The following is a 70887-nucleotide window of genomic DNA, read 5'->3' on the forward strand; positions in this document are numbered from 1 at the left end:
TTCTAGCAGTTAGAAAGCTGCGGACACAGTCCGGGTGTTGTGCGGCTTTACTCTTCGCATCCTAGAAGGTACCGCGCTCTCCGTCTCTCGGATGCGATCAAGCGGCTATTCGCGCAGAGAGCACTGTGCCGGTCACTCTGCGCTCCGGAGCTCTCTTTCTGCCGAAAGACACCTGGCAGCGGCACTTAACTTCGGACAGCTCCGTATCTCCGTACTCTGCATTTCTTGTCTTCTGCATCTCAGCAAAATGCTTTTCCACTCTGTGTAGCAAGGAGAAACTGTGCCAGCACAGTATACGTCCCCGGAATTGTGTTCTAAATTCCCGAGTTCTCGGCATCTCAGAAACTAAAGGGAAGAGAAAGGTAATCGATGGTGGGCTGGGGCAGAACTAGCAGCAAGCACAGCAAAGTTGTCCAAGAATACCTTGCATTCGAATGCTAATGCCAATTGAAGAGGCAGGCGAGTGGTAAGCCATGAACTTCTAGCAGTTAGAAAGCTGCGGACACAGTCTGGGTGTTGTGCGGCTTCACTCTTCGCATCCTAGAAGATACCGCGCTCTCCGTCTCTCGGATGCAATCAAGCGGCTATTCGCGCAGAGAGCACTGTGCCGGTCACTGTGCGCTCCGGAGCTCTCTTTCTGCCGAAAGACACCTGGCAGCGGCACTTAACTTCGGACAGCTCCGTATCTCCGTATTCTGCATTTCTTGTCTTCTGCACCTCAGCAAAATGTTTTTCCACTCAGTCTAGCTAGGAGAAACTGTGCCAGCACAGTATACGTCCCCGGACTTGTGTTCTAAATTCCCGAGTTCTCGGCATCTCAGAAACTAAAGGGAAGAGAAAGGTAATCGATGGTGGGCTGGGGCAGAACTAGCAGCAAGCACAGCAAAGTTGTCCAAGAATACCTTGCATTCGAATGCTAATGCCAATTGAAGAGGCAGGCGAGTGGTAAGCCATGAACTTCTAGCAGTTTGAAAGCCGCGGACACAGTCTGGGTGTTGTGCGGCTTCACTCTTCGCATCCTAGAAGATACTGCGCTCTCCGTCTCTCGGATGCGATCAAGCGGCTATTCGCGCAGAGAGCACTGTGCCGGTCACTGTGCGCTCCGGAGCTCTCTTTCTGCCGAAAGACACCTGGCAGCGGCACTTAACTTCGGACAGCTCTGTATCTCCGTATTCTTCATTTCTTGCCTTCTACATCTCAGCAAAATGCTTTTCCACTCTGTCTAGCTAGGAGAAACTGTGCCAGCACAGTATACGTCCCCGGACTTGTGTTCTAAATTCCCGACTTCTCGGCATCTCAGAAACTAACGGGAAGAGAAAGGTTATCGATGGTGGGCTGGGGCAGAACTAGCTGCAAGCACAGCAAAGTTGTCCAAGAATACCTTGCATTTGAATGCTAATGCCAATTGAAGAGGCAGGCGAGTGGTAAGCCATGAACTTCTAGCAGTTAGAAAGCTGCGGACACAGTCCGGGTGTTGTGCGGCTTCACTCTTCGCATCCTAGAAGGTACCGCGCTCTCCGTCTCTCGGATGCGATCAAGCGGCTATTCGCGCAGAGAGCACTGTGCCGGTCACTGTGCGCTCCGGAGCTCTCTTTCTGCCGAAAGACGCCTGGCAGCTGCACTTAACTTCGGACAGCTCCGTATCTCCGTATTCTTCATTTCTTGCCTTCTACATCTCAGCAAAATGCTTTTCCACTCTGTGTAGCAAGGAGAAACTGTGCCAGCACAGTATACGTCCCCGGACTTGTGTTCTAAATTCCCGACTTCTCGGCATCTCAGAAACTAACGGGAAGACAAAGGTTATCGATGGTGGGCTGGGGCAGAACTAGCAGCAAGCACAGCAAAGTTGTCCAAGAATACCTTGCATTCGAATGCTAATGCCAATTGAAGAGGCAGGCGAGTGGTAAGCCATGAACTTCTAGCAGTTAGAAAGCTGCGGACACAGTCTGGGTGTTGCGCGGCTTCACTCTTCGCATCCTAGAAGATACCGCGCTCTCCGTCTCTCGGATGCGATCAAGCGGCTATTCGCGCAGAGAGCACTGTGCCGGTCACTGTGCGCTCCGGAGCTCTCTTTCTGCCGAAAGACACCTGGCAGCGGCACTTAACTTCGGACAGCTCCGTATCTCCGTATTCTTCATTTCTTGCCTTCTACATCTCAGCAAAATGCTTTTCCACTCTGTCTAGCTAGGAGAAACTGTGCCAGCACAGTATACGTCCCCGGACTTGTGTTCTAAATTCCCGACTTCTCGGCATCTCAGAAACTAACGGGAAGAGAAAGGTTATCGATGGTGGGCTGGGGCAGAACTAGCAGCAAGCACAGCAAAGTTGTCCAAGAATACCTTGCATTCGAATGCTAATGTCAATTGAAGAGGCAGGCGAGTGGTAAGCCATGAACTTCTAGCAGTTAGAAAGCTGCGGACACAGTCTGGGTGTTGTGCGGCTTCACTCTTCGCATCCTAGAAGATACCGCGCTCTCCGTCTCTCGGATGCGATCAAGCGGCTATTCGCGCAGAGAGCACTGTGCTGGTCACTGTGCGCTCCGGAGCTCTCTTTCTGCTGAAAGACACCTGGCAGCGGCACTTAACTTCGGACAGCTCCGTATCTCCGTATTCTGCATTTCTTGTCTTCTGCACCTCAGCAAAATGTTTTTCCACTCAGTCTAGCTAGGAGAAACTGTGCCAGCACAGTATACGTCCCCGGACTTGTGTTCTAAATTCCCGAGTTCTCGACATCTCAGAAACTAACGGGAAGAGAAAGGTTATCTATGGTGGGCTGGGGCAGAACTAGCTGCAAGCACAGCAAAGTTGTCCAAGAATACCTTGCATTCGAATGCTAATGCCAATTGAAGAGGCAGGCGAGTGGTAAGCCATGAACTTCTAGCAGTTAGAAAGCTGCGGACACAGTCCGGGTGTTGTGCGGCTTTACTCTTCGCATCCTAGAAGGTACCGCGCTCTCCGTCTCTCGGATGCGATCAAGCGGCTATTCGCGCAGAGAGCACTGTGCCGGTCACTCTGCGCTCCGGAGCTCTCTTTCTGCCGAAAGACACCTGGCAGCGGCACTTAACTTCGGACAGCTCCGTATCTCCGTACTCTGCATTTCTTGTCTTCTGCATCTCAGCAAAATGCTTTTCCACTCTGTGTAGCAAGGAGAAACTGTGCCAGCACAGTATACGTCCCCGGAATTGTGTTCTAAATTCCCGAGTTCTCGGCATCTCAGAAACTAAAGGGAAGAGAAAGGTAATCGATGGTGGGCTGGGGCAGAACTAGCAGCAAGCACAGCAAAGTTGTCCAAGAATACCTTGCATTCGAATGCTAATGCCAATTGAAGAGGCAGGCGAGTGGTAAGCCATGAACTTCTAGCAGTTAGAAAGCTGCGGACACAGTCTGGGTGTTGTGCGGCTTCACTCTTCGCATCCTAGAAGATACCGCGCTCTCCGTCTCTCGGATGCAATCAAGCGGCTATTCGCGCAGAGAGCACTGTGCCGGTCACTGTGCGCTCCGGAGCTCTCTTTCTGCCGAAAGACACCTGGCAGCGGCACTTAACTTCGGACAGCTCCGTATCTCCGTATTCTGCATTTCTTGTCTTCTGCACCTCAGCAAAATGTTTTTCCACTCAGTCTAGCTAGGAGAAACTGTGCCAGCACAGTATACGTCCCCGGACTTGTGTTCTAAATTCCCGAGTTCTCGGCATCTCAGAAACTAAAGGGAAGAGAAAGGTAATCGATGGTGGGCTGGGGCAGAACTAGCAGCAAGCACAGCAAAGTTGTCCAAGAATACCTTGCATTCGAATGCTAATGCCAATTGAAGAGGCAGGCGAGTGGTAAGCCATGAACTTCTAGCAGTTTGAAAGCCGCGGACACAGTCTGGGTGTTGTGCGGCTTCACTCTTCGCATCCTAGAAGATACTGCGCTCTCCGTCTCTCGGATGCGATCAAGCGGCTATTCGCGCAGAGAGCACTGTGCCGGTCACTGTGCGCTCCGGAGCTCTCTTTCTGCCGAAAGACACCTGGCAGCGGCACTTAACTTCGGACAGCTCTGTATCTCCGTATTCTTCATTTCTTGCCTTCTACATCTCAGCAAAATGCTTTTCCACTCTGTCTAGCTAGGAGAAACTGTGCCAGCACAGTATACGTCCCCGGACTTGTGTTCTAAATTCCCGACTTCTCGGCATCTCAGAAACTAACGGGAAGAGAAAGGTTATCGATGGTGGGCTGGGGCAGAACTAGCTGCAAGCACAGCAAAGTTGTCCAAGAATACCTTGCATTTGAATGCTAATGCCAATTGAAGAGGCAGGCGAGTGGTAAGCCATGAACTTCTAGCAGTTAGAAAGCTGCGGACACAGTCCGGGTGTTGTGCGGCTTCACTCTTCGCATCCTAGAAGGTACCGCGCTCTCCGTCTCTCGGATGCGATCAAGCGGCTATTCGCGCAGAGAGCACTGTGCCGGTCACTGTGCGCTCCGGAGCTCTCTTTCTGCCGAAAGACGCCTGGCAGCTGCACTTAACTTCGGACAGCTCCGTATCTCCGTATTCTTCATTTCTTGCCTTCTACATCTCAGCAAAATGCTTTTCCACTCTGTGTAGCAAGGAGAAACTGTGCCAGCACAGTATACGTCCCCGGACTTGTGTTCTAAATTCCCGACTTCTCGGCATCTCAGAAACTAACGGGAAGACAAAGGTTATCGATGGTGGGCTGGGGCAGAACTAGCAGCAAGCACAGCAAAGTTGTCCAAGAATACCTTGCATTCGAATGCTAATGCCAATTGAAGAGGCAGGCGAGTGGTAAGCCATGAACTTCTAGCAGTTAGAAAGCTGCGGACACAGTCTGGGTGTTGTGCGGCTAAACTCTTCGCATCCTAGAAGATACTGCGCTCTCCGTCTCTCGGATGCAATCAAGCGGCTATTCGCGCAGAGAGCACTGTGCCGGTCACTGTGCGCTCCGGAGCTCTCTTTCTGCCGAAAGACACCTGGCAGCGGCACTTAACTTCGGACAGCTCCGTATCTCCGTATTCTTCATTTCTTGCCTTCTACATCTCAGCAAAATGCTTTTCCACTCTGTCTAGCTAGGAGAAACTGTGCCAGCACAGTATACGTCCCCGGACTTGTGTTCTAAATTCCCGACTTCTCGGCATCTCAGAAACTAACGGGAAGAGAAAGGTTATCGATGGTGGGCTGGGGCAGAACTAGCAGCAAGCACAGCAAAGTTGTCCAAGTATACCTTGCATTCGAATGCTAATGTCAATTGAAGAGGCAGGCGAGTGGTAAGCCATGAACTTCTAGCAGTTAGAAAGCTGCGGACACAGTCTGGGTGTTGTGCGGCTTCACACTTCGCATCCTAGAAGATACCGCGCTCTCCGTCTCTCGGATGCGATCAAGCGGCTATTCGCGCAGAGAGCACTGTGCCGGTCACTGTGCGCTCCGGAGCTCTCTTTCTGCTGAAAGACGCTTGGCAGCGGCACTTAACTTCGGACAGCTCCGTATCTCCGTATTCTGCATTTCTTGTCTTCTGCACCTCAGCAAAATGTTTTTCCACTCAGTCTAGCTAGGAGAAACTGTGCCAGCACAGTATACGTCCCCGGACTTGTGTTCTAAATTCCCGAGTTCTCGACATCTCAGAAACTAACGGGAAGAGAAAGGTTATCGATGGTGGGCTGGGGCAGAACTAGCTGCAAGCACAGCAAAGTTGTCCAAGAATACCTTGCATTTGAATGCTAATGCCAATTGAAGAGGCAGGCGAGTGGTAAGCCATGAACTTCTAGCAGTTAGAAAGCTGCGGACACAGTCCGGGTGTTGTGCGGCTTCACTCTTCGCATCCTAGAAGGTACCGCGCTCTCCGTCTCTCGGATGCGATCAAGCGGCTATTCGCGCAGAGAGCACTGTGCCGGTCACTGTGCGCTCCGGAGCTCTCTTTCTGCCGAAAGACGCCTGGCAGCTGCACTTAATTTCGGACAGCTCCGTATCTCCGTATTCTTCATTTCTTGCCTTCTACATCTCAGCAAAATGCTTTTCCACTCTGTGTAGCAAGGAGAAACTGTGCCAGCACAGTATACGTCCCCGGACTTGTGTTCTAAATTCCCGACTTCTCGGCATCTCAGAAACTAACGGGAAGAGAAAGGTTATCGATGGTGGGCTGGGGCAGAACTAGCAGCAAGCACAGCAAAGTTGTCCAAGAATACCTTGCATTCGAATGCTAATGCCAATTGAAGAGGCAGGCGAGTGGTAAGCCATGAACTTCTAGCAGTTAGAAAGCTGCGGACACATACCGGGTGTTGTGCGGCTTCACTCTTCGCATCCTAGAAGGTACCGCGCTCTCCGTCTCTCGGATGCGATCAAGCGGCTATTCGCGCAGAGAGCACTGTGCCGGTCACTGTGCGCTCCGGAGCTCTCTTTCTGCCGAAAGACACCTGGCAGCGGCACTTAACTTCGGACAGCTCCGTATCTCCGTACTCTGCATTTCTTGTCTTCTGCATCTCAGCAAAATGCTTTTCCACTCTGTGTAGCAAGGAGAAACTGTGCCAGCACAGTATACGTCCCCGGACTTGTGTTCTAAATTCCCGACTTCTCGGCAACTCAGAAACTAAAGGGAAGAGAAAGGTAATCGATGGTGGGCTGGGGCAGAACTAGCAGCAAGCACAGCAAAGTTGTCCAAGAATACCTTGCATTCGAATGCTAATGCCAATTGAAGAGGCAGGCGAGTGGTAAGCCATGAACTTCTAGCAGTTAGAAAGCCGCGGACACAGTCTGGGTGTTGTGCGGCTTCACTCTTCGCATCCTAGAAGATACCGCGCTCTCCGTCTCTCGGATGCGATCAAGCGGCTATTCGCGCAGAGAGCACTGTGCCGGTCACTGTGCGCTCCGGAGCTCTCTTTCTGCCGAAAGACACCTGGCAGCGGCACTTAACTTCGGACAGCTCCGTATCTCCGTACTCTGCATTTCTTGTCTTCTGCATCTCAGCAAAATGCTTTTCCACTCTGTGTAGCAAGGAGAAACTGTGACAGCACAGTATACGTCCCCGGAATTGTGTTCTAAATTCCCGACTTCTCGGCAACTCAGAAACTAAAGGGAAGAGAAAGGTAATCGATGGTGGGCTGGGGCAGAACTAGCAGCAAGCACAGCAAAGTTGTCCAAGAATACCTTGCATTCGAATGCTAATGCCAATTGAAGAGGCAGGCGAGTGGTAAGCCATGAACTTCTAGCAGTTAGAAAGCCGCGGACACAGTCTGGGTGTTGCGCGGCTTCACTCTTCGCATCCTAGAAGATACCGCGCTCTCCGTCTCTCGGATGCGATCAAGCGGCTATTCGCGCAGAGAGCACTGTGCCGGTCACTGTGCGCTCCGGAGCTCTCTTTCTGCCGAAAGACACCTGGCAGCGGCACTTAACTTCGGACAGCTCCGTATCTCCGTATTCTTCATTTCTTGCCTTCTACATCTCAGCAAAATGCTTTTCCACTCTGTCTAGCTAGGAGAAACTGTGCCAGCACAGTATACGTCCCCGGACTTGTGTTCTAAATTCCCGACTTCTCGGCATCTCAGAAACTAACGGGAAGAGAAAGGTTATCGATGGTGGGCTGGGGCAGAACTAGCAGCAAGCACAGCAAAGTTGTCCAAGAATACCTTGCATTCGAATGCTAATGCCAATTGAAGAGGCAGGCGAGTGGTAAGCCATGAACTTCTAGCAGTTAGAAAGCCGCGGACACAGTCTGGGTGTTGCGCGGCTTCACTCTTCGCATCCTAGAAGATACCGGGCTCTCCATCTCTCGGATGCGATCAAGCGGCTATTCGCGCAGAGAGCACTGTGCCGGTCACTGTGCGCTCCGGAGCTCTCTTTCTGCCGAAAGACACCTGGCAGCGGCACTTAACTTCGGACAGCTCCGTATCTCCGTATTCTTCATTTCTTGCCTTCTACATCTCAGCAAAATGCTTTTCCACTCTGTCTAGCTAGGAGAAACTGTGCCAGCACAGTATACGTCCCCGGACTTGTGTTCTAAATTCCCGACTTCTCGGCATCTCAGAAACTAACGGGAAGAGAAAGGTTATCGATGGTGGGCTGGGGCAGAACTAGCAGCAAGCACAGCAAAGTTGTCCAAGAATACCTTGCATTCGAATGCTAATGTCAATTGAAGAGGCAGGCGAGTGGTAAGCCATGAACTTCTAGCAGTTAGAAAGCTGCGGACACATACCGGGTGTTGTGCGGCTTCACTCTTCGCATCCTAGAAGGTACCGCGCTCTCCGTCTCTCGGATGCGATCAAGCGGCTATTCGCGCAGAGAGCACTGTGCCGGTCACTGTGCGCTCCGGAGCTCTCTTTCTGCCGAAAGACACCTGGCAGCGGCACTTAACTTCGGACAGCTCCGTATCTCCGTACTCTGCATTTCTTGTCTTCTACATCTCAGCAAAATGCTTTTCCACTCTGTCTAGCTAGGAGAAACTGTGCCAGCACAGTATACGTCCCCGGACTTGTGTTCTAAATTCCCGACTTCTCGGCATCTCAGAAACTAACGGGAAGAGAAAGGTTATCGATGGTGGGCTGGGGCAGAACTAGCAGCAAGCACAGCAAAGTTGTCCAAGAATACCTTGCATTCGAATGCTAATGTCAATTGAAGAGGCAGGCGAGTGGTAAGCCATGAACTTCTAGCAGTTAGAAAGCTGCGGACACATACCGGGTGTTGTGCGGCTTCACTCTTCGCATCCTAGAAGGTACCGCGCTCTCCGTCTCTCGGATGCGATCAAGCGGCTATTCGCGCAGAGAGCACTGTGCCGGTCACTGTGCGCTCCGGAGCTCTCTTTCTGCCGAAAGACACCTGGCAGCGGCACTTAACTTCGGACAGCTCCGTATCTCCGTACTCTGCATTTCTTGTCTTCTGCATCTCAGCAAAATGCTTTTCCACTCTGTGTAGCAAGGAGAAACTGTGCCAGCACAGTATACGTCCCCGGACTTGTGTTCTAAATTCCCGACTTCTCGGCAACTCAGAAACTAAAGGGAAGAGAAAGGTAATCGATGGTGGGCTGGGGCAGAACTAGCAGCAAGCACAGCAAAGTTGTCCAAGAATACCTTGCATTCGAATGCTAATGCCAATTGAAGAGGCAGGCGAGTGGTAAGCCATGAACTTCTAGCAGTTAGAAAGCCGCGGACACAGTCTGGGTGTTGTGCGGCTTCACTCTTCGCATCCTAGAAGATACCGCGCTCTCCGTCTCTCGGATGCGATCAAGCGGCTATTCGCGCAGAGAGCACTGTGCCGGTCACTGTGCGCTCCGGATCTCTCTTTCTGCCGAAAGACACCTGGCAGCGGCACTTAACTTCGGACAGCTCCGTATCTCCGTACTCTGCATTTCTTGTCTTCTGCATCTCAGCAAAATGCTTTTCCACTCTGTGTAGCAAGGAGAAACTGTGACAGCACAGTATACGTCCCCGGAATTGTGTTCTAAATTCCCGACTTCTCGGCAACTCAGAAACTAAAGGGAAGAGAAAGGTAATCGATGGTGGGCTGGGGCAGAACTAGCAGCAAGCACAGCAAAGTTGTCCAAGAATACCTTGCATTCGAATGCTAATGCCAATTGAAGAGGCAGGCGAGTGGTAAGCCATGAACTTCTAGCAGTTAGAAAGCCGCGGACACAGTCTGGGTGTTGCGCGGCTTCACTCTTCGCATCCTAGAAGATACCGCGCTCTCCGTCTCTCGGATGCGATCAAGCGGCTATTCGCGCAGAGAGCACTGTGCCGGTCACTGTGCGCTCCGGAGCTCTCTTTCTGCCGAAAGACACCTGGCAGCGGCACTTAACTTCGGACAGCTCCGTATCTCCGTATTCTTCATTTCTTGCCTTCTACATCTCAGCAAAATGCTTTTCCACTCTGTCTAGCTAGGAGAAACTGTGCCAGCACAGTATACGTCCCCGGACTTGTGTTCTAAATTCCCGACTTCTCGGCATCTCAGAAACTAACGGGAAGAGAAAGGTTATCGATGGTGGGCTGGGGCAGAACTAGCAGCAAGCACAGCAAAGTTGTCCAAGAATACCTTGCATTCGAATGCTAATGCCAATTGAAGAGGCAGGCGAGTGGTAAGCCATGAACTTCTAGCAGTTAGAAAGCCGCGGACACAGTCTGGGTGTTGCGCGGCTTCACTCTTCGCATCCTAGAAGATACCGGGCTCTCCATCTCTCGGATGCGATCAAGCGGCTATTCGCGCAGAGAGCACTGTGCCGGTCACTGTGCGCTCCGGAGCTCTCTTTCTGCCGAAAGACACCTGGCAGCGGCACTTAACTTCGGACAGCTCCGTATCTCCGTATTCTTCATTTCTTGCCTTCTACATCTCAGCAAAATGCTTTTCCACTCTGTCTAGCTAGGAGAAACTGTGCCAGCACAGTATACGTCCCCGGACTTGTGTTCTAAATTCCCGACTTCTCGGCATCTCAGAAACTAACGGGAAGAGAAAGGTTATCGATGGTGGGCTGGGGCAGAACTAGCAGCAAGCACAGCAAAGTTGTCCAAGAATACCTTGCATTCGAATGCTAATGTCAATTGAAGAGGCAGGCGAGTGGTAAGCCATGAACTTCTAGCAGTTAGAAAGCTGCGGACACAGTCTGGGTGTTGTGCGGCTTCACTCTTCGCATCCTAGAAGATACCGCGCTCTCCGTCTCTCGGATGCGATCAAGCGGCTATTCGCGCAGAGAGCACTGTGCTGGTCACTGTGCGCTCCGGAGCTCTCTTTCTGCTGAAAGACACCTGGCAGCGGCACTTAACTTCGGACAGCTCCGTATCTCCGTATTCTGCATTTCTTGTCTTCTGCACCTCAGCAAAATGTTTTTCCACTCAGTCTAGCTAGGAGAAACTGTGCCAGCACAGTATACGTCCCCGGACTTGTGTTCTAAATTCCCGAGTTCTCGACATCTCAGAAACTAACGGGAAGAGAAAGGTTATCTATGGTGGGCTGGGGCAGAACTAGCTGCAAGCACAGCAAAGTTGTCCAAGAATACCTTGCATTCGAATGCTAATGCCAATTGAAGAGGCAGGCGAGTGGTAAGCCATGAACTTCTAGCAGTTAGAAAGCTGCGGACACAGTCCGGGTGTTGTGCGGCTTTACTCTTCGCATCCTAGAAGGTACCGCGCTCTCCGTCTCTCGGATGCGATCAAGCGGCTATTCGCGCAGAGAGCACTGTGCCGGTCACTCTGCGCTCCGGAGCTCTCTTTCTGCCGAAAGACACCTGGCAGCGGCACTTAACTTCGGACAGCTCCGTATCTCCGTACTCTGCATTTCTTGTCTTCTGCATCTCAGCAAAATGCTTTTCCACTCTGTGTAGCAAGGAGAAACTGTGCCAGCACAGTATACGTCCCCGGACTTGTGTTCTAAATTCCCGAGTTCTCGGCATCTCAGAAACTAAAGGGAAGAGAAAGGTAATCGATGGTGGGCTGGGGCAGAACTAGCAGCAAGCACAGAAAGTTGTCCAAGAATACCTTGCATTCGAATGCTAATGCCAATTGAAGAGGCAGGCGAGTGGTAAGCCATGAACTTCTAGCAGTTAGAAAGCTGCGGACACAGTCTGGGTGTTGTGCGGCTTCACTCTTCGCATCCTAGAAGATACCGCGCTCTCCGTCTCTCGGATGCAATCAAGCGGCTATTCGCGCAGAGAGCACTGTGCCGGTCACTGTGCGCTCCGGAGCTCTCTTTCTGCCGAAAGACACCTGGCAGCGGCACTTAACTTCGGACAGCTCCGTATCTCCGTATTCTGCATTTCTTGTCTTCTGCACCTCAGCAAAATGTTTTTCCACTCAGTCTAGCTAGGAGAAACTGTGCCAGCACAGTATACGTCCCCGGACTTGTGTTCTAAATTCCCGAGTTCTCGGCATCTCAGAAACTAAAGGGAAGAGAAAGGTAATCGATGGTGGGCTGGGGCAGAACTAGCAGCAAGCACAGCAAAGTTGTCCAAGAATACCTTGCATTCGAATGCTAATGCCAATTGAAGAGGCAGGCGAGTGGTAAGCCATGAACTTCTAGCAGTTTGAAAGCCGCGGACACAGTCTGGGTGTTGTGCGGCTTCACTCTTCGCATCCTAGAAGATACTGCGCTCTCCGTCTCTCGGATGCGATCAAGCGGCTATTCGCGCAGAGAGCACTGTGCCGGTCACTGTGCGCTCCGGAGCTCTCTTTCTGCCGAAAGACACCTGGCAGCGGCACTTAACTTCGGACAGCTCTGTATCTCCGTATTCTTCATTTCTTGCCTTCTACATCTCAGCAAAATGCTTTTCCACTCTGTCTAGCTAGGAGAAACTGTGCCAGCACAGTATACGTCCCCGGACTTGTGTTCTAAATTCCCGACTTCTCGGCATCTCAGAAACTAACGGGAAGAGAAAGGTTATCGATGGTGGGCTGGGGCAGAACTAGCTGCAAGCACAGCAAAGTTGTCCAAGAATACCTTGCATTTGAATGCTAATGCCAATTGAAGAGGCAGGCGAGTGGTAAGCCATGAACTTCTAGCAGTTAGAAAGCTGCGGACACAGTCCGGGTGTTGTGCGGCTTCACTCTTCGCATCCTAGAAGGTACCGCGCTCTCCGTCTCTCGGATGCGATCAAGCGGCTATTCGCGCAGAGAGCACTGTGCCGGTCACTGTGCGCTCCGGAGCTCTCTTTCTGCCGAAAGACGCCTGGCAGCTGCACTTAACTTCGGACAGCTCCGTATCTCCGTATTCTTCATTTCTTGCCTTCTACATCTCAGCAAAATGCTTTTCCACTCTGTGTAGCAAGGAGAAACTGTGCCAGCACAGTATACGTCCCCGGACTTGTGTTCTAAATTCCCGACTTCTCGGCATCTCAGAAACTAAAGGGAAGAGAAAGGTAATCGATGGTGGGCTGGGGCAGAACTAGCAGCAAGCACAGCAAAGTTGTCCAAGAATACCTTGCAATCGAATGCTAATGCCAATTGAAGAGGCAGGCGAGTGGTAAGCCATGAACTTCTAGCAGTTTGAAAGCCGCGGACACAGTCTGGGTGTTGTGCGGCTTCACTCTTCGCATCCTAGAAGATACCGCGCTCTCCGTCTCTCGGATGCGATCAAGCGGCTATTCGCGCAGAGAGCACTGTGCCGGTCACTGTGCGCTCCGGAGCTCTCTTTCTGCCGAAAGACGCCTGGCAGCTGCACTTAATTTCGGACAGCTCCGTATCTCCGTATTCTTCATTTCTTGCCTTCTACATCTCAGCAAAATGCTTTTCCACTCTGTGTAGCAAGGAGAAACTGTGCCAGCACAGTATACGTCCCCGGACTTGTGTTCTAAATTCCCGAGTTCTCGGCATCTCAGAAACTAACGGGAAGAGAAAGGTTATCGATGGTGGGCTGGGGCAGAACTAGCAGCAAGCACAGCAAAGTTGTCCAAGAATACCTTGCATTCGAATGCTAATGTCAATTGAAGAGGCAGGCGAGTGCTAAGCCATGAACTTCTAGAAGTTAGAAAGCTGCGGACACAGTCTGGGTGTTGTGCGGCTTCACTCTTCGCATCCTAGAAGATACCGCGCTCTCCGTCTCTCGGATGCGATCAAGCGGCTATTCGCGCAGAGAGCACTGTGCCGGTCACTGTGCGCTCCGGAGCTCTCTTTCTGCCGAAAGACGCCTGGCAGCTGCACTTAATTTCGGACAGCTCCGTATCTCCGTATTCTTCATTTCTTGCCTTCTACATCTCAGCAAAATGCTTTTCCACTCTGTCTAGCAAGGAGAAACTGTGCCAGCACAGTATACGTCCCCGGACTTGTGTTCTAAATTCCCGACTTCTCGGCAACTCAGAAACTAAAGGGAAGAGAAAGGTAATCGATGGTGGGCTGGGGCAGAACTAGCAGCAAGCACAGCAAAGTTGTCCAAGAATACCTTGCATTCGAATGCTAATGCCAATTGAAGAGGCAGGCGAGTGGTAAGCCATGAACTTCTAGCAGTTAGAAAGCCGCGGACACAGTCTGGGTGTTGTGCGGCTTCACTCTTCGCATCCTAGAAGATACCGCGCTCTCCGTCTCTCGGATGCGATCAAGCGGCTATTCGCGCAGAGAGCACTGTGCCGGTCACTCTGCGCTCCGGAGCTCTCTTTCTGCCGAAAGACACCTGGCAGCGGCACTTAACTTCGGACAGCTCCGTATCTCCGTATTCTTCATTTCTTGCCTTCTACATCTCAGCAAAATGCTTTTCCACTCTGTCTAGCTAGGAGAAACTGTGCCAGCACAGTATACGTCCCCGGACTTGTGTTCTAAATTCCCGAGTTCTCGACATCTCAGAAACTAACGGGAAGAGAAAGGTTATCTATGGTGGGCTGGGGCAGAACTAGCTGCAAGCACAGCAAAGTTATCCAAGAATACCTTGCATTTGAATGCTAATGCCAATTGAAGAGGCAGGCGAGTGGTAAGCCATGAACTTCTAGCAGTTAGAAAGCTGCGGACACAGTCCGGGTGTTGTGCGGCTTCACTCTTCGCATCCTAGAAGGTACCGCGCTCTCCGTCTCTCGGATGCGATCAAGCGGCTATTCGCGCAGAGAGCACTGTGCCGGTCACTCTGCGCTCCGGAGCTCTCTTTCTGCCGAAAGACACCTGGCAGCGGCACTTAACTTCGGACAGCTCCGTATCTCCGTACTCTGCATTTCTTGTCTTCTGCACCTCAGCAAAATGTTTTTCCACTCAGTCTAGCTAGGAGAAACTGTGCCAGCACAGTATACGTCCCCGGACTTGTGTTCTAAATTCCCGAGTTCTCGACATCTCAGAAACTAACGGGAAGAGAAAGGTTATCTATGGTGGGCTGGGGCAGAACTAGCTGCAAGCACAGCAAAGTTGTCCAAGAATACCTTGCATTTGAATGCTAATGCCAATTGAAGAGGCAGGCGAGTGGTAAGCCATGAACTTCTAGCAGTTAGAAAGCTGCGGACACAGTCTGGGTGTTGTGCGGCTTCACTCTTCGCATCCTAGAAGGTACCGCGCTCTCCGTCTCTCGGATGCGATCAAGCGGCTATTCGCGCAGAGAGCACTGTGCCGGTCACTCTGCGCTCCGGAGCTCTCTTTCTGCCGAAAGACACCTGGCAGCGGCACTTAACTTCGGACAGCTCCGTATCTCCGTATTCTGCATTTCTTGTCTTCTGCACCTCAGCAAAATGTTTTTCCACTCAGTCTAGCTAGGAGAAACTGTGCCAGCACAGTATACGTCCCCGGACTTGTGTTCTAAATTCCCGAGTTCTCGACATCTCAGAAACTAACGGGAAGAGAAAGGTTATCTATGGTGGGCTGGGGCAGAACTAGCTGCAAGCACAGCAAAGTTGTCCAAGAATACCTTGCATTTGAATGCTAATGCCAATTGAAGAGGCAGGCGAGTGGTAAGCCATGAACTTCTAGCAGTTAGAAAGCTGCGGACACAGTCCGGGTGTTGTGCGGCTAAACTCTTCGCATCCTAGAAGGTACGGCGCTCTCCGTCTCTCGGATGCGATCAAGCGGCTATTCGCGCAGAGAGCACTGTGCCGGTCACTCTGCGCTCCGGAGCCCTCTTTCTGCCGAAAGACACCTGGCAGCGGCACTTAACTTCGGACAGCTCCGTATCTCCGTACTCTGCATTTCTTGTCTTCTGCATCTCAGCAAAATGCTTTTCCACTCTGTGTAGCAAGGAGAAACTGTGCCAGCACAGTATACGTCCCCGGACTTGTGTTCTAAATTCCCGAGTTCTCGGCATCTCAGAAACTAAAGGGAAGAGAAAGGTAATCGATGGTGGGCTGGGGCAGAACTAGCAGCAAGCACAGCAAAGTTGTCCAAGAATACCTTGCATTCGAATGCTAATGCCAATTGAAGAGGCAGGCGAGTGGTAAGCCATGAACTTCTAGCAGTTAGAAAGCTGCGGACACAGTCTGGGTGTTGTGCGGCTTCACTCTTCGCATCCTAGAAGGTACCGCGCTCTCCGTCTCTCGGATGCGATCAAGCGGCTATTCGCGCAGAGAGCACTGTGCCGGTCACTGTGCGCTCCGGACCTCTCTTTCTGCCGAAAGACACCTGGCAGTGGCACTTAACTTCGGACAGCTCCGTATCTCCATATTCTTCATTTCTTGCCTTCTACATCTCAGCAAAATGCTTTTCCACTCTGTGTAGCAAGGAGAAACTGTGCCAGCACAGTATACGTCCCCGGACTTGTGTTCTAAATTCCCGACTTCTCGGCAACTCAGAAACTAAAGGGAAGAGAAAGGTAATCGATGGTGGGCTGGGGCAGAACTAGCAGCAAGCACAGCAAAGTTGTCCAAGAATACCTTGCATTCGAATGCTAATGCCAATTGAAGAGGCAGGCGAGTGGTAAGCCATGAACTTCTAGCAGTTAGAAAGCCGCGGACACAGTCTGGGTGTTGTGCGGCTTCACTCTTCGCATCCTAGAAGATACCGCGCTCTCCGTCTCTCGGATGCGATCAAGCGGCTATTCGCGCAGAGAGCACTGTGCCGGTCACTGTGCGCTCTGGAGCTCTCTTTCTGCCGAAAGACACCTGGCAGCGGCACTTAACTTCGGACAGCTCCGTATCTCCGTATTCTTCATTTCTTGCCTTCTACATCTCAGCAAAATGCTTTTCCACTCTGTCTAGCTAGGAGAAACTGTGCCAGCACAGTATACGTCCCCGGACTTGTGTTCTAAATTCCCGAGTTCTCGACATCTCAGAAACTAACGGGAAGAGAAAGGTTATCTATGGTGGGCTGGGGCAGAACTAGCTGCAAGCACAGCAAAGTTATCCAAGAATACCTTGCATTTGAATGCTAATGCCAATTGAAGAGGCAGGCGAGTGGTAAGCCATGAACTTCTAGCAGTTAGAAAGCTGCGGACACAGTCCGGGTGTTGTGCGGCTTCACTCTTCGCATCCTAGAAGGTACCGCGCTCTCCGTCTCTCGGATGCGATCAAGTGGCTATTCGCGCAGAGAGCACTGTGCCGGTCACTGTGCGCTCCGGAGCTCTCTTTCTGCCGAAAGACACCTGGCAGCGGCACTTAACTTCGGACAGCTCCGTATCTCCGTACTCTGCATTTCTTGTCTTCTGCATCTCAGCAAAATGCTTTTCCACTCTGTGTAGCAAGGAGAAACTGTGCCAGCACAGTATACGTCCCAGGACTTGTGTTCTAAATTCCCGAGTTCTCGGCATCTCAGAAACTAAAGGGAAGAGAAAGGTAATCGATGGTGGGCTGGGGCAGAACTAGCAGCAAGCACAGCAAAGTTGTCCAAGAATACCTTGCATTCGAATGCTAATGCCAATTGAAGAGGCAGGCGAGTGGTAAGCCATGAACTTCTAGCAGTTAGAAAGCCGCGGACACAGTCTGGGTGTTGTGCGGCTTCACTCTTCGCATCCTAGAAGATACAGCGCTCTCCGTCTCTCGGATGCGATCAAGCGGCTATTCGCGCAGAGAGCACTGTGCCGGTCACTCTGCGCTCCGGAGCTCTCTTTCTGCCGAAAGACACCTGGCAGCGGCACTTAACTTCGGACAGCTCCGTATCTCCGTACTCTGCATTTCTTGTCTTCTGCACCTCAGCAAAATGTTTTTCCACTCAGTCTAGCTAGGAGAAACTGTGCCAGCACAGTATACGTCCCCGGACTTGTGTTCTAAATTCCCGAGTTCTCGACATCTCAGAAACTAACGGGAAGAGAAAGGTTATCTATGGTGGGCTGGGGCAGAACTAGCAGCAAGCACAGCAAAGTTGTCCAAGAATACCTTGCATTCGAATGCTAATGCCAATTGAAGAGGCAGGCGAGTGGTAAGCCATGAACTTCTAGCAGTTAGAAAGCTGCGGACACAGTCCGGGTGTTGTGCGGCTTCACTCTTCGCATCCTAGAAGGTACCGCGCTCTCCGTCTCTCGGATGCGATCAAGCGGCTATTCGCGCAGAGAGCACTGTGCCGGTCACTGTGCGCTCCGGACCTCTCTTTCTGCCGAAAGACACCTGGCAGTGGCACTTAACTTCGGACAGCTCCGTATCTCCATATTCTTCATTTCTTGCCTTCTACATCTCAGCAAAATGCTTTTCCACTCTGTGTAGCAAGGAGAAACTGTGCCAGCACAGTATACGTCCCCGGACTTGTGTTCTAAATTCCCGACTTCTCGGCAACTCAGAAACTAAAGGGAAGAGAAAGGTAATCGATGGTGGGCTGGGGCAGAACTAGCAGCAAGCACAGCAAAGTTGTCCAAGAATACCTTGCATTCGAATGCTAATGCCAATTGAAGAGGCAGGCGAGTGGTAAGCCATGAACTTCTAGCAGTTAGAAAGCCGCGGACACAGTCTGGGTGTTGTGCGGCTTCACTCTTCGCATCCTAGAAGGTACCGCGCTCTCCGTCTCTCGGATGCGATCAAGCGGCTATTCGCGCAGAGAGCACTGTGCCGGTCACTCTGCGCTCCGGAGCTCTCTTTCTGCCGAAAGACACCTGGCAGCGGCACTTAACTTCGGACAGCTCCGTATCTCCGTACTCTGCATTTCTTGTCTTCTGCACCTCAGCAAAATGTTTTTCCACTCAGTCTAGCTAGGAGAAACTGTGCCAGCACAGTATACGTCCCCGGACTTGTGTTCTAAATTCCCGAGTTCTCGACATCTCAGAAACTAACGGGAAGAGAAAGGTTATCTATGGTGGGCTGGGGCAGAACTAGCTGCAAGCACAGCAAAGTTGTCCAAGAATACCTTGCATTTGAATGCTAATGCCAATTGAAGAGGCAGGCGAGTGGTAAGCCATGAACTTCTAGCAGTTAGAAAGCTGCGGACACAGTCCGGGTGTTGTGCGGCTTCACTCTTCGCATCCTAGAAGGTACCGCGCTCTCCGTCTCTCGGATGCGATCAAGCGGCTATTCGCGCAGAGAGCACTGTGCCGGTCACTCTGCGCTCCGGAGCTCTCTTTCTGCCGAAAGACACCTGGCAGCGGCACTTAACTTCGGACAGCTCCGTATCTCCGTACTCTGCATTTCTTGTCTTCTGCATCTCAGCAAAATGCTTTTCCACTCTGTGTAGCAAGGAGAAACTGTGCCAGCACAGTATACGTCCCCGGACTTGTGTTCTAAATTCCCGAGTTCTCGGCATCTCAGAAACTAAAGGGAAGAGAAAGGTAATCGATGGTGGGCTGGGGCAGAACTAGCAGCAAGCACAGCAAAGTTGTCCAAGAATACCTTGCAATCGAATGCTAATGCCAATTGAAGAGGCAGGCGAGTGGTAAGCCATGAACTTCTAGCAGTTTGAAAGCCGCGGACACAGTCTGGGTGTTGTGCGGCTTCACTCTTCGCATCCTAGAAGATACCGCGCTCTCCGTCTCTCGGATGCGATCAAGCGGCTATTCGCGCAGAGAGCACTGTGCCGGTCACTGTGCGCTCCGGAGCTCTCTTTCTGCCGAAAGACGCCTGGCAGCTGCACTTAATTTCGGACAGCTCCGTATCTCCGTATTCTTCATTTCTTGCCTTCTACATCTCAGCAAAATGCTTTTCCACTCTGTGTAGCAAGGAGAAACTGTGCCAGCACAGTATACGTCCCCGGACTTGTGTTCTAAATTCCCGAGTTCTCGGCATCTCAGAAACTAACGGGAAGAGAAAGGTTATCGATGGTGGGCTGGGGCAGAACTAGCAGCAAGCACAGCAAAGTTGTCCAAGAATACCTTGCATTCGAATGCTAATGTCAATTGAAGAGGCAGGCGAGTGCTAAGCCATGAACTTCTAGAAGTTAGAAAGCTGCGGACACAGTCTGGGTGTTGTGCGGCTTCACTCTTCGCATCCTAGAAGATACCGCGCTCTCCGTCTCTCGGATGCGATCAAGCGGCTATTCGCGCAGAGAGCACTGTGCCGGTCACTGTGCGCTCCGGAGCTCTCTTTCTGCCGAAAGACGCCTGGCAGCTGCACTTAATTTCGGACAGCTCCGTATCTCCGTATTCTTCATTTCTTGCCTTCTACATCTCAGCAAAATGCTTTTCCACTCTGTGTAGCAAGGAGAAACTGTGCCAGCACAGTATACGTCCCCGGACTTGTGTTCTAAATTCCCGACTTCTCGGCAACTCAGAAACTAAAGGGAAGAGAAAGGTAATCGATGGTGGGCTGGGGCAGAACTAGCAGCAAGCACAGCAAAGTTGTCCAAGAATACCTTGCATTCGAATGCTAATGCCAATTGAAGAGGCAGGCGAGTGGTAAGCCATGAACTTCTAGCAGTTAGAAAGCCGCGGACACAGTCTGGGTGTTGTGCGGCTTCACTCTTCGCATCCTAGAAGATACCGCGCTCTCCGTCTCTCGGATGCGATCAAGCGGCTATTCGCGCAGAGAGCACTGTGCCGGTCACTGTGCGCTCCGGAGCTCTCTTTCTGCCGAAAGACACCTGGCAGCGGCACTTAACTTCGGACAGCTCCGTATCTCCGTATTCTTCATTTCTTGCCTTCTACATCTCAGCAAAATGCTTTTCCACTCTGTCTAGCTAGGAGAAACTGTGCCAGCACAGTATACGTCCCCGGACTTGTGTTCTAAATTCCCGAGTTCTCGACATCTCAGAAACTAACGGGAAGAGAAAGGTTATCTATGGTGGGCTAGGGCAGAACTAGCTGCAAGCACAGCAAAGTTATCCAAGAATACCTTGCATTTGAATGCTAATGCCAATTGAAGAGGCAGGCGAGTGGTAAGCCATGAACTTCTAGCAGTTAGAAAGCTGCGGACACAGTCCGGGTGTTGTGCGGCTTCACTCTTCGCATCCTAGAAGGTACCGCGCTCTCCGTCTCTCGGATGCGATCAAGTGGCTATTCGCGCAGAGAGCACTGTGCCGGTCACTCTGCGCTCCGGAGCTCTCTTTCTGCCGAAAGACACCTGGCAGCGGCACTTAACTTCGGACAGCTCCGTATCTCCGTACTCTGCATTTCTTGTCTTCTGCATCTCAGCAAAATGCTTTTCCACTCTGTGTAGCAAGGAGAAACTGTGCCAGCACAGTATACGTCCCCGGACTTGTGTTCTAAATTCCCGAGTTCTCGGCATCTCAGAAACTAAAGGGAAGAGAAAGGTAATCGATGGTGGGCTGGGGCAGAACTAGCAGCAAGCACAGCAAAGTTGTCCAAGAATACCTTGCATTCGAATGCTAATGCCAATTGAAGAGGCAGGCGAGTGGTAAGCCATGAACTTCTAGCAGTTAGAAAGCCGCGGACACAGTCTGGGTGTTGTGCGGCTTCACTCTTCGCATCCTAGAAGATACAGCGCTCTCCGTCTCTCGGATGCGATCAAGCGGCTATTCGCGCAGAGAGCACTGTGCCGGTCACTCTGCGCTCCGGAGCTCTCTTTCTGCCGAAAGACACCTGGCAGCGGCACTTAACTTCGGACAGCTCCGTATCTCCGTACTCTGCATTTCTTGTCTTCTGCACCTCAGCAAAATGTTTTTCCACTCAGTCTAGCTAGGAGAAACTGTGCCAGCACAGTATACGTCCCCGGACTTGTGTTCTAAATTCCCGAGTTCTCGACATCTCAGAAACTAACGGGAAGAGAAAGGTTATCTATGGTGGGCTGGGGCAGAACTAGCAGCAAGCACAGCAAAGTTGTCCAAGAATACCTTGCATTTGAATGCTAATGCCAATTGAAGAGGCAGGCGAGTGGTAAGCCATGAACTTCTAGCAGTTAGAAAGCTGCGGACACAGTCTGGGTGTTGTGCGGCTTCACTCTTCGCATCCTAGAAGGTACCGCGCTCTCCGTCTCTCGGATGCGATCAAGCGGCTATTCGCGCAGAGAGCACTGTGCCGGTCACTCTGCGCTCCGGAGCTCTCTTTCTGCCGAAAGACACCTGGCAGCGGCACTTAACTTCGGACAGCTCCGTATCTCCGTATTCTGCATTTCTTGTCTTCTGCACCTCAGCAAAATGTTTTTCCACTCAGTCTAGCTAGGAGAAACTGTGCCAGCACAGTATACGTCCCCGGACTTGTGTTCTAAATTCCCGAGTTCTCGACATCTCAGAAACTAACGGGAAGAGAAAGGTTATCTATGGTGGGCTGGGGCAGAACTAGCTGCAAGCACAGCAAAGTTGTCCAAGAATACCTTGCATTTGAATGCTAATGCCAATTGAAGAGGCAGGCGAGTGGTAAGCCATGAACTTCTAGCAGTTAGAAAGCTGCGGACACAGTCCGGGTGTTGTGCGGCTAAACTCTTCGCATCCTAGAAGGTACGGCGCTCTCCGTCTCTCGGATGCGATCAAGCGGCTATTCGCGCAGAGAGCACTGTGCCGGTCACTCTGCGCTCCGGAGCCCTCTTTCTGCCGAAAGACACCTGGCAGCGGCACTTAACTTCGGACAGCTCCGTATCTCCGTACTCTGCATTTCTTGTCTTCTGCATCTCAGCAAAATGCTTTTCCACTCTGTGTAGCAAGGAGAAACTGTGCCAGCACAGTATACGTCCCCGGACTTGTGTTCTAAATTCCCGAGTTCTCGGCATCTCAGAAACTAAAGGGAAGAGAAAGGTAATCGATGGTGGGCTGGGGCAGAACTAGCAGCAAGCACAGCACAGTTGTCCAAGAATACCTTGCATTCGAATGCTAATGCCAATTGAAGAGGCAGGCGAGTGGTAAGCCATGAACTTCTAGCAGTTAGAAAGCTGCGGACACAGTCTGGGTGTTGTGCGGCTTCACTCTTCGCATCCTAGAAGGTACCGCGCTCTCCGTCTCTCGGATGCGATCAAGCGGCTATTCGCGCAGAGAGCACTGTGCCGGTCACTGTGCGCTCCGGAGCTCTCTTTCTGCCGAAAGACACCTGGCAGTGGCACTTAACTTCGGACAGCTCCGTATCTCCATATTCTTCATTTCTTGCCTTCTACATCTCAGCAAAATGCTTTTCCACTCTGTGTAGCAAGGAGAAACTGTGCCAGCACAGTATACGTCCCCGGACTTGTGTTCTAAATTCCCGACTTCTCGGCAACTCAGAAACTAAAGGGAAGAGAAAGGTAATCGATGGTGGGCTGGGGCAGAACTAGCAGCAAGCACAGCAAAGTTGTCCAAGAATACCTTGCATTCGAATGCTAATGCCAATTGAAGAGGCAGGCGAGTGGTAAGCCATGAACTTCTAGCAGTTAGAAAGCCGCGGACACAGTCTGGGTGTTGTGCGGCTTCACTCTTCGCATCCTAGAAGGTACCGCGCTCTCCGTCTCTCGGATGCGATCAAGCGGCTATTCGCGCAGAGAGCACTGTGCCGGTCACTCTGAGCTCCGGAGCTCTCTTTCTGCCGAAAGACACCTGGCAGCGGCACTTAACTTCGGACAGCTCCGTATCTCCGTACTCTGCATTTCTTGTCTTCTGCATCTCAGCAAAATGCTTTTCCACTCTGTGTAGCAAGGAGAAACTGTGCCAGCACAGTATACGTCCCCGGACTTGTGTTCTAAATTCCCGAGTTCTCGGCATCTCAGAAACTAAAGGGAAGAGAAAGGTAATCGATGGGGGGCTGGGGCAGAACTAGCAGCAAGCACAGCAAAGTTGTCCAAGAATACCTTGCATTCGAATGCTAATGCCAATTGAAGAGGCAGGCGAGTGGTAAGCCATGAACTTCTAGCAGTTAGAAAGCTGCGGACACAGTCTGGGTGTTGGGCGGCTTCACTCTTCGCATCCTAGAAGGTACCGCGCTCTCCGTCTCTCGGATGCGATCAAGCGGCTATTCGCGCAGAGAGCACTGTGCCGGTCACTGTGCGCTCCGGAGCCCTCTTTCTGCCGAAAGACACCTGGCAGCGGCACTTAACTTCGGACAGCTCCGTATCTCCGTACTCTGCATTTCTTGTCTTCTGCATCTCAGCAAAATGCTTTTCCACTCTGTGTAGCAAGGAGAAACTGTGCCAGCACAGTATACGTCCCCGGACTTGTGTTCTAAATTCCCGAGTTCTCGGCATCTCAGAAACTAAAGGGAAGAGAAAGGTAATCGATGGTGGGCTGGGGCAGAACTAGCAGCAAGCACAGCAAAGTTGTCCAAGAATACCTTGCATTCGAATGCTAATGCCAATTGAAGAGGCAGGCGAGTGGTAAGCCATGAACTTCTAGCAGTTAGAAAGCTGCGGACACAGTCTGGGTGTTGTGCGGCTTCACTCTTCGCATCCTAGAAGGTACCGCGCTCTCCGTCTCTCGGATGCGATCAAGCGGCTATTCGCGCAGAGAGCACTGTGCCGGTCACTGTGCGCTCCGGACCTCTCTTTCTGCCGAAAGACACCTGGCAGTGGCACTTAACTTCGGACAGCTCCGTATCTCCATATTCTTCATTTCTTGCCTTCTACATCTCAGCAAAATGCTTTTCCACTCTGTGTAGCAAGGAGCAACTGTGCCAGCACAGTATACGTCCCCGGACTTGTGTTCTAAATTCCCGACTTCTCGGCAACTCAGAAACTAAAGGGAAGAGAAAGGTAATCGATGGTGGGCTGGGGCAGAACTAGCAGCAAGCACAGCAAAGTTGTCCAAGAATACCTTGCATTCGAATGCTAATGCCAATTGAAGAGGCAGGCGAGTGGTAAGCCATGAACTTCTAGCAGTTAGAAAGCCGCGGACACAGTCTGGGTGTTGTGCGGCTTCACTCTTCGCATCCTAGAAGGTACCGCGCTCTCCGTCTCTCGGATGCGATCAAGCGGCTATTCGCGCAGAGAGCACTGTGCCGGTCACTCTGAGCTCCGGAGCTCTCTTTCTGCCGAAAGACACCTGGCAGCGGCACTTAACTTCGGACAGCTCCGTATCTCCGTACTCTGCATTTCTTGTCTTCTGCATCTCAGCAAAATGCTTTTCCACTCTGTGTAGCAAGGAGAAACTGTGCCAGCACAGTATACGTCCCCGGACTTGTGTTCTAAATTCCCGAGTTCTCGGCATCTCAGAAACTAAAGGGAAGAGAAAGGTAATCGATGGTGGGCTGGGGCAGAACTAGCAGCAAGCACAGCAAAGTTGTCCAAGAATACCTTGCATTCGAATGCTAATGCCAATTGAAGAGGCAGGCGAGTGGTAAGCCATGAACTTCTAGCAGTTAGAAAGCTGCGGACACAGTCTGGGTGTTGGGCGGCTTCACTCTTCGCATCCTAGAAGGTACCGCGCTCTCCGTCTCTCGGATGCGATCAAGCGGCTATTCGCGCAGAGAGCACTGTGCCGGTCACTGTGCGCTCCGGAGCTCTCTTTCTGCCGAAAGACACCTGGCAGCGGCACTTAACTTCGGACAGCTCCGTATCTCCGTATTCTTCATTTCTTGCCTTCTACATCTCAGCAAAATGCTTTTCCACTCTGTCTAGCTAGGAGAAACTGTGCCAGCACAGTATACGTCCCCGGACTTGTGTTCTAAATTCCCGACTTCTCGGCATCTCAGAAACTAACGGGAAGAGAAAGGTTATCGATGGTGGGCTGGGGCAGAACTAGCAGCAAGCACAGCAAAGTTGTCCAAGAATACCTTGCATTCGAATGCTAATGTCAATTGAAGAGGCAGGCGAGTGGTAAGCCATGAACTTCTAGCAGTTAGAAAGCTGCGGACACAGTCTGGGTGTTGTGCGGCTTCACTCTTCGCATCCTAGAAGATACCGCGCTCTCCGTCTCTCGGATGCGATCAAGCGGCTATTCGCGCAGAGAGCACTGTGCCGGTCACTGTGCGCTCCGGAGCTCTCTTTCTGCTGAAAGACGCCTGGCAGCGGCACTTAACTTCGGACAGCTCCGTATCTCCGTATTCTGCATTTCTTGTCTTCTGCACCTCAGCAAAATGTTTTTCCACTCAGTCTAGCTAGGAGAAACTGTGCCAGCACAGTATACGTCCCCGGACTTGTGTTCTAAATTCCCGACTTCTCGGCATCTCAGAAACTAACGGGAAGAGAAAGGTTATCGATGGTGGGCTGGGGCAGAACTAGCAGCAAGCACAGCAAAGTTGTCCAAGAATACCTTGCATTCGAATGCTAATGTCAATTGAAGAGGCAGGCGAGTGGTAAGCCATGAACTTCTAGCAGTTAGAAAGCTGCGGACACAGTCTGGGTGTTGTGCGGCGTCACTCTTCGCATCCTAGAAGATACCGCGCTCTCCGTCTCTCGGATGCGATCAAGCGGCTATTCGCGCAGAGAGCACTGTGCCGGTCACTGTGCGCTCCGGAGCTCTCTTTCTGCTGAAAGACGCCTGGCAGCGGCACTTAACTTCGGACAGCTCCGTATCTCCGTACTCTGCATTTCTTGTCTTCTGCACCTCAGCAAAATGTTTTTCCACTCAGTCTAGCTAGGAGAAACTGTGCCAGCACAGTATACGTCCCCGGACTTGTGTTCTAAATTCCCGACTTCTCGGCATCTCAGAAACTAACGGGAAGAGAAAGGTTATCGATGGTGGGCTGGGGCAGAACTAGCAGCAAGCACAGCAAAGTTGTCCAAGAATACCTTGCATTCGAATGCTAATGTCAATTGAAGAGGCAGGCGAGTGGTAAGCCATGAACTTCTAGCAGTTAGAAAGCTGCGGACACAGTCTGGGTGTTGTGCGGCTTCACTCTTCGCATCCTAGAAGATACCGCGCTCTCCGTCTCTCGGATGCGATCAAGCGGCTATTCGCGCAGAGAGCACTGTGCCGGTCACTGTGCGCTCCGGAGCTCTCTTTCTGCTGAAAGACGCCTGGCAGCGGCACTTAACTTCGGACAGCTCCGTATCTCCGTATTCTGCATTTCTTGTCTTCTGCACCTCAGCAAAATGTTTTTCCACTCAGTCTAGCTAGGAGAAACTGTGCCAGCACAGTATACGTCCCCGGACTTGTGTTCTAAATTCCCGAGTTCTCGACATCTCAGAAACTAACGGGAAGAGAAAGGTTATCTATGGTGGGCTGGGGCAGAACTAGCTGCAAGCACAGCAAAATTGTCCAAGAATACCTTGCATTTGAATGCTAATGCCAATTGAAGAGGCAGGCGAGTGGTAAGCCATGAACTTCTAGCAGTTAGAAAGCTGCGGACACAGTCCGGGTGTTGTGCGGCTTCACTCTTCGCATCCTAGAAGGTACCGCGCTCTCCGTCTCTCGGATGCGATCAAGCGGCTATTCGCGCAGAGAGCACTGTGCCGGTCACTGTGCACTGCGGAGCTCTCTTTCTGCCGAAAGACACCTTGCAGCGGCACTTAATTTCGGACAGCTCCGTATCTCCGTATTCTTCATTTCTTGCCTTCTACATCTCAGCAAAATGCTTTTCCACTCTGTGTAGCAAGGAGAAACTGTGCCAGCACAGTATACGTCCCCGGACTTTTGTTCTAAATTCCCGAGTTCTCGGCATCTCAGAAACTAACGGGAAGAGAAAGGTTATCGATGGTGGGCTGGGGCAGAACTAGCAGCAAGCACAGCAAAATTGTCCAAGAATACCTTGCATTCGAATGCTAATGCCAATTGAAGAGGCAGGCGAGTGGTAAGCCATGAACTTCTAGCAGTTAGAAAGCTGCGGACACAGTCCGGGTGTTGTGCGGCTTCACTCTTCGCATCCTAGAAGGTACCGCGCTCTCCGTCTCTCGGATGCGATCAAGCGGCTATTCGCGCAGAGAGCACTGTGCCGGTCACTGTGCGCTCCGGAGCTCTCTTTCTGCCGAAAGACACCTGGCAGCGGCACTTAACTTCGGACAGCTCCGTATCTCCGTACTCTGCATTTCTTGTCTTCTGCATCTCAGCAAAATGCTTTTCCACTCTGTGTAGCAAGGAGAAACTGTGACAGCACAGTATACGTCCCCGGAATTGTGTTCTAAATTCCCGACTTCTCGGCAACTCAGAAACTAAAGGGAAGAGAAAGGTAATCGATGGTGGGCTGGGGCAGAACTAGCAGCAAGCACAGCAAAGTTGTCCAAGAATACCTTGCATTCGAATGCTAATGCCAATTGAAGAGGCAGGCGAGTGGTAAGCCATGAACTTCTAGCAGTTAGAAAGCCGCGGACACAGTCTGGGTGTTGCGCGGCTTCACTCTTCGCATCCTAGAAGATACCGCGCTCTCCGTCTCTCGGATGCGATCAAGCGGCTATTCGCGCAGAGAGCACTGTGCCGGTCACTGTGCGCTCCGGAGCTCTCTTTCTGCCGAAAGACACCTGGCAGCGGCACTTAACTTCGGACAGCTCCGTATCTCCGTATTATTCATTTCTTGCCTTCTACATCTCAGCAAAATGCTTTTCCACTCTGTCTAGCTAGGAGAAACTGTGCCAGCACAGTATACGTCCCCGGACTTGTGTTCTAAATTCCCGACTTCTCGGCATCTCAGAAACTAACGGGAAGAGAAAGGTTATCGATGGTGGGCTGGGGCAGAACTAGCAGCAAGCACAGCAAAGTTGTCCAAGAATACCTTGCATTCGAATGCTAATGTCAATTGAAGAGGCAGGCGAGTGGTAAGCCATGAACTTCTAGCAGTTAGAAAGCTGCGGACACAGTCTGGGTGTTGTGCGGCTTCACTCTTCGCATCCTAGAAGATACCGCGCTCTCCGTCTCTCGGATGCGATCAAGCGGCTATTCGCGCAGAGAGCACTGTGCCGGTCACTGTGCGCTCCGGAGCTCTCTTTCTGCTGAAAGACGCCTGGCAGCGGCACTTAACTTCAGACAGCTCCGTATCTCCGTATTCTGCATTTCTTGTCTTCTGCACCTCAGCAAAATGTTTTTCCACTCAGTCTAGCTAGGAGAAACTGTGCCAGCACAGTATACGTCCCCGGACTTGTGTTCTAAATTCCCGAGTTCTCGACATCTCAGAAACTAACGGGAAGAGAAAGGTTATCTATGGTGGGCTGGGGCAGAACTAGCTGCAAGCACAGCAAAGTTGTCCAAGAATACCTTGCATTTGAATGCTAATGCCAATTGAAGAGGCAGGCGAGTGGTAAGCCATGAACTTCTAGCAGTTAGAAAGCTGCGGACACAGTCCGGGTGTTGTGCGGCTTCACTCTTCGCATCCTAGAAGGTACCGCGCTCTCCGTCTCTCGGATGCGATCAAGCGGCTATTCGCGCAGAGAGCACTGAGCCGGTCACTCTGCGCTCCGGAGCTCTCTTTCTGCCGAAAGACACCTGGCAGCGGCACTTAACTTCGGACAGCTCCGTATCTCCGTACTCTGCATTTCTTGTCTTCTGCATCTCAGCAAAATGCTTTTCCACTCTGTGTAGCAAGGAGAAACTGTGCCAGCACAGTATACGTCCCCGGACTTGTGTTCTAAATTCCCGAGTTCTCGGCATCTCAGAAACTAAAGGGAAGAGAAAGGTAATCGATGGTGGGCTGGGGCAGAACTAGCAGCAAGCACAGCAAAGTTGTCCAAGAATACCTTGCAATCGAATGCTAATGCCAATTGAAGAGGCAGGCGAGTGGTAAGCCATGAACTTCTAGCAGTTTGAAAGCCGCGGACACAGTCTGGGTGTTGTGCGGCTTCACTCTTCGCATCCTAGAAGATACCGCGCTCTCCGTCTCTCGGATGCGATCAAGCGGCTATTCGCGCAGAGAGCACTGTGCCGGTCACTGTGCGCTCCGGAGCTCTCTTTCTGCCGAAAGACGCCTGGCAGCTGCACTTAATTTCGGACAGCTCCGTATCTCCGTATTCTTCATTTCTTGCCTTCTACATCTCAGCAAAATGCTTTTCCACTCTGTGTAGCAAGGAGAAACTGTGCCAGCACAGTATACGTCCCCGGACTTGTGTTCTAAATTCCCGAGTTCTCGGCATCTCAGAAACTAACGGGAAGAGAAAGGTTATCGATGGTGGGCTGGGGCAGAACTAGCAGCAAGCACAGCAAAGTTGTCCAAGAATACCTTGCATTCGAATGCTAATGTCAATTGAAGAGGCAGGCGAGTGCTAAGCCATGAACTTCTAGAAGTTAGAAAGCTGCGGACACAGTCTGGGTGTTGTGCGGCTTCACTCTTCGCATCCTAGAAGATACCGCGCTCTCCGTCTCTCGGATGCGATCAAGCGGCTATTCGCGCAGAGAGCACTGTGCCGGTCACTGTGCGCTCCGGAGCTCTCTTTCTGCCGAAAGACGCCTGGCAGCTGCACTTAATTTCGGACAGCTCCGTATCTCCGTATTCTTCATTTCTTGCCTTCTACATCTCAGCAAAATGCTTTTCCACTCTGTGTAGCAAGGAGAAACTGTGCCAGCACAGTATACGTCCCCGGACTTGTGTTCTAAATTCCCGACTTCTCGGCAACTCAGAAACTAAAGGGAAGAGAAAGGTAATCGATGGTGGGCTGGGGCAGAACTAGCAGCAAGCACAGCAAAGTTGTCCAAGAATACCTTGCATTCGAATGCTAATGCCAATTGAAGAGGCAGGCGAGTGGTAAGCCATGAACTTCTAGCAGTTAGAAAGCCGCGGACACAGTCTGGGTGTTGTGCGGCTTCACTCTTCGCATCCTAGAAGATACCGCGCTCTCCGTCTCTCGGATGCGATCAAGCGGCTATTCGCGCAGAGAGCACTGTGCCGGTCACTGTGCGCTCCGGAGCTCTCTTTCTGCCGAAAGACACCTGGCAGCGGCACTTAACTTCGGACAGCTCCGTATCTCCGTATTCTTCATTTCTTGCCTTCTACATCTCAGCAAAATGCTTTTCCACTCTGTCTAGCTAGGAGAAACTGTGCCAGCACAGTATACGTCCCCGGACTTGTGTTCTAAATTCCCGAGTTCTCGGCATCTCAGAAACTAACGGGAAGAGAAAGGTTATCGATGGTGGGCTGGGGCAGAACTAGCAGCAAGCACAGCAAAGTTGTCCAAGAATACCTTGCATTCGAATGCTAATGTCAATTGAAGAGGCAGGCGAGTGGTAAGCCATGAACTTCTAGCAGTTAGAAAGCTGCGGACACAGTCCGGGTGTTGTGCGGCTTCACTCTTCGCATCCTAGAAGGTACCGCGCTCTCCGTCTCTCGGATGCGATCAAGTGGCTATTCGCGCAGAGAGCACTGTGCCGGTCACTCTGCGCTCCGGAGCTCTCTTTCTGCCGAAAGACACCTGGCAGCGGCACTTAACTTCGGACAGCTCCGTATCTCCGTACTCTGCATTTCTTGTCTTCTGCATCTCAGCAAAATGCTTTTCCACTCTGTGTAGCAAGGAGAAACTGTGCCAGCACAGTATACGTCCCCGGACTTGTGTTCTAAATTCCCGAGTTCTCGGCATCTCAGAAACTAAAGGGAAGAGAAAGGTAATCGATGGTGGGCTGGGGCAGAACTAGCAGCAAGCACAGCAAAGTTGTCCAAGAATACCTTGCATTCGAATGCTAATGCCAATTGAAGAGGCAGGCGAGTGGTAAGCCATGAACTTCTAGCAGTTAGAAAGCCGCGGACACAGTCTGGGTGTTGTGCGGCTTCACTCTTCGCATCCTAGAAGATACAGCGCTCTCCGTCTCTCGGATGCGATCAAGCGGCTATTCGCGCAGAGAGCACTGTGCCGGTCACTCTGCGCTCCGGAGCTCTCTTTCTGCCGAAAGACACCTGGCAGCGGCACTTAACTTCGGACAGCTCCGTATCTCCGTACTCTGCATTTCTTGTCTTCTGCACCTCAGCAAAATGTTTTTCCACTCAGTCTAGCTAGGAGAAACTGTGCCAGCACAGTATACGTCCCCGGACTTGTGTTCTAAATTCCCGAGTTCTCGACATCTCAGAAACTAACGGGAAGAGAAAGGTTATCTATGGTGGGCTGGGGCAGAACTAGCAGCAAGCACAGCAAAGTTGTCCAAGAATACCTTGCATTTGAATGCTAATGCCAATTGAAGAGGCAGGCGAGTGGTAAGCCATGAACTTCTAGCAGTTAGAAAGCTGCGGACACAGTCTGGGTGTTGTGCGGCTTCACTCTTCGCATCCTAGAAGGTACCGCGCTCTCCGTCTCTCGGATGCGATCAAGCGGCTATTCGCGCAGAGAGCACTGTGCCGGTCACTCTGCGCTCCGGAGCTCTCTTTCTGCCGAAAGACACCTGGCAGCGGCACTTAACTTCGGACAGCTCCGTATCTCCGTATTCTGCATTTCTTGTCTTCTGCACCTCAGCAAAATGCTTTTCCACTCAGTCTAGCTAGGAGAAACTGTGCCAGCACAGTATACGTCCCCGGACTTGTGTTCTAAATTCCCGAGTTCTCGACATCTCAGAAACTAACGGGAAGAGAAAGGTTATCTATGGTGGGCTGGGGCAGAACTAGCTGCAAGCACAGCAAAGTTGTCCAAGAATACCTTGCATTTGAATGCTAATGCCAATTGAAGAGGCAGGCGAGTGGTAAGCCATGAACTTCTAGCAGTTAGAAAGCTGCGGACACAGTCCGGGTGTTGTGCGGCTTCACTCTTCGCATCCTAGAAGGTACCGCGCTCTCCGTCTCTCGGATGCGATCAAGCGGCTATTCGCGCAGAGAGCACTGTGCCGGTCACTCTGCGCTCCGGAGCTCTCTTTCTGCCGAAAGACACCTGGCAGCGGCACTTAACTTCGGACAGCTCCGTATCTCCGTACTCTGCATTTCTTGTCTTCTGCATCTCAGCAAAATGCTTTTCCACTCTGTCTAGCTAGGAGAAACTGTGCCAGCACAGTATACGTCCCCGGACTTGTGTTCTAAATTCCCGACTTCTCGGCATCTCAGAAACTAACGGGAAGAGAAAGGTTATCGATGGTGGGCTGGGGCAGAACTAGCAGCAAGCACAGCAAAGTTGTCCAAGAATACCTTGCATTCGAATGCTAATGTCAATTGAAGAGGCAGGCGAGTGGTAAGCCATGAACTTCTAGCAGTTAGAAAGCTGCGGACACAGTCTGGGTGTTGTGCGGCTTCACTCTTCGCATCCTAGAAGATACCGCGCTCTCCGTCTCTCGGATGCGATCAAGCGGCTATTCGCGCAGAGAGCACTGTGCCGGTCACTGTGCGCTCCGGAGCTCTCTTTCTGCTGAAAGACGCCTGGCAGCGGCACTTAACTTCAGACAGCTCCGTATCTCCGTATTCTGCATTTCTTGTCTTCTGCACCTCAGCAAAATGTTTTTCCACTCAGTCTAGCTAGGAGAAACTGTGCCAGCACAGTATACGTCCCCGGACTTGTGTTCTAAATTCCCGAGTTCTCGACATCTCAGAAACTAAAGGGAAGAGAAAGGTAATCGATGGTGGGCTGGGGCAGAACTAGCTGCAAGCACAGCAAAGTTGTCCAAGAATACCTTGCATTTGAATGCTAATGCCAATTGAAGAGGCAGGCGAGTGGTAAGCCATGAACTTCTAGCAGTTAGAAAGCTGCGGACACAGTCCGGGTGTTGTGCGGCTTCACTCTTCGCATCCTAGAAGGTACCGCGCTCTCCGTCTCTCGGATGCGATCAAGCGGCTATTCGCGCAGAGAGCACTGTGCCGGTCACTCTGCGCTCCGGAGCTCTCTTTCTGCCGAAAGACACCTGGCAGCGGCACTTAACTTCGGACAGCTCCGTATCTCCGTACTCTGCATTTCTTGTCTTCTGCATCTCAGCAAAATGCTTTTCCACTCTGTGTAGCAAGGAGAAACTGTGCCAGCACAGTATACGTCCCCGGACTTGTGTTCTAAATTCCCGAGTTCTCGGCATCTCAGAAACTAAAGGGAAGAGAAAGGTAATCGATGGTGGGCTGGGGCAGAACTAGCAGCAAGTACAGCAAAGTTGTCCAAGAATACCTTGCATTCGAATGCTAATGCCAATTGAAGAGGCAGGCGAGTGGTAAGCCATGAACTTCTAGCAGTTAGAAAGCTGCGGACACAGTCTGGGTGTTGTGCGGCTTCACTCTTCGCATCCTAGAAGGTACCGCGCTCTCCGTCTCTCGGATGCGATCAAGCGGCTATTCGCGCAGAGAGCACTGTGCCGGTCACTGTGCGCTCCGGACCTCTCTTTCTGCCGAAAGACACCTGGCAGTGGCACTTAACTTCGGACAGCTCCGTATCTCCATATTCTTCATTTCTTGCCTTCTACATCTCAGCAAAATGCTTTTCCACTCTGTGTAGCAAGGAGAAACTGTGCCAGCACAGTATACGTCCCCGGACTTGTGTTCTAAATTCCCGACTTCTCGGCAACTCAGAAACTAAAGGGAAGAGAAAGGTAATCGATGGTGGGCTGGGGCAGAACTAGCAGCAAGCACAGCAAAGTTGTCCAAGAATACCTTGCATTCGAATGCTAATGCCAATTGAAGAGGCAGGCGAGTGGTAAGCCATGAACTTCTAGCAGTTAGAAAGCCGCGGACACAGTCTGGGTGTTGTGCGGCTTCACTCTTCGCATCCTAGAAGGTACCGCGCTCTCCGTCTCTCGGATGCGATCAAGCGGCTATTCGCGCAGAGAGCACTGTGCCGGTCACTCTGAGCTCCGGAGCTCTCTTTCTGCCGAAAGACACCTGGCAGCGGCACTTAACTTCGGACAGCTCCGTATCTCCGTACTCTGCATTTCTTGTCTTCTGCATCTCAGCAAAATGCTTTTCCACTCTGTGTAGCAAGGAGAAACTGTGCCAGCACAGTATACGTCCCCGGACTTGTGTTCTAAATTCCCGACTTCTCGGCATCTCAGAAACTAACGGGAAGAGAAAGGTTATCGATGGTGGGCTGGGGCAGAACTAGCAGCAAGCACAGCAAAGTTGTCCAAGAATACCTTGCATTCGAATGCTAATGTCAATTGAAGAGGCAGGCGAGTGGTAAGCCATGAACTTCTAGCAGTTAGAAAGCTGCGGACACAGTCTGGGTGTTGTGCGGCTTCACTCTTCGCATCCTAGAAGATACCGCGCTCTCCGTCTCTCGGATGCGATCAAGCGGCTATTCGCGCAGAGAGCACTGTGCCGGTCACTGTGCGCTCCGGAGCTCTCTTTCTGCTGAAAGACGCCTGGCAGCGGCACTTAACTTCAGACAGCTCCGTATCTCCGTATTCTGCATTTCTTGTCTTCTGCACCTCAGCAAAATGTTTTTCCACTCAGTCTAGCTAGGAGAAACTGTGCCAGCACAGTATACGTCCCCGGACTTGTGTTCTAAATTCCCGAGTTCTCGACATCTCAGAAACTAACGGGAAGAGAAAGGTTATCTATGGTGGGCTGGGGCAGAACTAGCTGCAAGCACAGCAAAGTTGTCCAAGAATACCTTGCATTTGAATGCTAATGCCAATTGAAGAGGCAGGCGAGTGGTAAGCCATGAACTTCTAGCAGTTAGAAAGCTGCGGACACAGTCCGGGTGTTGTGCGGCTTCACTCTTCGCATCCTAGAAGGTACCGCGCTCTCCGTCTCTCGGATGCGATCAAGCGGCTATTCGCGCAGAGAGCACTGTGCCGGTCACTCTGCGCTCCGGAGCTCTCTTTCTGCCGAAAGACACCTGGCAGCGGCACTTAACTTCGGACAGCTCCGTATCTCCGTACTCTGCATTTCTTGTCTTCTGCATCTCAGCAAAATGCTTTTCCACTCTGTGTAGCAAGGAGAAACTGTGCCAGCACAGTATACGTCCCCGGACTTGTGTTCTAATTTCCCGAGTTCTCGGCATCTCAGAAACTAAAGGGAAGAGAAAGGTAATCGATGGTGGGCTGGGGCAGAACTAGCAGCAAGCACAGCAAAGTTGTCCAAGAATACCTTGCATTCGAATGCTAATGCCAATTGAAGAGGCAGGCGAGTGGTAAGCCATGAACTTCTAGCAGTTAGAAAGCCGCGGACACAGTCTGGGTGTTGCGCGGCTTCACTCTTCGCATCCTAGAAGATACCGCGCTCTCCGTCTCTCGGATGCGATCAAGCGGCTATTCGCGCAGAGAGCACTGTGCCGGTCACTGTGCGCTCCGGAGCTCTCTTTCTGCCGAAAGACACCTGGCAGCGGCACTTAACTTCGGACAGCTCCGTATCTCCGTATTATTCATTTCTTGCCTTCTACATCTCAGCAAAATGCTTTTCCACTCTGTCTAGCTAGGAGAAACTGTGCCAGCACAGTATACGTCCCCGGACTTGTGTTCTAAATTCCCGACTTCTCGGCATCTCAGAAACTAACGGGAAGAGAAAGGTTATCGATGGTGGGCTGGGGCAGAACTAGCAGCAAGCACAGCAAAGTTGTCCAAGAATACCTTGCATTCGAATGCTAATGTCAATTGAAGAGGCAGGCGAGTGGTAAGCCATGAACTTCTAGCAGTTAGAAAGCCGCGGATACAGTCTGGGTGTTGTGCGGCTTCACTCTTCGCATCCTAGAAGATACCGCGCTCTCCGTCTCTCGGATGCGATCAAGCGGCTATTCGCGCAGAGAGCACTGTGCCGGTCACTGTGCGCTCCGGAGCTCTCTTTCTGCCGAAAGACGCCTGGCAGCGGCACTTAACTTCGGACAGCTCCGTATCTCCGTATTCTGCATTTCTTGTCTTCTGCACCTCAGCAAAATGTTTTTCCACTCAGTCTAGCTAGGAGAAACTGTGCCAGCACAGTATACGTCCCCGGACTTTTGTTCTAAATTCCCGACTTCTCGGCATCTCAGAAACTAACGGGAAGAGAAAGGTTATCGATGGTGGGCTGGGGCAGAACTAGCAGCAAGCACAGCAAAGTTGTCCAAGAATACCTTGCATTCGAATGCTAATGTCAATTGAAGAGGCAGGCGAGTGGTAAGCCATGAACTTCTAGCAGTTAGAAAGCTGCGGACACAGTCTGGGTGTTGTGCGGCTTCACTCTTCGCATCCTAGAAGATACCGCGCTCTCCGTCTCTCGGATGCGATCAAGCGGCTATTCGCGCAGAGAGCACTGTGCCGGTCACTGTGCGCTCCGGAGCTCTCTTTCTGCTGAAAGACGCCTGGCAGCGGCACTTAACTTCAGACAGCTCCGTATCTCCGTATTCTGCATTTCTTGTCTTCTGCACCTCAGCAAAATGTTTTTCCACTCAGTCTAGCTAGGAGAAACTGTGCCAGCACAGTATACGTCCCCGGACTTGTGTTCTAAACTCCCGAGTTCTCGACATCTCAGAAACTAACGGGAAGAGAAAGGTTATCTATGGTGGGCTGGGGCAGAACTAGCTGCAAGCACAGCAAAGTTGTCCAAGAATACCTTGCATTTGAATGCTAATGCCAATTGAAGAGGCAGGCGAGTGGTAAGCCATGAACTTCTAGCAGTTAGAAAGCTGCGGACACAGTCCGGGTGTTGTGCGGCTTCACTCTTCGCATCCTAGAAGGTACCGCGCTCTCCGTCTCTCGGATGCGATCAAGCGGCTATTCGCGCAGAGAGCACTGTGCCGGTCACTCTGCGCTCCGGAGCTCTCTTTCTGCCGAAAGACACCTGGCAGCGGCACTTAATTTCGGACAGCTCCGTATCTCCGTATTCTTCATTTCTTGCCTTCTACATCTCAGCAAAATGCTTTTCCACTCTGTGTAGCAAGGAGAAACTGTGCCAGCACAGTATACGTCCCCGGACTTTTGTTCTAAATTCCCGAGTTCTCGGCATCTCAGAAACTAACGGGAAGAGAAAGGTTATCGATGGTGGGCTGGGGCAGAACTAGCAGCAAGCACAGCAAAATTGTCCAAGAATACCTTGCATTCGAATGCTAATGCCAATTGAAGAGGCAGGCGAGTGGTAAGCCATGAACTTCTAGCAGTTAGAAAGCTGCGGACACAGTCCGGGTGTTGTGCGGCTTCACTCTTCGCATCCTAGAAGGTACCGCGCTCTCCGTCTCTCGGATGCGATCAAGCGGCTATTCGCGCAGAGAGCACTGTGCCGGTCACTGTGCGCTCCGGAGCTCTCTTTCTGCCGAAAGACACCTGGCAGCGGCACTTAACTTCGGACAGCTCCGTATCTCCGTACTCTGCATTTCTTGTCTTCTGCATCTCAGCAAAATGCTTTTCCACTCTGTGTAGCAAGGAGAAACTGTGACAGCACAGTATACGTCCCCGGAATTGTGTTCTAAATTCCCGACTTCTCGGCAACTCAGAAACTAAAGGGAAGAGAAAGGTAATCGATGGTGGGCTGGGGCAGAACTAGCAGCAAGCACAGCAAAGTTGTCCAAGAATACCTTGCATTCGAATGCTAATGCCAATTGAAGAGGCAGGCGAGTGGTAAGCCATGAACTTCTAGCAGTTAGAAAGCCGCGGACACAGTCTGGGTGTTGCGCGGCTTCACTCTTCGCATCCTAGAAGATACCGCGCTCTCCGTCTCTCGGATGCGATCAAGCGGCTATTCGCGCAGAGAGCACTGTGCCGGTCACTGTGCGCTCCGGAGCTCTCTTTCTGCCGAAAGACGCCTGGCAGCGGCACTTAACTTCGGACAGCTCCGTATCTCCGTATTCTGCATTTCTTGTCTTCTGCACCTCAGCAAAATGTTTTTCCACTCAGTCTAGCTAGGAGAAACTGTGCCAGCACAGTATACGTCCCCGGACTTGTGTTCTAAATTCCCGACTTCTCGGCATCTCAGAAACTAACGGGAAGAGAAAGGTTATCGATGGTGGGCTGGGGCAGAACTAGCAGCAAGCACAGCAAAGTTGTCCAAGAATACCTTGCATTCGAATGCTAATGTCAATTGAAGAGGCAGGCGAGTGGTAAGCCATGAACTTCTAGCAGTTAGAAAGCTGCGGACACAGTCTGGGTGTTGTGCGGCTTCACTCTTCGCATCCTAGAAGATACCGCGCTCTCCGTCTCTCGGATGCGATCAAGCGGCTATTCGCGCAGAGAGCACTGTGCCGGTCACTGTGCGCTCCGGAGCTCTCTTTCTGCTGAAAGACGCCTGGCAGCGGCACTTAACTTCAGACAGCTCCGTATCTCCGTATTCTGCATTTCTTGTCTTCTGCACCTCAGCAAAATGTTTTTCCACTCAGTCTAGCTAGGAGAAACTGTGCCAGCACAGTATACGTCCCCGGACTTGTGTTCTAAATTCCCGAGTTCTCGACATCTCAGAAACTAACGGGAAGAGAAAGGTTATCTATGGTGGGCTGGGGCAGAACTAGCTGCAAGCACAGCAAAGTTGTCCAAGAATACCTTGCATTTGAATGCTAATGCCAATTGAAGAGGCAGGCGAGTGGTAAGCCATGAACTTCTAGCAGTTAGAAAGCTGCGGACACAGTCCGGGTGTTGTGCGGCTTCACTCTTCGCATCCTAGAAGGTACCGCGCTCTCCGTCTCTCGGATGCGATCAAGCGGCTATTCGCGCAGAGAGCACTGTGCCGGTCACTCTGCGCTCCGGAGCTCTCTTTCTGCCGAAAGACACCTGGCAGCGGCACTTAACTTCGGACAGCTCCGTATCTCCGTACTCTGCATTTCTTGTCTTCTGCATCTCAGCAAAATGCTTTTCCACTCTGTGTAGCAAGGAGAAACTGTGCCAGCACAGTATACGTCCCCGGACTTGTGTTCTAAATTCCCGAGTTCTCGGCATCTCAGAAACTAAAGGGAAGAGAAAGGTAATCGATGGTGGGCTGGGGCAGAACTAGCAGCAAGCACAGCAAAGTTGTCCAAGAATACCTTGCATTCGAATGCTAATGCCAATTGAAGAGGCAGGCGAGTGGTAAGCCATGAACTTCTAGCAGTTAGAAAGCCGCGGACACAGTCTGGGTGTTGCGCGGCTTCACTCTTCGCATCCTAGAAGATACCGCGCTCTCCGTCTCTCGGATGCGATCAAGCGGCTATTCGCGCAGAGAGCACTGTGCCGGTCACTGTGCGCTCCGGAGCTCTCTTTCTGCCGAAAGACACCTGGCAGCGGCACTTAACTTCGGACAGCTCCGTATCTCCGTATTATTCATTTCTTGCCTTCTACATCTCAGCAAAATGCTTTTCCACTCTGTCTAGCTAGGAGAAACTGTGCCAGCACAGTATACGTCCCCGGACTTGTGTTCTAAATTCCCGACTTCTCGGCATCTCAGAAACTAACGGGAAGAGAAAGGTTATCGATGGTGGGCTGGGGCAGAACTAGCAGCAAGCACAGCAAAGTTGTCCAAGAATACCTTGCATTCGAATGCTAATGTCAATTGAAGAGGCAGGCGAGTGGTAAGCCATGAACTTCTAGCAGTTAGAAAGCCGCGGACACAGTCTGGGTGTTGTGCGGCTTCACTCTTCGCATCCTAGAAGATACCGCGCTCTCCGTCTCTCGGATGCGATCAAGCGGCTATTCGCGCAGAGAGCACTGTGCCGGTCACTGTGCGCTCCGGAGCTCTCTTTCTGCCGAAAGACGCCTGGCAGCGGCACTTAACTTCGGACAGCTCCGTATCTCCGTATTCTGCATTTCTTGTCTTCTGCACCTCAGCAAAATGTTTTTCCACTCAGTCTAGCTAGGAGAAACTGTGCCAGCACAGTATACGTCCCCGGACTTGTGTTCTAAATTCCCGACTTCTCGGCATCTCAGAAACTAACGGGAAGAGAAAGGTTATCGATGGTGGGCTGGGGCAGAACTAGCAGCAAGCACAGCAAAGTTGTCCAAGAATACCTTGCATTCGAATGCTAATGTCAATTGAAGAGGCAGGCGAGTGGTAAGCCATGAACTTCTAGCAGTTAGAAAGCTGCGGACACAGTCTGGGTGTTGTGCGGCTTCACTCTTCGCATCCTAGAAGATACCGCGCTCTCCGTCTCTCGGATGCGATCAAGCGGCTATTCGCGCAGAGAGCACTGTGCCGGTCACTGTGCGCTCCGGAGCTCTCTTTCTGCTGAAAGACGCCTGGCAGCGGCACTTAACTTCAGACAGCTCCGTATCTCCGTATTCTGCATTTCTTGTCTTCTGCACCTCAGCAAAATGTTTTTCCACTCAGTCTAGCTAGGAGAAACTGTGCCAGCACAGTATACGTCCCCGGACTTGTGTTCTAAATTCCCGAGTTCTCGACATCTCAGAAACTAACGGGAAGAGAAAGGTTATCTATGGTGGGCTGGGGCAGAACTAGCTGCAAGCACAGCAAAGTTGTCCAAGAATACCTTGCATTTGAATGCTAATGCCAATTGAAGAGGCAGGCGAGTGGTAAGCCATGAACTTCTAGCAGTTAGAAAGCTGCGGACACAGTCTGGGTGTTGTGCGGCTTCACTCTTCGCATCCTAGAAGGTACCGCGCTCTCCGTCTCTCGGATGCGATCAAGCGGCTATTCGCGCAGAGAGCACTGTGCCGGTCACTGTGCGCTCCGGACCTCTCTTTCTGCCGAAAGACACCTGGCAGTGGCACTTAACTTCGGACAGCTCCGTATCTCCGTATTCTTCATTTCTTGCCTTCTACATCTCAGCAAAATGCTTTTCCACTCTGTGTAGCAAGGAGAAACTGTGCCAGCACAGTATACGTCCCCGGACTTGTGTTCTAAATTCCCGACTTCTCGGCAACTCAGAAACTAAAGGGAAGAGAAAGGTAATCGATGGTGGGCTGGGGCAGAACTAGCAGCAAGCACAGCAAAGTTGTCCAAGAATACCTTGCATTCGAATGCTAATGCCAATTGAAGAGGCGGGCGAGTGGTAAGCCATGAACTTCTAGCAGTTAGAAAGCCGCGGACACAGTCTGGGTGTTGTGCGGCTTCACTCTTCGCATCCTAGAAGGTACCGCGCTCTCCGTCTCTCGGATGCGATCAAGCGGCTATTCGCGCAGAGAGCACTGTGCCGGTCACTGTGCGCTCCGGAGCTCTCTTTCTGCCGAAAGACACCTGGCAGCGGCACTTAACTTCGGACAGCTCCGTATCTCCGTATTCTTCATTTCTTGCCTTCTACATCTCAGCAAAATGCTTTTCCACTCTGTGTAGCAAGGAGAAACTGTGCCAGCACAGTATACGTCCCCGGACTTGTGTTCTAAATTCCCGACTTCTCGGCAACTCAGAAACTAAAGGGAAGAGAAAGGTAATCGATGGTGGGCTGGGGCAGAACTAGCAGCAAGCACAGCAAAGTTGTCCAAGAATACCTTGCATTCGAATGCTAATGCCAATTGAAGAGGCGGGCGAGTGGTAAGCCATGAACTTCTAGCAGTTAGAAAGCCGCGGACACAGTCTGGGTGTTGTGCGGCTTCACTCTTCGCATCCTAGAAGGTACCGCGCTCTCCGTCTCTCGGATGCGATCAAGCGGCTATTCGCGCAGAGAGCACTGTGCCGGTCACTGTGCGCTCCGGAGCTCTCTTTCTGCCGAAAGACACCTGGCAGCGGCACTTAACTTCGGACAGCTCCGTATCTCCGTATTCTTCATTTCTTGCCTTCTACATCTCAGCAAAATGCTTTTCCACTCTGTCTAGCTAGGAGAAACTGTGCCAGCACAGTATACGTCCCCGGACTTGTGTTCTAAATTCCCGACTTCTCGGCATCTCAGAAACTAACGGGAAGAGAAAGGTTATCGATGGTGGGCTGGGGCAGAACTAGCAGCAAGCACAGCAAAGTTGTCCAAGAATACCTTGCATTCGAATGCTAATGTCAATTGAAGAGGCAGGCGAGTGGTAAGCCATGAACTTCTAGCAGTTAGAAAGCTGCGGACACAGTCTGGGTGTTGTGCGGCTTCACTCTTCGCATCCTAGAAGATACCGCGCTCTCCGTCTCTCGGATGCGATCAAGCGGCTATTCGCGCAGAGAGCACTGTGCCGGTCACTGTGCGCTCCGGAGCTCTCTTTCTGCTGAAAGACGCCTGGCAGCGGCACTTAACTTCGGACAGCTCCGTATCTCCGTATTCTGCATTTCTTGTCTTCTGCACCTCAGCAAAATGTTTTTCCACTCAGTCTAGCTAGGAGAAACTGTGCCAGCACAGTATACGTCCCCGGACTTGTGTTCTAAATTCCCGACTTCTCGGCATCTCAGAAACTAACGGGAAGAGAAAGGTTATCGATGGTGGGCTGGGGCAGAACTAGCAGCAAGCACAGCAAAGTTGTCCAAGAATACCTTGCATTCGAATGCTAATGTCAATTGAAGAGGCAGGCGAGTGGTAAGCCATGAACTTCTAGCAGTTAGAAAGCTGCGGACACAGTCTGGGTGTTGTGCGGCTTCACTCTTCGCATCCTAGAAGATACCGCGCTCTCCGTCTCTCGGATGCGATCAAGCGGCTATTCGCGCAGAGAGCACTGTGCCGGTCACTGTGCGCTCCGGAGCTCTCTTTCTGCTGAAAGACGCCTGGCAGCGGCACTTAACTTCGGACAGCTCCGTATCTCCGTACTCTGCATTTCTTGTCTTCTGCACCTCAGCAAAATGTTTTTCCACTCAGTCTAGCTAGGAGAAACTGTGCCAGCACAGTATACGTCCCCGGACTTGTGTTCTAAATTCCCGACTTCTCGGCATCTCAGAAACTAACGGGAAGAGAAATGTTATCGATGGTGGGCTGGGGCAGAACTAGCAGCAAGCACAGCAAAGTTGTCCAAGAATACCTTGCATTCGAATGCTAATGTCAATTGAAGAGGCAGGCGAGTGGTAAGCCATGAACTTCTAGCAGTTAGAAAGCTGCGGACACAGTCTGGGTGTTGTGCGGCTTCACTCTTCGCATCCTAGAAGATACCGCGCTCTCCGTCTCTCGGATGCGATCAAGCGGCTATTCGCGCAGAGAGCACTGTGCCGGTCACTCTGCGCTCCGGAGCTCTCTTTCTGCTGAAAGACGCCTGGCAGCGGCACTTAACTTCGGACAGCTCCGTATCTCCGTATTCTGCATTTCTTGTCTTCTGCACCTCAGCAAAATGCTTTTCCACTCAGTCTAGCTAGGAGAAACTGTGCCAGCACAGTATACGTCCCCGGACTTGTGTTCTAAATTCCCGAGTTCTCGACATCTCAGAAACTAACGGGAAGAGAAAGGTTATCTATGGTGGGCTGGGGCAGAACTAGCTGCAAGCACAGCAAAGTTGTCCAAGAATACCTTGCATTTGAATGCTAATGCCAATTGAAGAGGCAGGCGAGTGGTAAGCCATGAACTTCTAGCAGTTAGAAAGCTGCGGACACAGTCCGGGTGTTGTGCGGCTTCACTCTTCGCATCCTAGAAGGTACCGCGCTCTCCGTCTCTCGGATGCGATCAAGCGGCTATTCGCGCAGAGAGCACTGTGCCGGTCACTCTGCGCTCCGGAGCTCTCTTTCTGCCGAAAGACACCTGGCAGCGGCACTTAACTTCGGACAGCTCCGTATCTCCGTACTCTGCATTTCTTGTCTTCTGCATCTCAGCAAAATGCTTTTCCACTCTGTCTAGCTAGGAGAAACTGTGCCAGCACAGTATACGTCCCCGGACTTGTGTTCTAAATTCCCGACTTCTCGGCATCTCAGAAACTAACGGGAAGAGAAAGGTTATCGATGGTGGGCTGGGGCAGAACTAGCAGCAAGCACAGCAAAGTTGTCCAAGAATACCTTGCATTCGAATGCTAATGTCAATTGAAGAGGCAGGCGAGTGGTAAGCCATGAACTTCTAGCAGTTAGAAAGCTGCGGACACAGTCTGGGTGTTGTGCGGCTTCACTCTTCGCATCCTAGAAGATACCGCGCTCTCCGTCTCTCGGATGCGATCAAGCGGCTATTCGCGCAGAGAGCACTGTGCCGGTCACTGTGCGCTCCGGAGCTCTCTTTCTGCCGAAAGACGCCTGGCAGCGGCACTTAACTTCGGACAGCTCCGTATCTCCGTATTCTGCATTTCTTGTCTTCTGCACCTCAGCAAAATGTTTTTCCACTCAGTCTAGCTAGGAGAAACTGTGCCAGCACAGTATACGTCCCCGGACTTGTGTTCTAAATTCCCGACTTCTCGGCATCTCAGAAACTAACGGGAAGAGAAAGGTTATCGATGGTGGGCTGGGGCAGAACTAGCAGCAAGCACAGCAAAGTTGTCCAAGAATACCTTGCATTCGAATGCTAATGTCAATTGAAGAGGCAGGCGAGTGGTAAGCCATGAACTTCTAGCAGTTAGAAAGCTGCGGACACAGTCTGGGTGTTGTGCGGCTTCACTCTTCGCATCCTAGAAGATACCGCGCTCTCCGTCTCTCGGATGCGATCAAGCGGCTATTCGCGCAGAGAGCACTGTGCCGGTCACTGTGCGCTCCGGAGCTCTCTTTCTGCTGAAAGACGCCTGGCAGCGGCACTTAACTTCAGACAGCTCCGTATCTCCGTATTCTGCATTTCTTGTCTTCTGCACCTCAGCAAAATGTTTTTCCACTCAGTCTAGCTAGGAGAAACTGTGCCAGCACAGTATACGTCCCCGGACTTGTGTTCTAAATTCCCGAGTTCTCGACATCTCAGAAACTAACGGGAAGAGAAAGGTTATCTATGGTGGGCTGGGGCAGAACTAGCTGCAAGCACAGCAAAGTTGTCCAAGAATACCTTGCATTTGAATGCTAATGCCAATTGAAGAGGCAGGCGAGTGGTAAGCCATGAACTTCTAGCAGTTAGAAAGCTGCGGACACAGTCCGGGTGTTGTGCGGCTTCACTCTTCGCATCCTAGAAGGTACCGCGCTCTCCGTCTCTCGGATGCGATCAAGCGGCTATTCGCGCAGAGAGCACTGTGCCGGTCACTCTGCGCTCCGGAGCTCTCTTTCTGCCGAAAGACACCTGGCAGCGGCACTTAACTTCGGACAGCTCCGTATCTCCGTACTCTGCATTTCTTGTCTTCTGCATCTCAGCAAAATGCTTTTCCACTCTGTGTAGCAAGGAGAAACTGTGCCAGCACAGTATACGTCCCCGGACTTGTGTTCTAAATTCCCGAGTTCTCGGCATCTCAGAAACTAAAGGGAAGAGAAAGGTAATCGATGGTGGGCTGGGGCAGAACTAGCAGCAAGTACAGCAAAGTTGTCCAAGAATACCTTGCATTCGAATGCTAATGCCAATTGAAGAGGCAGGCGAGTGGTAAGCCATGAACTTCTAGCAGTTAGAAAGCTGCGGACACAGTCCGGGTGTTGTGCGGCTTCACTCTTCGCATCCTAGAAGGTAACGCGCTCTCCGTCTCTCGGATGCGATCAAGCGGCTATTCGCGCAGAGAGCACTGTGCCGGTCACTGTGCGCTCCGGACCTCTCTTTCTGCCGAAAGACACCTGGCAGTGGCACTTAACTTCGGACAGCTCCGTATCTCCGTATTCTTCATTTCTTGCCTTCTACATCTCAGCAAAATGCTTTTCCACTCTGTGTAGCAAGGAGAAACTGTGCCAGCACAGTATACGTCCCCGGACTTGTGTTCTAAATTCCCGACTTCTCGGCAACTCAGAAACTAAAGGGAAGAGAAAGGTAATCGATGGTGGGCTGGGGCAGAACTAGCAGCAAGCACAGCAAAGTTGTCCAAGAATACCTTGCATTCGAATGCTAATGCCAATTGAAGAGGCAGGCGAGTGGTAAGCCATGAACTTCTAGCAGTTAGAAAGCCGCGGACACAGTCTGGGTGTTGTGCGGCTTCACTCTTCGCATCCTAGAAGGTACCGCGCTCTCCGTCTCTCGGATGCGATCAAGCGGCTATTCGCGCAGAGAGCACTGTGCCGGTCACTCTGCGCTCCGGAGCTCTCTTTCTGCCGAAAGACGCCTGGCAGCGGCACTTAACTTCGGACAGCTCCGTATCTCCGTATTCTGCATTTCTTGTCTTCTGCACCTCAGCAAAATGCTTTTCCACTCAGTCTAGCTAGGAGAAACTGTGCCAGCACAGTATACGTCCCCGGACTTGTGTTCTAAATTCCCGACTTCTCGGCATCTCAGAAACTAACGGGAAGAGAAAGGTTATCGATGGTGGGCTGGGGCAGAACTAGCAGCAAGCACAGCAAAGTTGTCCAAGAATACCTTGCATTCGAATGCTAATGTCAATTGAAGAGGCAGGCGAGTGGTAAGCCATGAACTTCTAGCAGTTAGAAAGCTGCGGACACAGTCTGGGTGTTGTGCGGCTTCACTCTTCGCATCCTAGAAGGTACCGCGCTCTCCGTCTCTCGGATGCGATCAAGCGGCTATTCGCGCAGAGAGCACTGTGCCGGTCACTGTGCGCTCCGGAGCTCTCTTTCTGCTGAAAGACGCCTGGCAGCGGCACTTAACTTCGGACAGCTCCGTATCTCCGTATTCTGCATTTCTTGTCTTCTGCACCTCAGCAAAATGTTTTTCCACTCAGTCTAGCTAGGAGAAACTGTGCCAGCACAGTATACGTCCCCGGACTTGTGTTCTAAATTCCCGACTTCTCGGCATCTCAGAAACTAACGGGAAGAGAAAGGTTATCGATGGTGGGCTGGGGCAGAACTAGCAGCAAGCACAGCAAAGTTGTCCAAGAATACCTTGCATTCGAATGCTAATGTCAATTGAAGAGGCAGGCGAGTGGTAAGCCATGAACTTCTAGCAGTTAGAAAGCTGCGGACACAGTCTGGGTGTTGTGCGGCTTCACTCTTCGCATCCTAGAAGATACCGCGCTCTCCGTCTCTCGGATGCGATCAAGCGGCTATTCGCGCAGAGAGCACTGTGCCGGTCACTGTGCGCTCCGGAGCTCTCTTTCTGCTGAAAGACGCCTGGCAGCGGCACTTAACTTCGGACAGCTCCGTATCTCCGTACTCTGCATTTCTTGTCTTCTGCACCTCAGCAAAATGTTTTTCCACTCAGTCTAGCTAGGAGAAACTGTGCCAGCACAGTATACGTCCCCGGACTTGTGTTCTAAATTCCCGACTTCTCGGCATCTCAGAAACTAACGGGAAGAGAAATGTTATCGATGGTGGGCTGGGGCAGAACTAGCAGCAAGCACAGCAAAGTTGTCCAAGAATACCTTGCATTCGAATGCTAATGTCAATTGAAGAGGCAGGCGAGTGGTAAGCCATGAACTTCTAGCAGTTAGAAAGCTGCGGACACAGTCTGGGTGTTGTGCGGCTTCACTCTTCGCATCCTAGAAGATACCGCGCTCTCCGTCTCTCGGATGCGATCAAGCGGCTATTCGCGCAGAGAGCACTGTGCCGGTCACTCTGCGCTCCGGAGCTCTCTTTCTGCTGAAAGACGCCTGGCAGCGGCACTTAACTTCGGACAGCTCCGTATCTCCGTATTCTGCATTTCTTGTCTTCTGCACCTCAGCAAAATGCTTTTCCACTCAGTCTAGCTAGGAGAAACTGTGCCAGCACAGTATACGTCCCCGGACTTGTGTTCTAAATTCCCGAGTTCTCGACATCTCAGAAACTAACGGGAAGAGAAAGGTTATCTATGGTGGGCTGGGGCAGAACTAGCTGCAAGCACAGCAAAGTTGTCCAAGAATACCTTGCATTTGAATGCTAATGCCAATTGAAGAGGCAGGCGAGTGGTAAGCCATGAACTTCTAGCAGTTAGAAAGCTGCGGACACAGTCCGGGTGTTGTGCGGCTTCACTCTTCGCATCCTAGAAGGTACCGCGCTCTCCGTCTCTCGGATGCGATCAAGCGGCTATTCGCGCAGAGAGCACTGTGCCGGTCACTGTGCACTCCGGAGCTCTCTTTCTGCCGAAAGACACCTTGCAGCGGCACTTAATTTCGGACAGCTCCGTATCTCCGTATTCTTCATTTCTTGCCTTCTACATCTCAGCAAAATGCTTTTCCACTCTGTGTAGCAAGGAGAAACTGTGCCAGCACAGTATACGTCCCCGGACTTGTGGACTAAATTCCCGACTTCTCGGCATCTCAGAAACTAACGGGAAGAGAAAGGTTATCGATGGTGGGCTGGGGCAGAACTAGCAGCAAGCACAGCAAAATTGTCCAAGAATACCTTGCATTCGAATGCTAATGCCAATTGAAGAGGCAGGCGAGTGGTAAGCCATGAACTTCTAGCAGTTAGAAAGCTGCGGACACAGTCCGGGTGTTGTGCGGCTTCACTCTTCGCATCCTAGAAGGTACCGCGCTCTCCGTCTCTCGGATGCGATCAAGCGGCTATTCGCGCAGAGAGCACTGTGCCGGTCACTGTGCGCTCCGGAGCTCTCTTTCTGCCGAAAGACACCTGGCAGCGGCACTTAACTTCGGACAGCTCCGTATCTCCGTACTCTGCATTTCTTGTCTTCTGCATCTCAGCAAAATGCTTTTCCACTCTGTGTAGCAAGGAGAAACTGTGACAGCACAGTATACGTCCCCGGAATTGTGTTCTAAATTCCCGACTTCTCGGCAACTCAGAAACTAAAGGGAAGAGAAAGGTAATCGATGGTGGGCTGGGGCAGAACTAGCAGCAAGCACAGCAAAGTTGTCCAAGAATACCTTGCATTCGAATGCTAATGCCAATTGAAGAGGCAGGCGAGTGGTAAGCCATGAACTTCTAGCAGTTAGAAAGCCGCGGACACAGTCTGGGTGTTGCGCGGCTTCACTCTTCGCATCCTAGAAGATACCGCGCTCTCCGTCTCTCGGATGCGATCAAGCGGCTATTCGCGCAGAGAGCACTGTGCCGGTCACTGTGCGCTCCGGAGCTCTCTTTCTGCCGAAAGACACCTGGCAGCGGCACTTAACTTCGGACAGCTCCGTATCTCCGTACTCTGCATTTCTTGTCTTCTGCATCTCAGCAAAATGCTTTTCCACTCTGTGTAGCAAGGAGAAACTGTGACAGCACAGTATACGTCCCCGGAATTGTGTTCTAAATTCCCGACTTCTCGGCAACTCAGAAACTAAAGGGAAGAGAAAGGTAATCGATGGTGGGCTGGGGCAGAACTAGCAGCAAGCACAGCAAAGTTGTCCAAGAATACCTTGCATTCGAATGCTAATGCCAATTGAAGAGGCAGGCGAGTGGTAAGCCATGAACTTCTAGCAGTTAGAAAGCCGCGGACACAGTCTGGGTGTTGCGCGGCTTCACTCTTCGCATCCTAGAAGATACCGGGCTCTCCATCTCTCGGATGCGATCAAGCGGCTATTCGCGCAGAGAGCACTGTGCCGGTCACTGTGCGCTCCGGAGCTCTCTTTCTGCCGAAAGACACCTGGCAGCGGCACTTAACTTCGGACAGCTCCGTATCTCCGTATTCTTCATTTCTTGCCTTCTACATCTCAGCAAAATGCTTTTCCACTCTGTCTAGCTAGGAGAAACTGTGCCAGCACAGTATACGTCCCCGGACTTGTGTTCTAAATTCCCGACTTCTCGGCATCTCAGAAACTAACGGGAAGAGAAAGGTTATCGATGGTGGGCTGGGGCAGAACTAGCAGCAAGCACAGCAAAGTTGTCCAAGAATACCTTGCATTCGAATGCTAATGTCAATTGAAGAGGCAGGCGAGTGGTAAGCCATGAACTTCTAGCAGTTAGAAAGCTGCGGACACAGTCTGGGTGTTGTGCGGCTTCACTCTTCGCATCCTAGAAGGTACCGCGCTCTCCGTCTCTCGGATGCGATCAAGCGGCTATTCGCGCAGAGAGCACTGTGCCGGTCACTGTGCGCTCCGGAGCTCTCTTTCTGCCGAAAGACACCTGGCAGTGGCACTTAACTTCGGACAGCTCCGTATCTCCATATTCTTCATTTCTTGCCTTCTACATCTCAGCAAAATGCTTTTCCACTCTGTGTAGCAAGGAGAAACTGTGCCAGCACAGTATACGTCCCCGGACTTGTGTTCTAAATTCCCGACTTCTCGGCAACTCAGAAACTAAAGGGAAGAGAAAGGTAATCGATGGTGGGCTGGGGCAGAACTAGCAGCAAGCACAGCAAAGTTGTCCAAGAATACCTTGCATTCGAATGCTAATGCCAATTGAAGAGGCAGGCGAGTGGTAAGCCATGAACTTCTAGCAGTTAGAAAGCCGCGGACACAGTCTGGGTGTTGTGCGGCTTCACTCTTCGCATCCTAGAAGGTACCGCGCTCTCCGTCTCTCGGATGCGATCAAGCGGCTATTCGCGCAGAGAGCACTGTGCCGGTCACTCTGAGCTCCGGAGCTCTCTTTCTGCCGAAAGACACCTGGCAGCGGCACTTAACTTCGGACAGCTCCGTATCTCCGTACTCTGCATTTCTTGTCTTCTGCATCTCAGCAAAATGCTTTTCCACTCTGTGTAGCAAGGAGAAACTGTGCCAGCACAGTATACGTCCCCGGACTTGTGTTCTAAATTCCCGAGTTCTCGGCATCTCAGAAACTAAAGGGAAGAGAAAGGTAATCGATGGTGGGCTGGGGCAGAACTAGCAGCAAGCACAGCAAAGTTGTCCAAGAATACCTTGCATTCGAATGCTAATGCCAATTGAAGAGGCAGGCGAGTGGTAAGCCATGAACTTCTAGCAGTTAGAAAGCTGCGGACACAGTCTGGGTGTTGGGCGGCTTCACTCTTCGCATCCTAGAAGGTACCGCGCTCTCCGTCTCTCGGATGCGATCAAGCGGCTATTCGCGCAGAGAGCACTGTGCCGGTCACTGTGCGCTCCGGAGCCCTCTTTCTGCCGAAAGACACCTGGCAGCGGCACTTAACTTCGGACAGCTCCGTATCTCCGTACTCTGCATTTCTTGTCTTCTGCATCTCAGCAAAATGCTTTTCCACTCTGTGTAGCAAGGAGAAACTGTGCCAGCACAGTATACGTCCCCGGACTTGTGTTCTAAATTCCCGAGTTCTCGGCATCTCAGAAACTAAAGGGAAGAGAAAGGTAATCGATGGTGGGCTGGGGCAGAACTAGCAGCAAGCACAGCAAAGTTGTCCAAGAATACCTTGCATTCGAATGCTAATGCCAATTGAAGAGGCAGGCGAGTGGTAAGCCATGAACTTCTAGCAGTTAGAAAGCTGCGGACACAGTCTGGGTGTTGTGCGGCTTCACTCTTCGCATCCTAGAAGGTACCGCGCTCTCCGTCTCTCGGATGCGATCAAGCGGCTATTCGCGCAGAGAGCACTGTGCCGGTCACTGTGCGCTCCGGACCTCTCTTTCTGCCGAAAGACACCTGGCAGTGGCACTTAACTTCGGACAGCTCCGTATCTCCATATTCTTCATTTCTTGCCTTCTACATCTCAGCAAAATGCTTTTCCACTCTGTGTAGCAAGGAGAAACTGTGCCAGCACAGTATACGTCCCCGGACTTGTGTTCTAAATTCCCGACTTCTCGGCAACTCAGAAACTAAAGGGAAGAGAAAGGTAATCGATGGTGGGCTGGGGCAGAACTAGCAGCAAGCACAGCAAAGTTGTCCAAGAATACCTTGCATTCGAATGCTAATGCCAATTGAAGAGGCAGGCGAGTGGTAAGCCATGAACTTCTAGCAGTTAGAAAGCCGCGGACACAGTCTGGGTGTTGTGCGGCTTCACTCTTCGCATCCTAGAAGGTACCGCGCTCTCCGTCTCTCGGATGCGATCAAGCGGCTATTCGCGCAGAGAGCACTGTGCCGGTCACTCTGAGCTCCGGAGCTCTCTTTCTGCCGAAAGACACCTGGCAGCGGCACTTAACTTCGGACAGCTCCGTATCTCCGTACTCTGCATTTCTTGTCTTCTGCATCTCAGCAAAATGCTTTTCCACTCTGTGTAGCAAGGAGAAACTGTGCCAGCACAGTATACGTCCCCGGACTTGTGTTCTAAATTCCCGAGTTCTCGGCATCTCAGAAACTAAAGGGAAGAGAAAGGTAATCGATGGTGGGCTGGGGCAGAACTAGCAGCAAGCACAGCAAAGTTGTCCAAGAATACCTTGCATTCGAATGCTAATGCCAATTGAAGAGGCAGGCGAGTGGTAAGCCATGAACTTCTAGCAGTTAGAAAGCTGCGGACACAGTCTGGGTGTTGTGCGGCTTCACTCTTCGCATCCTAGAAGGTACCGCGCTCTCCGTCTCTCGGATGCGATCAAGCGGCTATTCGCGCAGAGAGCACTGTGCCGGTCACTGTGCGCTCCGGAGCTCTCTTTCTGCCGAAAGACACCTGGCAGCGGCACTTAACTTCGGACAGCTCCGTATCTCCGTATTCTTCATTTCTTGCCTTCTACATCTCAGCAAAATGCTTTTCCACTCTGTCTAGCTAGGAGAAACTGTGCCAGCACAGTATACGTCCCCGGACTTGTGTTCTAAATTCCCGACTTCTCGGCATCTCAGAAACTAACGGGAAGAGAAAGGTTATCGATGGTGGGCTGGGGCAGAACTAGCAGCAAGCACAGCAAAGTTGTCCAAGAATACCTTGCATTCGAATGCTAATGTCAATTGAAGAGGCAGGCGAGTGGTAAGCCATGAACTTCTAGCAGTTAGAAAGCTGCGGACACAGTCTGGGTGTTGTGCGGCTTCACTCTTCGCATCCTAGAAGATACCGCGCTCTCCGTCTCTCGGATGCGATCAAGCGGCTATTCGCGCAGAGAGCACTGTGCCGGTCACTGTGCGCTCCGGAGCTCTCTTTCTGCTGAAAGACGCCTGGCAGCGGCACTTAACTTCGGACAGCTCCGTATCTCCGTATTCTGCATTTCTTGTCTTCTGCACCTCAGCAAAATGTTTTTCCACTCAGTCTAGCTAGGAGAAACTGTGCCAGCACAGTATACGTCCCCGGACTTGTGTTCTAAATTCCCGACTTCTCGGCATCTCAGAAACTAACGGGAAGAGAAAGGTTATCGATGGTGGGCTGGGGCAGAACTAGCAGCAAGCACAGCAAAGTTGTCCAAGAATACCTTGCATTCGAATGCTAATGTCAATTGAAGAGGCAGGCGAGTGGTAAGCCATGAACTTCTAGCAGTTAGAAAGCTGCGGACACAGTCTGGGTGTTGTGCGGCGTCACTCTTCGCATCCTAGAAGATACCGCGCTCTCCGTCTCTCGGATGCGATCAAGCGGCTATTCGCGCAGAGAGCACTGTGCCGGTCACTGTGCGCTCCGGAGCTCTCTTTCTGCTGAAAGACGCCTGGCAGCGGCACTTAACTTCGGACAGCTCCGTATCTCCGTACTCTGCATTTCTTGTCTTCTGCACCTCAGCAAAATGTTTTTCCACTCAGTCTAGCTAGGAGAAACTGTGCCAGCACAGTATACGTCCCCGGACTTGTGTTCTAAATTCCCGACTTCTCGGCATCTCAGAAACTAACGGGAAGAGAAAGGTTATCGATGGTGGGCTGGGGCAGAACTAGCAGCAAGCACAGCAAAGTTGTCCAAGAATACCTTGCATTCGAATGCTAATGTCAATTGAAGAGGCAGGCGAGTGGTAAGCCATGAACTTCTAGCAGTTAGAAAGCTGCGGACACAGTCTGGGTGTTGTGCGGCTTCACTCTTCGCATCCTAGAAGATACCGCGCTCTCCGTCTCTCGGATGCGATCAAGCGGCTATTCGCGCAGAGAGCACTGTGCCGGTCACTGTGCGCTCCGGAGCTCTCTTTCTGCTGAAAGACGCCTGGCAGCGGCACTTAACTTCGGACAGCTCCGTATCTCCGTATTCTGCATTTCTTGTCTTCTGCACCTCAGCAAAATGTTTTTCCACTCAGTCTAGCTAGGAGAAACTGTGCCAGCACAGTATACGTCCCCGGACTTGTGTTCTAAATTCCCGAGTTCTCGACATCTCAGAAACTAACGGGAAGAGAAAGGTTATCTATGGTGGGCTGGGGCAGAACTAGCTGCAAGCACAGCAAAATTGTCCAAGAATACCTTGCATTTGAATGCTAATGCCAATTGAAGAGGCAGGCGAGTGGTAAGCCATGAACTTCTAGCAGTTAGAAAGCTGCGGACACAGTCCGGGTGTTGTGCGGCTTCACTCTTCGCATCCTAGAAGGTACCGCGCTCTCCGTCTCTCGGATGCGATCAAGCGGCTATTCGCGCAGAGAGCACTGTGCCGGTCACTGTGCACTGCGGAGCTCTCTTTCTGCCGAAAGACACCTTGCAGCGGCACTTAATTTCGGACAGCTCCGTATCTCCGTATTCTTCATTTCTTGCCTTCTACATCTCAGCAAAATGCTTTTCCACTCTGTGTAGCAAGGAGAAACTGTGCCAGCACAGTATACGTCCCCGGACTTTTGTTCTAAATTCCCGAGTTCTCGGCATCTCAGAAACTAACGGGAAGAGAAAGGTTATCGATGGTGGGCTGGGGCAGAACTAGCAGCAAGCACAGCAAAATTGTCCAAGAATACCTTGCATTCGAATGCTAATGCCAATTGAAGAGGCAGGCGAGTGGTAAGCCATGAACTTCTAGCAGTTAGAAAGCTGCGGACACAGTCCGGGTGTTGTGCGGCTTCACTCTTCGCATCCTAGAAGGTACCGCGCTCTCCGTCTCTCGGATGCGATCAAGCGGCTATTCGCGCAGAGAGCACTGTGCCGGTCACTGTGCGCTCCGGAGCTCTCTTTCTGCCGAAAGACACCTGGCAGCGGCACTTAACTTCGGACAGCTCCGTATCTCCGTACTCTGCATTTCTTGTCTTCTGCATCTCAGCAAAATGCTTTTCCACTCTGTGTAGCAAGGAGAAACTGTGACAGCACAGTATACGTCCCCGGAATTGTGTTCTAAATTCCCGACTTCTCGGCAACTCAGAAACTAAAGGGAAGAGAAAGGTAATCGATGGTGGGCTGGGGCAGAACTAGCAGCAAGCACAGCAAAGTTGTCCAAGAATACCTTGCATTCGAATGCTAATGCCAATTGAAGAGGCAGGCGAGTGGTAAGCCATGAACTTCTAGCAGTTAGAAAGCCGCGGACACAGTCTGGGTGTTGCGCGGCTTCACTCTTCGCATCCTAGAAGATACCGCGCTCTCCGTCTCTCGGATGCGATCAAGCGGCTATTCGCGCAGAGAGCACTGTGCCGGTCACTGTGCGCTCCGGAGCTCTCTTTCTGCCGAAAGACACCTGGCAGCGGCACTTAACTTCGGACAGCTCCGTATCTCCGTATTATTCATTTCTTGCCTTCTACATCTCAGCAAAATGCTTTTCCACTCTGTCTAGCTAGGAGAAACTGTGCCAGCACAGTATACGTCCCCGGACTTGTGTTCTAAATTCCCGACTTCTCGGCATCTCAGAAACTAACGGGAAGAGAAAGGTTATCGATGGTGGGCTGGGGCAGAACTAGCAGCAAGCACAGCAAAGTTGTCCAAGAATACCTTGCATTCGAATGCTAATGTCAATTGAAGAGGCAGGCGAGTGGTAAGCCATGAACTTCTAGCAGTTAGAAAGCTGCGGACACAGTCTGGGTGTTGTGCGGCTTCACTCTTCGCATCCTAGAAGATACCGCGCTCTCCGTCTCTCGGATGCGATCAAGCGGCTATTCGCGCAGAGAGCACTGTGCCGGTCACTGTGCGCTCCGGAGCTCTCTTTCTGCTGAAAGACGCCTGGCAGCGGCACTTAACTTCAGACAGCTCCGTATCTCCGTATTCTGCATTTCTTGTCTTCTGCACCTCAGCAAAATGTTTTTCCACTCAGTCTAGCTAGGAGAAACTGTGCCAGCACAGTATACGTCCCCGGACTTGTGTTCTAAATTCCCGAGTTCTCGACATCTCAGAAACTAACGGGAAGAGAAAGGTTATCTATGGTGGGCTGGGGCAGAACTAGCTGCAAGCACAGCAAAGTTGTCCAAGAATACCTTGCATTTGAATGCTAATGCCAATTGAAGAGGCAGGCGAGTGGTAAGCCATGAACTTCTAGCAGTTAGAAAGCTGCGGACACAGTCCGGGTGTTGTGCGGCTTCACTCTTCGCATCCTAGAAGGTACCGCGCTCTCCGTCTCTCGGATGCGATCAAGCGGCTATTCGCGCAGAGAGCACTGTGCCGGTCACTCTGCGCTCCGGAGCTCTCTTTCTGCCGAAAGACACCTGGCAGCGGCACTTAACTTCGGACAGCTCCGTATCTCCGTACTCTGCATTTCTTGTCTTCTGCATCTCAGCAAAATGCTTTTCCACTCTGTGTAGCAAGGAGAAACTGTGCCAGCACAGTATACGTCCCCGGACTTGTGTTCTAAATTCCCGAGTTCTCGGCATCTCAGAAACTAAAGGGAAGAGAAAGGTAATCGATGGTGGGCTGGGGCAGAACTAGCAGCAAGCACAGCAAAGTTGTCCAAGAATACCTTGCATTCGAATGGTAATGCCAATTGAAGAGGCAGGCGAGTGGTAAGCCATGAACTTCTAGCAGTTAGAAAGCCGCGGACACAGTCTGGGTGTTGCGCGGCTTCACTCTTCGCATCCTAGAAGATACCGCGCTCTCCGTCTCTCGGATGCGATCAAGCGGCTATTCGCGCAGAGAGCACTGTGCCGGTCACTGTGCGCTCCGGAGCTCTCTTTCTGCTGAAAGACGCCTGGCAGCGGCACTTAACTTCAGACAGCTCCGTATCTCCGTATTCTGCATTTCTTGTCTTCTGCACCTCAGCAAAATGTTTTTCCACTCAGTCTAGCTAGGAGAAACTGTGCCAGCACAGTATACGTCCCCGGACTTGTGTTCTAAATTCCCGAGTTCTCGACATCTCAGAAACTAACGGGAAGAGAAAGGTTATCTATGGTGGGCTGGGGCAGAACTAGCTGCAAGCACAGCAAAGTTGTCCAAGAATACCTTGCATTTGAATGCTAATGCCAATTGAAGAGGCAGGCGAGTGGTAAGCCATGAACTTCTAGCAGTTAGAAAGCTGCGGACACAGTCCGGGTGTTGTGCGGCTTCACTCTTCGCATCCTAGAAGGTACCGCGCTCTCCGTCTCTCGGATGCGATCAAGCGGCTATTCGCGCAGAGAGCACTGTGCCGGTCACTCTGCGCTCCGGAGCTCTCTTTCTGCCGAAAGACACCTGGCAGCGGCACTTAACTTCGGACAGCTCCGTATCTCCGTACTCTGCATTTCTTGTCTTCTGCATCTCAGCAAAATGCTTTTCCACTCTGTGTAGCAAGGAGAAACTGTGCCAGCACAGTATACGTCCCCGGACTTGTGTTCTAAATTCCCGAGTTCTCGGCATCTCAGAAACTAAAGGGAAGAGAAAGGTAATCGATGGTGGGCTGGGGCAGAACTAGCAGCAAGCACAGCAAAGTTGTCCAAGAATACCTTGCATTCGAATGGTAATGCCAATTGAAGAGGCAGGCGAGTGGTAAGCCATGAACTTCTAGCAGTTAGAAAGCCGCGGACACAGTCTGGGTGTTGCGCGGCTTCACTCTTCGCATCCTAGAAGATACCGCGCTCTCCGTCTCTCGGATGCGATCAAGCGGCTATTCGCGCAGAGAGCACTGTGCCGGTCACTGTGCGCTCCGGAGCTCTCTTTCTGCCGAAAGACACCTGGCAGCGGCACTTAACTTCGGACAGCTCCGTATCTCCGTACTCTGCATTTCTTGTCTTCTGCATCTCAGCAAAATGCTTTTCCACTCTGTGTAGCAAGGAGAAACTGTGACAGCACAGTATACGTCCCCGGAATTGTGTTCTAAATTCCCGACTTCTCGGCAACTCAGAAACTAAAGGGAAGAGAAAGGTAATCGATGGTGGGCTGGGGCAGAACTAGCAGCAAGCACAGCAAAGTTGTCCAAGAATACCTTGCATTCGAATGCTAATGCCAATTGAAGAGGCAGGCGAGTGGTAAGCCATGAACTTCTAGCAGTTAGAAAGCCGCGGACACAGTCTGGGTGTTGCGCGGCTTCACTCTTCGCATCCTAGAAGATACCGCGCTCTCCGTCTCTCGGATGCGATCAAGCGGCTATTCGCGCAGAGAGCACTGTGCCGGTCACTGTGCGCTCCGGAGCTCTCTTTCTGCCGAAAGACACCTGGCAGCGGCACTTAACTTCGGACAGCTCCGTATCTCCGTATTATTCATTTCTTGCCTTCTACATCTCAGCAAAATGCTTTTCCACTCTGTCTAGCTAGGAGAAACTGTGCCAGCACAGTATACGTCCCCGGACTTGTGTTCTAAATTCCCGACTTCTCGGCATCTCAGAAACTAACGGGAAGAGAAAGGTTATCGATGGTGGGCTGGGGCAGAACTAGCAGCAAGCACAGCAAAGTTGTCCAAGAATACCTTGCATTCGAATGCTAATGTCAATTGAAGAGGCAGGCGAGTGGTAAGCCATGAACTTCTAGCAGTTAGAAAGCTGCGGACACAGTCTGGGTGTTGTGCGGCTTCACTCTTCGCATCCTAGAAGATACCGCGCTCTCCGTCTCTCGGATGCGATCAAGCGGCTATTCGCGCAGAGAGCACTGTGCCGGTCACTGTGCGCTCCGGAGCTCTCTTTCTGCTGAAAGACGCCTGGCAGCGGCACTTAACTTCAGACAGCTCCGTATCTCCGTATTCTGCATTTCTTGTCTTCTGCACCTCAGCAAAATGTTTTTCCACTCAGTCTAGCTAGGAGAAACTGTGCCAGCACAGTATACGTCCCCGGACTTGTGTTCTAAATTCCCGAGTTCTCGACATCTCAGAAACTAACGGGAAGAGAAAGGTTATCTATGGTGGGCTGGGGCAGAACTAGCTGCAAGCACAGCAAAGTTGTCCAAGAATACCTTGCATTTGAATGCTAATGCCAATTGAAGAGGCAGGCGAGTGGTAAGCCATGAACTTCTAGCAGTTAGAAAGCTGCGGACACAGTCCGGGTGTTGTGCGGCTTCACTCTTCGCATCCTAGAAGGTACCGCGCTCTCCGTCTCTCGGATGCGATCAAGCGGCTATTCGCGCAGAGAGCACTGTGCCGGTCACTCTGCGCTCCGGAGCTCTCTTTCTGCCGAAAGACACCTGGCAGCGGCACTTAACTTCGGACAGCTCCGTATCTCCGTACTCTGCATTTCTTGTCTTCTGCATCTCAGCAAAATGCTTTTCCACTCTGTGTAGCAAGGAGAAACTGTGCCAGCACAGTATACGTCCCCGGACTTGTGTTCTAAATTCCCGAGTTCTCGGCATCTCAGAAACTAAAGGGAAGAGAAAGGTAATCGATGGTGGGCTGGGGCAGAACTAGCAGCAAGCACAGCAAAGTTGTCCAAGAATACCTTGCATTCGAATGGTAATGCCAATTGAAGAGGCAGGCGAGTGGTAAGCCATGAACTTCTAGCAGTTAGAAAGCCGCGGACACAGTCTGGGTGTTGCGCGGCTTCACTCTTCGCATCCTAGAAGATACCGCGCTCTCCGTCTCTCGGATGCGATCAAGCGGCTATTCGCGCAGAGAGCACTGTGCCGGTCACTGTGCGCTCCGGAGCTCTCTTTCTGCCGAAAGACACCTGGCAGCGGCACTTAACTTCGGACAGCTCCGTATCTCCGTATTATTCATTTCTTGCCTTCTACATCTCAGCAAAATGCTTTTCCACTCTGTCTAGCTAGGAGAAACTGTGCCAGCACAGTATACGTCCCCGGACTTGTGTTCTAAATTCCCGACTTCTCGGCATCTCAGAAACTAACGGGAAGAGAAAGGTTATCGATGGTGGGCTGGGGCAGAACTAGCAGCAAGCACAGCAAAGTTGTCCAAGAATACCTTGCATTCGAATGCTAATGTCAATTGAAGAGGCAGGCGAGTGGTAAGCCATGAACTTCTAGCAGTTAGAAAGCCGCGGATACAGTCTGGGTGTTGTGCGGCTTCACTCTTCGCATCCTAGAAGATACCGCGCTCTCCGTCTCTCGGATGCGATCAAGCGGCTATTCGCGCAGAGAGCACTGTGCCGGTCACTGTGCGCTCCGGAGCTCTCTTTCTGCCGAAAGACGCCTGGCAGCGGCACTTAACTTCGGACAGCTCCGTATCTCCGTATTCTGCATTTCTTGTCTTCTGCACCTCAGCAAAATGTTTTTCCACTCAGTCTAGCTAGGAGAAACTGTGCCAGCACAGTATACGTCCCCGGACTTTTGTTCTAAATTCCCGACTTCTCGGCATCTCAGAAACTAACGGGAAGAGAAAGGTTATCGATGGTGGGCTGGGGCAGAACTAGCAGCAAGCACAGCAAAGTTGTCCAAGAATACCTTGCATTCGAATGCTAATGTCAATTGAAGAGGCAGGCGAGTGGTAAGCCATGAACTTCTAGCAGTTAGAAAGCTGCGGACACAGTCTGGGTGTTGTGCGGCTTCACTCTTCGCATCCTAGAAGATACCGCGCTCTCCGTCTCTCGGATGCGATCAAGCGGCTATTCGCGCAGAGAGCACTGTGCCGGTCACTGTGCGCTCCGGAGCTCTCTTTCTGCTGAAAGACGCCTGGCAGCGGCACTTAACTTCAGACAGCTCCGTATCTCCGTATTCTGCATTTCTTGTCTTCTGCACCTCAGCAAAATGTTTTTCCACTCAGTCTAGCTAGGAGAAACTGTGCCAGCACAGTATACGTCCCCGGACTTGTGTTCTAAATTCCCGAGTTCTCGACATCTCAGAAACTAACGGGAAGAGAAAGGTTATCTATGGTGGGCTGGGGCAGAACTAGCTGCAAGCACAGCAAAGTTGTCCAAGAATACCTTGCATTTGAATGCTAATGCCAATTGAAGAGGCAGGCGAGTGGTAAGCCATGAACTTCTAGCAGTTAGAAAGCTGCGGACACAGTCCGGGTGTTGTGCGGCTTCACTCTTCGCATCCTAGAAGGTACCGCGCTCTCCGTCTCTCGGATGCGATCAAGCGGCTATTCGCGCAGAGAGCACTGTGCCGGTCACTCTGCGCTCCGGAGCTCTCTTTCTGCCGAAAGACACCTGGCAGCGGCACTTCGGACAGCTCCGTATCTCCGTACTCTGCATTTCTTGTCTTCTGCATCTCAGCAAAATGCTTTTCCACTCTGTGTAGCAAGGAGAAACTGTGCCAGCACAGTATACGTCCCCGGACTTGTGTTCTAAATTCCCGAGTTCTCGGCATCTCAGAAACTAAAGGGAAGAGAAAGGTAATCGATGGTGGGCTGGGGCAGAACTAGCAGCAAGCACAGCAAAGTTGTCCAAGAATACCTTGCATTCGAATGCTAATGCCAATTGAAGAGGCAGGCGAGTGGTAAGCCATGAACTTCTAGCAGTTAGAAAGCTGCGGACACAGTCTGGGTGTTGTGCGGCTTCACTCTTCGCATCCTAGAAGATACCGCGCTCTCCGTCTCTCGGATGCAATCAAGCGGCTATTCGCGCAGAGAGCACTGTGCCGGTCACTGTGCGCTCCGGAGCTCTCTTTCTGCCGAAAGACACCTGGCAGCGGCACTTAACTTCGGACAGCTCCGTATCTCCGTATTCTGCATTTCTTGTCTTCTGCACCTCAGCAAAATGTTTTTCCACTCAGTCTAGCTAGGAGAAACTGTGCCAGCACAGTATACGTCCCCGGACTTGTGTTCTAAATTCCCGAGTTCTCGACATCTCAGAAACTAACGGGAAGAGAAAGGTTATCTATGGTGGGCTGGGGCAGAACTAGCTGCAAGCACAGCAAAGTTGTCCAAGAATACCTTGCATTTGAATGCTAATGCCAATTGAAGAGGCAGGCGAGTGGTAAGCCATGAACTTCTAGCAGTTAGAAAGCTGCGGACACAGTCCGGGTGTTGTGCGGCTTCACTCTTCGCATCCTAGAAGGTACCGCGCCCTCCGTCTCTCGGATGCGATCAAGCGGCTATTCGCGCAGAGAGCACTGTGCCGGTCACTCTGCGCTCCGGAGCTCTCTTTCTGCCGAAAGACACCTGGCAGCGGCACTTAACTTCGGACAGCTCCGTATCTCCGTACTCTGCATTTCTTGTCTTCTGCATCTCAGCAAAATGCTTTTCCACTCTGTGTAGCAAGGAGAAACTGTGCCAGCACAGTATACGTCCCCGGACTTGTGTTCTAAATTCCCGAGTTCTCGGCATCTCAGAAACTAAAGGGAAGAGAAAGGTAATCGATGGTGGGCTGGGGCAGAACTAGCAGCAAGCACAGCAAAGTTGTCCAAGAATACCTTGCATTCGAATGCTAATGCCAATTGAAGAGGCAGGCGAGTGGTAAGCCATGAACTTCTAGCAGTTTGAAAGCCGCGGACACAGTCTGGGTGTTGTGCGGCTTCACTCTTCGCATCCTAGAAGATACCGCGCTCTCCGTCTCTCGGATGCGATCAAGCGGCTATTCGCGCAGAGAGCACTGTGCCGGTCACTGTGCGCTCCGGAGCTCTCTTTCTGCCGAAAGACACCTGGCAGCGGCACTTAACTTCGGACAGCTCCGTATCTCCGTATTCTTCATTTCTTGCCTTCTACATCTCAGCAAAATGCTTTTCCACTCTGTCTAGCTAGGAGAAACTGTGCCAGCACAGTATACGTCCCCGGACTTGTGTTCTAAATTCCCGACTTCTCGGCATCTCAGAAACTAACGGGAAGAGAAAGGTTATCGATGGTGGGCTGGGGCAGAACTAGCAGCAAGCACAGCAAAGTTGTCCAAGAATACCTTGCATTCGAATGCTAATGTCAATTGAAGAGGCAGGCGAGTGGTAAGCCATGAACTTCTAGCAGTTAGAAAGCTGCGGACACAGTCTGGGTGTTGTGCGGCTTCACTCTTCGCATCCTAGAAGATACCGCGCTCTCCGTCTCTCGGATGCGATCAAGCGGCTATTCGCGCAGAGAGCACTGTGCCGGTCACTGTGCGCTCCGGAGCTCTCTTTCTGCTGAAAGACGCCTGGCAGCGGCACTTAACTTCGGACAGCTCCGTATCTCCGTATTCTGCATTTCTTGTCTTCTGCACCTCAGCAAAATGTTTTTCCACTCAGTCTAGCTAGGAGAAACTGTGCCAGCACAGTATACGTCCCCGGACTTGTGTTCTAAATTCCCGAGTTCTCGACATCTCAGAAACTAACGGGAAGAGAAAGGTTATCTATGGTGGGCTGGGGCAGAACTAGCAGCAAGCACAGCAAAGTTGTCCAAGAATACCTTGCATTTGAATGCTAATGCCAATTGAAGAGGCAGGCGAGTGGTAAGCCATGAACTTCTAGCAGTTAGAAAGCTGCGGACACAGTCCGGGTGTTGTGCGGCTTCACTCTTCGCATCCTAGAAGGTACCGCGCTCTCCGTCTCTCGGATGCGATCAAGCGGCTATTCGCGCAGAGAGCACTGTGCCGGTCACTCTGCGCTCCGGAGCTCTCTTTCTGCCGAAAGACACCTGGCAGCGGCACTTAACTTCGGACAGCTCCGTATCTCCGTACTCTGCATTTCTGGTCTTCTGCATCTCAGCAAAATGCTTTTCCACTCTGTGTAGCAAGGAGAAACTGTGCCAGCACAGTATACGTCCCCGGACTTGTGTTCTAAATTCCCGAGTTCTCGGCATCTCAGAAACTAAAGGGAAGAGAAAGGTTATCGATGGTGGGCTGGGGCAGAACTAGCAGCAAGCACAGCAAAGTTGTCCAAGAATACCTTGCATTCGAATGCTAATGTCAATTGAAGAGGCAGGCGAGTGGTAAGCCATGAACTTCTAGCAGTTAGAAAGCTGCGGACACAGTCTGGGTGTTGTGCGGCTTCACTCTTCGCATCCTAGAAGATACCGCGCTCTCCGTCTCTCGGATGCGATCAAGCGGCTATTCGCGCAGAGAGCACTGTGCCGGTCACTGTGCGCTCCGGAGCTCTCTTTCTGCTGAAAGACGCCTGGCAGCGGCACTTAACTTCGGACAGCTCCGTATCTCCGTATTCTGCATTTCTTGTCTTCTGCACCTCAGCAAAATGTTTTTCCACTCAGTCTAGCTAGGAGAAACTGTGCCAGCACAGTATACGTCCCCGGACTTGTGTTCTAAATTCCCGAGTTCTCGACATCTCAGAAACTAACGGGAAGAGAAAGGTTATCTATGGTGGGCTGGGGCAGAACTAGCTGCAAGCACAGCAAAGTTGTCCAAGAATACCTTGCATTTGAATGCTAATGCCAATTGAAGAGGCAGGCGAGTGGTAAGCCATGAACTTCTAGCAGTTAGAAAGCTGCGGACACAGTCCGGGTGTTGTGCGGCTTCACTCTTCGCATCCTAGAAGGTACCGCGCTCTCCGTCTCTCGGATGCGGTCAAGCGGCTATTCGCGCAGAGAGCACTGTGCCGGTCACTCTGCGCTCCGGAGCTCTCTTTCTGCCGAAAGACACCTGGCAGCGGCACTTCGGACAGCTCCGTATCTCCGTACTCTGCATTTCTTGTCTTCTGCATCTCAGCAAAATGCTTTTCCACTCTGTCTAGCAAGGAGAAACTGTGCCAGCACAGTATACGTCCCCGGACTTGTGTTCTAAATTCCCGAGTTCTCGGCATCTCAGAAACTAAAGGGAAGAGAAAGGTAATCGATGGTGGGCTGGGGCAGAACTAGCAGCAAGCACAGCAAAGTTGTCCAAGAATACCTTGCATTCGAATGCTAATGCCAATTGAAGAGGCAGGCGAGTGGTAAGCCATGAACTTCTAGCAGTTAGAAAGCTGCGGACACAGTCTGGGTGTTGTGCGGCTTCACTCTTCGCATCCTAGAAGATACCGCGCTCTCCGTCTCTCGGATGCAATCAAGCGGCTATTCGCGCAGAGAGCACTGTGCCGGTCACTGTGCGCTCCGGAGCTCTCTTTCTGCCGAAAGACACCTGGCAGCGGCACTTAACTTCGGACAGCTCCGTATCTCCGTATTCTGCATTTCTTGTCTTCTGCACCTCAGCAAAATGTTTTTCCACTCAGTCTAGCTAGGAGAAACTGTGCCAGCACAGTATACGTCCCCGGACTTGTGTTCTAAATTCCCGAGTTCTCGACATCTCAGAAACTAACGGGAAGAGAAAGGTTATCTATGGTGGGCTGGGGCAGAACTAGCTGCAAGCACAGCAAAGTTGTCCAAGAATACCTTGCATTTGAATGCTAATGCCAATTGAAGAGGCAGGCGAGTGGTAAGCCATGAACTTCTAGCAGTTAGAAAGCTGCGGACACAGTCTGGGTGTTGTGCGGCTTCACTCTTCGCATCCTAGAAGATACAGCGCTCTCCGTCTCTCGGATGCGATCAAGCGGCTATTCGCGCAGAGAGCACTGTGCCGGTCACTCTGCGCTCCGGAGCTCTCTTTCTGCCGAAAGACACCTGGCAGCGGCACTTAACTTCGGACAGCTCCGTATCTCCGTACTCTGCATTTCTTGTCTTCTGCATCTCAGCAAAATGCTTTTCCACTCTGTGTAGCAAGGAGAAACTGTGCCAGCACAGTATACGTCCCCGGACTTGTGTTCTAAATTCCCGACTTCTCGGCATCTCAGAAACTAAAGGGAAGAGAAAGGTTATCGATGGTGGGCTGGGGCAGAACTAGCAGCAAGCACAGCAAAGTTGTCCAAGAATACCTTGCATTCGAATGCTAATGTCAATTGAAGAGGCAGGCGAGTGGTAAGCCATGAACTTCTAGCAGTTAGAAAGCTGCGGACACAGTCTGGGTGTTGTGCGGCTTCACTCTTCGCATCCTAGAAGATACCGCGCTCTCCGTCTCTCGGATGCGATCAAGCGGCTATTCGCGCAGAGAGCACTGTGCCGGTCACTGTGCGCTCCGGAGCTCTCTTTCTGCTGAAAGACGCCTGGCAGCGGCACTTAACTTCGGACAGCTCCGTTTCTCCGTATTCTGCATTTCTTGTCTTCTGCACCTCAGCAAAATGTTTTTCCACTCTGTCTAGCTAGGAGAAACTGTGCCAGCACAGTATACGTCCCCGGACTTGTGTTCTAAATTCCCGAGTTCTCGACATCTCAGAAACTAACGGGAAGAGAAAGGTTATCTATGGTGGGCTGGGGCAGAACTAGCTGCAAGCACAGCAAAGTTGTCCAAGAATACCTTGCATTTGAATGCTAATGCCAATTGAAGAGGCAGGCGAGTGGTAAGCCATGAACTTCTAGCAGTTAGAAAGCTGCGGACACAGTCCGGGTGTTGTGCGGCTTCACTCTTCGCATCCTAGAAGGTACCGCGCTCTCCGTCTCTCGGATGCGATCAAGCGGCTATTCGCGCAGAGAGCACTGTGCCGGTCACTCTGCGCTCCGGAGCTCTCTTTCTGCCGAAAGACACCTGGCAGCGGCACTTCGGACAGCTCCGTATCTCCGTACTCTGCATTTCTTGTCTTCTGCATCTCAGCAAAATGCTTTTCCACTCTGTGTAGCAAGGAGAAACTGTGCCAGCACAGTATACGTCCCCGGACTTGTGTTCTAAATTCCCGAGTTCTCGGCATCTCAGAAACTAAAGGGAAGAGAAAGGTAATCGATGGTGGGCTGGGGCAGAACTAGCAGCAAGCACAGCAAAGTTGTCCAAGAATACCTTGCATTCGAATGCTAATGCCAATTGAAGAGGCAGGCGAGTGGTAAGCCATGAACTTCTAGCAGTTAGAAAGCTGCGGACACAGTCTGGGTGTTGTGCGGCTTCACTCTTCGCATCCTAGAAGATACCGCGCTCTCCGTCTCTCGGATGCAATCAAGCGGCTATTCGCGCAGAGAGCACTGTGCCGGTCACTGTGCGCTCCGGAGCTCTCTTTCTGCCGAAAGACACCTGGCAGCGGCACTTAACTTCGGACAGCTCCGTATCTCCGTACTCTGCATTTCTTGTCTTCTGCATCTCAGCAAAATGCTTTTCCACTCTGTGTAGCAAGGAGAAACTGTGCCAGCACAGTATACGTCCCCGGACTTGTGTTCTAAATTCCCGAGTTCTCGGCATCTCAGAAACTAAAGGGAAGAGAAAGGTAATCGATGGTGGGCTGGGGCAGAACTAGCAGCAAGCACAGCAAAGTTGTCCAAGAATACCTTGCATTCGAATGCTAATGCCAATTGAAGAGGCAGGCGAGTGGTAAGCCATGAACTTCTAGCAGTTAGAAAGCTGCGGACACAGTCTGGGTGTTGTGCGGCTTCACTCTTCGCATCCTAGAAGATACCGCGCTCTCCGTCTCTCGGATGCAATCAAGCGGCTATTCGCGCAGAGAGCACTGTGCCGGTCACTGTGCGCTCCGGAGCTCTCTTTCTGCCGAAAGACACCTGGCAGCGGCACTTAACTTCGGACAGCTCCGTATCTCCGTATTCTGCATTTCTTGTCTTCTGCACCTCAGCAAAATGTTTTTCCACTCAGTCTAGCTAGGAGAAACTGTGCCAGCACAGTATACGTCCCCGGACTTGTGTTCTAAATTCCCGAGTTCTCGACATCTCAGAAACTAACGGGAAGAGAAAGGTTATCTATGGTGGGCTGGGGCAGAACTAGCTGCAAGCACAGCAAAGTTGTCCAAGAATACCTTGCATTTGAATGCTAATGCCAATTGAAGAGGCAGGCGAGTGGTAAGCCATGAACTTCTAGCAGTTAGAAAGCTGCGGACACAGTCCGGGTGTTGTGCGGCTTCACTCTTCGCATCCTAGAAGGTACCGCGCCCTCCGTCTCTCGGATGCGATCAAGCGGCTATTCGCGCAGAGAGCACTGTGCCGGTCACTGTGCGCTCCGGAGCTCTCTTTCTGCCGAAAGACACCTGGCAGCGGCACTTAACTTCGGACAGCTCCGTATCTCCGTATTCTTCATTTCTTGCCTTCTACATCTCAGCAAAATGCTTTTCCACTCTGTCTAGCTAGGAGAAACTGTGCCAGCACAGTATACGTCCCCGGACTTGTGTTCTAAATTCCCGACTTCTCGGCATCTCAGAAACTAACGGGAAGAGAAAGGTTATCGATGGTGGGCTGGGGCAGAACTAGCAGCAAGCACAGCAAAGTTGTCCAAGAATACCTTGCATTCGAATGCTAATGTCAATTGAAGAGGCAGGCGAGTGGTAAGCCATGAACTTCTAGCAGTTAGAAAGCTGCGGACACAGTCTGGGTGTTGTGCAGCTTCACTCTTCGCATCCTAGAAGATACCGCGCTCTCCGTCTCTCGGATGCGATCAAGCGGCTATTCGCGCAGAGAGCACTGTGCCGGTCACTGTGCGCTCCGGAGCTCTCTTTCTGCCGAAAGACGCCTGGCAGCTGCACTTAATTTCGGACAGCTCCGTATCTCCGTATTCTTCATTTCTTGCCTTCTACATCTCAGCAAAATGCTTTTCCACTCTGTGTAGCAAGGAGAAACTGTGCCAGCACAGTATACGTCCCCGGACTTGTGTTCTAAATTCCCGACTTCTCGGCAACTCAGAAACTAAAGGGAAGAGAAAGGTAATCGATGGTGGGCTGGGGCAGAACTAGCAGCAAGCACAGCAAAGTTGTCCAAGAATACCTTGCATTCGAATGCTAATGCCAATTGAAGAGGCAGGCGAGTGGTAAGCCATGAACTTCTAGCAGTTAGAAAGCCGCGGACACAGTCTGGGTGTTGTGCGGCTTCACTCTTCGCATCCTAGAAGATACCGCGCTCTCCGTCTCTCGGATGCGATCAAGCGGCTATTCGCGCAGAGAGCACTGTGCCGGTCACTGTGCGCTCCGGAGCTCTCTTTCTGCCGAAAGACACCTGGCAGCGGCACTTAACTTCGGACAGCTCCGTATCTCCGTATTCTTCATTTCTTGCCTTCTACATCTCAGCAAAATGCTTTTCCACTCTGTCTAGCTAGGAGAAACTGTGCCAGCACAGTATACGTCCCCGGACTTGTGTTCTAAATTCCCGAGTTCTCGACATCTCAGAAACTAACGGGAAGAGAAAGGTTATCTATGGTGGGCTGGGGCAGAACTAGCTGCAAGCACAGCAAAGTTATCCAAGAATACCTTGCATTTGAATGCTAATGCCAATTGAAGAGGCAGGCGAGTGGTAAGCCATGAACTTCTAGCAGTTAGAAAGCTGCGGACACAGTCCGGGTGTTGTGCGGCTTCACTCTTCGCATCCTAGAAGGTACCGCGCTCTCCGTCTCTCGGATGCGATCAAGCGGCTATTCGCGCAGAGAGCACTGTGCCGGTCACTCTGCGCTCCGGAGCTCTCTTTCTGCCGAAAGACACCTGGCAGCGGCACTTAACTTCGGACAGCTCCGTATCTCCGTACTCTGCATTTCTTGTCTTCTGCATCTCAGCAAAATGCTTTTCCACTCTGTGTAGCAAGGAGAAACTGTGCCAGCACAGTATACGTCCCCGGACTTGTGTTCTAAATTCCCGACTTCTCGGCATCTCAGAAACTAACGGGAAGAGAAAGGTTATCGATGGTGGGCTGGGGCAGAACTAGCAGCAAGTACAGCAAAGTTGTCCAAGAATACCTTGCATTCGAATGCTAATGTCAATTGAAGAGGCAGGCGAGTGGTAAGCCATGAACTTCTAGCAGTTAGAAAGCTGCGGACACAGTCTGGGTGTTGTGCGGCTTCACTCTTCGCATCCTAGAAGATACCGCGCTCTCCGTCTCTCGGATGCGATCAAGCGGCTATTCGCGCAGAGAGCACTGTGCCGGTCACTGTGCGCTCCGGAGCTCTCTTTCTGCTGAAAGACGCCTGGCAGCGGCACTTAACTTCGGACAGCTCCGTATCTCCGTATTCTGCATTTCTTGTCTTCTGCACCTCAGCAAAATGTTTTTCCACTCAGTCTAGCTAGGAGAAACTGTGCCAGCACAGTATACGTCCCCGGACTTGTGTTCTAAATTCCCGAGTTCTCGACATCTCAGAAACTAACGGGAAGAGAAAGGTTATCTATGGTGGGCTGGGGCAGAACTAGCTGCAAGCACAGCAAAGTTGTCCAAGAATACCTTGCATTTGAATGCTAATGCCAATTGAAGAGGCAGGCGAGTGGTAAGCCATGAACTTCTAGCAGTTAGAAAGCTGCGGACACAGTCCGGGTGTTGTGCGGCTTCACTCTTCGCATCCTAGAAGGTACCGCGCTCTCCGTCTCTCGGATGCGATCAAGCGGCTATTCGCGCAGAGAGCACTGTGCCGGTCACTGTGCGCTCCGGAGCTCTCTTTCTGCCGAAAGACACCTGGCAGCGGCACTTAACTTCGGACAGCTCCGTATCTCCGTATTCTGCATTTCTTGTCTTCTGCACCTCAGCAAAATGTTTTTCCACTCAGTCTAGCTAGGAGAAACTGTGCCAGCACAGTATACGTCCCCGGACTTGTGTTCTAAATTCCCGAGTTCTCGACATCTCAGAAACTAACGGGAAGAGAAAGGTTATCTATGGTGGGCTGGGGCAGAACTAGCTGCAAGCACAGCAAAGTTGTCCAAGAATACCTTGCATTTGAATGCTAATGCCAATTGAAGAGGCAGGCGAGTGGTAAGCCATGAACTTCTAGCAGTTAGAAAGCTGCGGACACAGTCCGGGTGTTGTGCGGCTTCACTCTTCGCATCCTAGAAGATACCGCGCTCTCCGTCTCTCGGATGCGATCAAGCGGCTATTCGCGCAGAGAGCACTGTGCCGGTCACTGTGCGCTCCGGAGCTCTCTTTCTGCCGAAAGACGCCTGGCAGCTGCACTTAATTTCGGACAGCTCCGTATCTCCGTATTCTTCATTTCTTGCCTTCTACATCTCAGCAAAATGCTTTTCCACTCTGTGTAGCAAGGAGAAACTGTGCCAGCACAGTATACGTCCCCGGACTTGTGTTCTAAATTCCCGACTTCTCGGCAACTCAGAAACTAAAGGGAAGAGAAAGGTAATCGATGGTGGGCTGGGGCAGAACTAGCAGCAAGCACAGCAAAGTTGTCCAAGAATACCTTGCATTCGAATGCTAATGCCAATTGAAGAGGCAGGCGAGTGGTAAGCCATGAACTTCTAGCAGTT

The sequence above is a fragment of the Passer domesticus genome, chromosome W (genome assembly GCF_036417665.1).
Source record: "Passer domesticus isolate bPasDom1 chromosome W, bPasDom1.hap1, whole genome shotgun sequence".
Classification (NCBI taxonomy): domain Eukaryota; kingdom Metazoa; phylum Chordata; class Aves; order Passeriformes; family Passeridae; genus Passer; species Passer domesticus.